General features: G+C 43.2%; 5 protein-coding genes across 6 annotated transcripts; all 5 read left to right on the plus strand.

Annotated features, from left to right (window-relative positions):
* The first annotated feature begins 4015 nt into the window (after positions 1 to 4015).
* Positions 4016 to 7362, plus strand: LOC311110416 (uncharacterized protein). The gene is made up of 3 exons (XM_084188962.1): positions 4016 to 4486; positions 5420 to 5550; positions 5736 to 7362. Exons 1-3 carry the CDS (start codon positions 4234 to 4236, stop codon positions 6918 to 6920), a joined length of 1569 nt encoding a protein of 522 aa, XP_084045088.1. The 5' UTR covers positions 4016 to 4233; the 3' UTR covers positions 6921 to 7362.
* Positions 7363 to 10629: 3267 nt separating this feature from the next.
* Positions 10630 to 11975, plus strand: LOC311110417 (uncharacterized protein). Its single transcript, XM_084188963.1, has 2 exons — positions 10630 to 10784; positions 11007 to 11975. The coding sequence occupies exons 1-2, from the start codon at positions 10682 to 10684 to the stop codon at positions 11207 to 11209; spliced, it is 306 nt and encodes a 101-aa protein (XP_084045089.1). The 5' UTR covers positions 10630 to 10681; the 3' UTR covers positions 11210 to 11975.
* Positions 11976 to 24954: 12979 nt separating this feature from the next.
* Positions 24955 to 33230, plus strand: LOC311110375 (uncharacterized protein). 2 transcript variants are annotated; one of them, XM_084188921.1, is made up of 7 exons: positions 24955 to 25453; positions 25844 to 25974; positions 26158 to 26322; positions 27976 to 28140; positions 28541 to 28652; positions 28867 to 28988; positions 30568 to 33230. In XM_084188921.1, exons 1-7 carry the CDS (start codon positions 25177 to 25179, stop codon positions 31507 to 31509), a joined length of 1914 nt encoding a protein of 637 aa, XP_084045047.1. In that variant the 5' UTR covers positions 24955 to 25176; the 3' UTR covers positions 31510 to 33230. The 2 variants fall into 2 exon arrangements, with proteins under 2 accessions (XP_084045047.1, XP_084045048.1); XM_084188922.1 differs by lacking the exon at positions 30568 to 33230 and having other exon boundaries at positions 24960 to 25453; positions 28867 to 30298.
* Positions 33231 to 38238: 5008 nt separating this feature from the next.
* Positions 38239 to 43660, plus strand: LOC311110377 (uncharacterized protein). The gene is made up of 5 exons (XM_084188924.1): positions 38239 to 38363; positions 38561 to 38734; positions 41264 to 41431; positions 41813 to 41924; positions 42271 to 43660. The coding sequence occupies exons 2-5, from the start codon at positions 38603 to 38605 to the stop codon at positions 43221 to 43223; spliced, it is 1365 nt and encodes a 454-aa protein (XP_084045050.1). The 5' UTR covers positions 38239 to 38363; positions 38561 to 38602; the 3' UTR covers positions 43224 to 43660.
* Positions 43661 to 44807: 1147 nt separating this feature from the next.
* On the plus strand, positions 44808 to 51176 carry LOC311110406 (uncharacterized protein). The gene is made up of 3 exons (XM_084188954.1): positions 44808 to 45254; positions 48946 to 49076; positions 49706 to 51176. Exons 1-3 carry the CDS (start codon positions 45005 to 45007, stop codon positions 50888 to 50890), a joined length of 1566 nt encoding a protein of 521 aa, XP_084045080.1. The 5' UTR covers positions 44808 to 45004; the 3' UTR covers positions 50891 to 51176.
* Positions 51177 to 60698: the final 9522 nt, after the last annotated feature.

The following is a 60698-nucleotide window of genomic DNA, read 5'->3' on the forward strand; positions in this document are numbered from 1 at the left end:
TCAAGAATATGCATGTCCTTGCTTCAGGTCCTGAGTTACAGGCAGTTCGATTTGGGTATGTGATTTTAGGCGAAAATTGAAAAAAGGGGTCCCATCCTTAAGAGGTTAATTACCATTTTTTGGAAGGAAAACTATTTCACTGATATTGTAATTATATGTCATATTTCATAAAAATCTGGAAATACTGGACAGTTAGGGACATATCAAAATGTACTGGGGGGGAGTGGCTGGTCCAACTCAAGGTGTCATTAAAAAAACTATGATCAGCTAGAGGAAAATCTGATTTTCAACATTTTGATGCCATATTTATAATTATATAAAATATATGCAACGCATTTTCCATCAACATGTTTCTGTGCCAATGCACCACACAACCAATAACAAAGCATACCGACTGCAGGCACTAAAATATCATGATTTGTGTTTTCAACACCACAATAAATACACTGTCAATCTCGACAAACAGAAAAGACATCCCTCCCTACCTTGTAGGCTTACCCAGTATTGAAGGCTTGGCTTGACAATCTCTGAATGTCATTCAACTTTTTGGTGTTTTGTAACCGATGTCTCTTTCCATTGATCAATTGGCCACTGCACAGTTTGGATTGATCGATTTTATTTGTCAGTTATAAACAAGGGTGGCTACTTTGAAGAATCTCAAATATAAAATGTATTTTGATTTGTTTAACACTTTTTTGGTTACTACATGATTCCATATGTGTTATTTCATAGTTTATATATTCACTATTATTCTACAATGTAGAAAATATTAAAAATAAAGAAAAACCCTTGAATGAGTAGGTGTGTCCAAACTTTTGACTGGTACTGTATATACACACTGAACAAAAATATAAATGCAACATGCGACAATTTCAACAATTTCCCTGAGTTACAGTTCATATAAGGAAATCAGTCAATTGAAATAAATTCATTAGGCCCTAATCTATGGATTTCACATGACTGGGCAGGAGCGCAGCCATGGGTGGGTCTGGGAGGGCATAGGCCCACCCTCTTGAGAGCCAGGCCCACCCACTGGGGAGCCAGGCCTACAAAAAGGGCTTTATTACAGACAGAAATATTCCTGTTTCATCAGCTGTCCGGGTGGCTGATCTCAGATGATCCCGCAAGGTGAAGAAGCCGGATGTGGAGGTCCTGGGCTGGCGTGGTTACACGTGGTCTGTGGTTGTGAGGCCGTTTGGACCTACTGCCAAATGACTGTGGTAGAGAAATGAACATTCAATTCTCTGGTAACAGCTCTGGTGGACATTCCTGCAGTGAGCATGCCAATTGTATGCTCCCTCAAAACTTGAGACATCTGTGGCATTGTGTTGTGTGACAAAACTGCACATTTTAGAGTGGCCTTTTATTGTCCCCAGCACCATGTGCACCTGTGTAATGATCGTGCTGTTTAATCAGCTTCTTGATATACCACACCTGTCAGGTAGATGGATTACCTTGGCAAAGGAGAAATGCTCAGTAACAGGGATGTAAACAAATTTGTGCACAAAATTTGAGAGAAATACGCTTTTCTGAGATCTTTTATTTCAGCTCATGAAACATGGGACCAACACTTTACATGTTGCGTTTATATATTTGTTCAGTATATATACAGTGGGGAGAACAAGTATTTGATACACTGCCGATTTTGCAGGTTTTCCTACTTACAAAGCATGTAGAGGTCTGTAATTTTTATCATAGGTACACTTCAACTGTGAGAGACGTAATCTAAAACAAAAATCCAGAAAATCACATTGTATGATTTTTAAGTAATTAATTTGCATTTTATTGCATGACATAAGTATTTGATACATCAGAAAAGCAGAACTTAATATTTAGTACAGAAACCTTTGTTTGCAATTACAGAGATCATACGTTTCCTGTAGGTCTTGACCAGGTTTGCACACACTGCAGCAGGGATTTTGGCCCACTCCTCCATACATACCTTCTCCAGATCCTTCAGGTTTCAGGGCTGTCGCTGGGCAATACGGACTTTCAGCTCCCTCCAAAGATTTTCTATTGGGTTCAGGTCTGGAGACTGGCTAGGCCACTCCAGGACCTTGAAATGCTTCTTACGGAGCCACTCCTTAGTTGCCCTGGCTGTGTGTTTCGGGTTGTTGTCATGCTGGAAGACCCAGCCACGACCCATCTTCAATGCTCTTACTGAGGGAAGGAGGTTGTTGGCCAAGATCTCGCAATACATGGCCCCATCCATCCTCCCCTCAATACAGTGCAGTCGTCCTGTCCCCTTTGCATAAAAGCATGCCCAAAGAATGATGTTTCCACCTCCATGCTTCACGGTTGGGATGGTGTTCTTGGGGTTGTACTCATCCTTCTTCTTCCTCCAAACACGGCGAGTGGAGTTTAGACCAAAAAGCTATATTTTTGTCTCATCAGACCACATGACCTTCTCCCATTCCTCCTCTGGATCATCCAGATGGTCATTGGCAAACTTCAGACGGGCCTGGACATGCGCTGGCTTGAGCAGGGTGACCTTGTGTGCGCTGCAGGATTTTAATCCATGACGGCGTAGTGTGTTACTAATGGTTTCCTTTGAGACTGTGGTCCCAGCTCTCTTCAGGTCATTGACCAGGTCCTGCCGTGTAGTTCTGGGCTGATCCCTCACCTTCCTCATGATCATTGATGCCCCACGAGGTGAGATCTTGCATGGAGCCCCAGACCGAGAGTGATTGACCGTCATCTTGAACTTCTTCAATTTTCTAATAATTGCGCCAACAGTTGTTGCCTTCTCACCAAGCTGCTTGCCTATTGTCCTGTAGCCCATCCCAGCCTTGTGCAGGTCTACAATTTTATCCCTGATGTTCTTACACAGCTCTCTGGTCTTGGCCATTGTGGAGAGGTTGGAGTCTGTTTGATTGAGTGTGTTATTAAATTAATTACTTAAAAATCATAATTAAAAAATTATACAATGTGACCTCTACATGCTTTGTAAGTAGGAAAACCTGCAAAATAGGCAGTGTATCAAATACTTGTTCTCCCCACTGTATATATATATATATATATATATATATATATATATATATATATATATATATATATATATATATATATATAAAGGAAGAGAAGCTAATGCCTAACCCAAGAGATATGCCGGTGGCATGCTATGACACCGACATGCATTTCTTTATGTCAGATGGCTACTGCGTCTGCTATACAGATATAGATGTACAGAAGGAGAGTAATTCGTTAATTTTCTATCCAAATATTTTGTATAAAGATAAGCGTAATATTGTTTGATTATAGGAGTAACTCTGGTAGGCCTGAAATAGTTCCTCACCTAAAGTTCAACTGTCTGAGTCAGTTGGAGCGCCGGGGTGCATTGCTTTATTTCATAGGCCTGCAGTAGCTAAAGTTGAATAACCATACCAAACCTTCACAAACATTTATAAAATTATTAGGGTAATATCAAAAGTAAGTCAAGACATTTTTTATAGGGAAAATATGAGCAGAAGAGCGAATGTAAACCAGGGGGGAAAAACACACTACCCTCCCCTGTGCCCAATAAAAAAACATACAACCCTCACCAATTTTGGACCACCCCTCCCCCCAGTAATTTTCGATCTGTCCCTTACTTTAAAAGTAAACTTTGGCCAAAAAACGCTAAAATAACTGCTTTAAACTGTATAACTGATCAATGCACTATCATACCAGGTCATTTAATGCTTAAAAACAAAAACAAAATGGATGAATAAGATATTTGGAAATCGACCGATTCTGAATATTGGGAGGGACATGTCCCCCCCCCCCCATCCCCCTTGGCAATTTCGCCTATGTTTCACAGAGTACTGGCTTGAGCAGTTCTATCGTTTCTAAATGTATTTTCAATGACTTAGGGTTACTTTTTTGTTTTATATTTCGTTTTTTTCTGGGATTTGAGAGGATTACAATTTGTAGTTTTTTCCGTTTTGGATTTCCCTCGGTTTTTCCCCCAATCCAGTAGTAGGCGGCAATACACATTTTCGGTCGGATGTGGTATGCCTTAAGACCCCACCAAAGAAGAAGTAAACGGACGTAAACAATGACCAATAAAAATGTAGACGTTTAGCGTTTTTATTGTTGTTATTTAGACGTTTATTAACACCCTGGAACTCAAAATATGACTAACTGCACGGCATCACATACTTTCCCCAGGTAGTGTTTAATTCGCTTTGGAGACAGGACTTGGTTGATAGATGTTTGTTATCTAGGTAACGCTTTGCCAACTAGCTGCTAAAAATGGCTAATTTTAACGGTATGGTTTTTCACACTCAAATAGCCTCCATCATGGAGGTGCTAGCGAATGCAGCCGTAGCAGAGATCTGTAAACTCGTAGACGACGACTATGCAGTGTTTCGTTTGGAAATTTCTCAAAGCCAGAAAGAAAACAGGGCATTGCGGAGGAAACTACAGCTACTGGAACGGGAGCGCGTCCTCTCTAGTCGTCCCAATAGCGTCAAGATAATCGACGGATACAGAGGAATGGCAAGAGGTACATTTAGCAGAAGGCCGAGGCTGCAGAGTCTGTTACCCCGTTCCCCTCTGTGCATGTGAGACTTTAGATGCATTAACCCAGCCTGGTTTCATAGACTAGACGTAACATAGTAAACGTAAATCCGATACACTCAAATTAGTATGATATGTTACATTTGGTATAGTTACATAAGACAGATGGTTACTGAAGGCAAAAATGAAAGTAGGGTGGATGGTATAAAACAAACCGAAAGGTTGCGAGTTATAATTTCATAATGGACAACTTTAGCATTTTACCTAATTAGTAACTTTTCAACTACTTACTACTTTTTAGAAACTTTCCAACTACTTAGCATGTTAGCTAACCCTAACCTTACCCCATTAACCTAACTCCTAACCTTAACCCCTAGCCTAGTTAACGTTAGGCACCTAGCTAGAATTCAGAACATGTCATACATTTAGGAAATTTGTAACATATAATACGAATTGTAATTCGTAACATGTCATACGAAATGGGTGATGGACAGCCACAAATGAATACATACCATACGAAACGTAACATATCATACTAAATGGAGTGTCTCGGATTTACGGACAGAATATTACAAAATAATCTGATACCAGGTTGGTTAACCAGAATTGGGTCTTTGATCAGTTTTTGGATAGTATGCAGTAATTCCCCTGATTACGTAGCTATCTTGCACAAAGACACAATATCATATTCTAACCAGATTCTTGATTTAGTGCATTTCCTATTATTTACTTAAAAAATTTGATGCATGGAATATAATCAATTGATCTATACATAGTATATCAAGAAGTTATGAGAAGTGTTAACTTACATCCTTGCCAATTCTAGACAGTGTCAAAACTGTAAATAGTGTAAAATGTACCATTTGAGCATTGACAGTACCTAACCTATCCACCACTTTTCCCCCAACCACTCTCTCAGGTGAAGGACATCTCACTGGAGGCTACAGGAGCTTTGTGAAGCCAGCGGGACACAATACATGGAGAGATGACCAACCAATCACTGTTGATGAGGGGAGTGGAACCTCAACCCAGCACGTTATTGTGATAGAGGTTAGTGTAATAGTATTACAACAAAATTACAGTACATCAAATGTGGCCAGTTTATTTCAGAAAGGCTCCCCTCAGCTATTCATGTACATCCTTATTTATCTGCCATAGAGGAGCTTGTGAGACTACGATATTGTTATCCAATTCAACTCATATACCGGTAGTAACCTCCTCTCTTCTTGTGTCAGTCTGCAGACGCAGAGGCTGCAGGTCCTGGGGTCAAGCTGGAGAGGTCTGAAGGAGAGGAGGACCCACGGCACAGCAGAGACACCCAGACTGGAGAGGCAGTAGAGCCCCCTGTAGCCATGAAGGACCCCACCACTACCCCAGCGCCGCCCAGCACCCAACGCACCATCACGGAGGTCAGTGGAACGCTGAACGTCGTCCTCAAGTCGGAGACCGACACAGAGACTTTAACTGTAACACACAGGCTTTTACACACAGGATCCGACCACAGATCAGACTCAGAGAGATTGGGGCTGGAGCAACTGGGCTGTCCTGGTGCTCCTGTCTCAGAGTATTTACCAGGACAGAAGACTGTTCATTCCTGTGGATATGGTGATGGTGACACGTTAGACACTGACGTTAATGTTGCGTCATGTTCTTATGCCACAGAGAAGGACTCTGGCAACATATCCTTGGGTTTAGAGACACAGACTGATCTGTCTAGAGGGGACTGGAACCGGTACAGTAGTAGTGTATACTCTGAAGGGTGCCTAGATAAGAAAGGGGAGGTTATAGTGGTAGATGAGGTGAAAGTGGAGGGCGACGCTCCTCCAACATGGAATGCAGATAGTCACCTAGGAGATGGACTCTCACAGGGCAGAGAATTCTTAGATTACAGGGAAAGTTTAGAGACAAATCTAAATGTCGCAACCCACTCCTCTTTACATGCGTTCAGGGATCGTGACCCAGTGTTCACGTCGATGGCACCTTCCGATTCACACGGCCACGTCCTTTTCGATCAGGTATTGAACTCAAACGACAGGGCTAGAGCCCAGGCTCAGGGAGCGGGAGCCACGTCAGGCACTAGTAAAAGGAAACGGTTCCTGTGCATGTTCTGTAACAAAGGCTTCAGCTGTCCCCATAAGGTGGAGATCCACCAGAGGGTCCACACAGGAGTGAAACCCTTCAGCTGCCCCCAGTGTCACATGCGCTTCACTGAGGCTGGCAACTTGAAGAGGCACCAGAGGGTTCACACAGGGGAAAAACCTTTCAGCTGTACCCAGTGTCACAAGCGCTTCGCCCAGGCTGGTGACCTGAAGAGGCACCAAAGGGTCCACACAGGGGAGAAGCCATACAGCTGCAACCAGTGTGAGAAGAGTTTCTCCCAACAAACGCAGCTGAAGATGCACCTGAAGGTCCACGCGTGAGAGAGGTCGTTTGCCTGTACGCACTACGAGAAGAGGTTCTCAGAGCAGCTACCTCAGGATACACCAGCAGAAAAACCATTCCACTCTATAACATAGAAAGTAACCATTCCACTCAATAGCTTCTGATGTTTAGATCAAACCCTGCATCAGACTCAGTGAGATCATGTAGATGCAAAGTAAACCGCAGGAGTCGGTCAATTTCTAAAACAACTAAGTTCGTTGAAGTGCGGGTTCCAGACATTGTGGAATATATAAGGCATATACTGTATAAGCCTAAAAGGTCTGTTACATATCGTGTTTGTACTGTGTAGGCTATAATGATGTTCACAAATGCCTGTTTCATACTACTTTAATGAGAAAATGAATGCAATTTATCAAGTTCATGCAGATGTGTATGTGTGGTTTTCATATGGGGTATTTAAAACTTGTTTATGTTCAATAGACACAAAATGGAACTTTTCATTCCAAGGCTTTCATTGAGACTCTCTTTAGTATATAGTACCAGTCAAAAGTTTGGACACACCTACTCATTCCAGGGTTTTTCTTTCTTTTTACTATTTTCTACATTGTAGAATAATAGTGAAGACATCAAAACTATGAAATAACACATATGGAATCATGTAGTAACCCAAAAAGTGTTAAACAAATCAAAATATATTTTATATTTGAGATTCTTCAAAGTAGCCACCATTTGCCTTGATGACAGTTTTGCACACTCTTGGTATTAACTCAACCAGCTTCATGAGGTAGTCACCTGGAATGCATTTCAATTAACAGATGTGCCTTGTTAAAAGTTGATTTGTGGAATTTCTTTCATTAATGCATTTGAGCCAATCAGTTGTGTTGTGACAAGGTAGGGCTGGTATACAGAAGATAGCCCTATTTGGTAAAAGACCAAGTCCATATTATGGCAAGAACAGCTCAAATAAGTAAAGAGAAACGACAGTCCGTCATTACTTTAAGACATGAAGGTCAGTCAATATGGAACATTTGTGTAGTTGCAAAAACCATTAAGCGATATGATGAAACTGGCTCTCATGAGGACCGCCACAGGAATGGAAGACCCAGAGTTACCTCTGCTGCAGAGGATAAGTTCATTAGAGTTACAAGCCTCAGAAATTGCAGCCCAAATAAATGCTTCACAGAGTTCAAGTAACAGACACATCTCAACATCAACTGTTCAGAGTAGACTGTGTGAATCAGGCCTTCATGGTCGATTGCTGCAAAGAAACCACTACTAAAGGACACCAATAAGAAGAAGAGACCTGCTTGGGCCAAGAAACACGAGCAATGGACATTAGACCAGTGGAAATGTGTACTTTGGTCTGGAGTCCAAATTGGAGATTTTTGGTTCCAACCGCTGTGTCTTTGTGAGACGCGGTGTGGGTGAACAGATGATCTCCGCATGTGTATTTCCCACCGTAAAGCATGGAGGAGGTGTTATGGTGTGGGGGTGCTTTGCTGGTGACACTGTCTGTGATTTATTTAGAATTCAATGCACACTTAACCAGCACGGTATTCTACAGCGATACAACATCCCATCTGGTTTGGGCTTAGTGGGACTATCATTTGTTTTTCAACAGGACAATGACCCAACACACATCCAGGCTGTGTAAGAGCTATTTTACCAAGAAGGAGAGTGATGGAGGGCTGCATCAGATGACCTGGCCTCCACAATCCCCAGACCTCAACCCAATTGAGATGGTTGGGCATGAGTCGGACCGCAGAGTGAAGGAAAAGCAGCTCAGCATATGTAGGAACTCTTTCAAGACTGTTGGAAAAGCATTCCAGATGTGCAAAGCTGTCATCAAGGCAAAGGGTGTCTATTTGAAGAATCTCAAATATAAAATATATTTTGATTTGTTTACACATTTATGTTTACGACATGATTCCATATGTGTTATTTCATAGTTTTGATGTCTTCACTATTATTCTACAATGTAGAAAATAGTACAAATAAAGAAAAACCCTTGAATGAGTAGGTGCGTCCAAACTTTTGACTAGTAGTGTATATCAGATCTGATCTCACCTTATTCTGCATACACCCGACAGCTCTTTATAACCGATATACACTTACTAAATATACCTACACATACCCACATATTATAGCTGGGCGTTATGGACAAAGATCCATATCGCGATAAATTGCCTGAATTGTTGTGATTCTTATAAATAGAACGATACATTTATAACAATGTGCACCACAGTTTAAAAAAAGTATCCTTTAAACTACTACTACTAGTTTGATGGTTTTAGCCATCAGTTGTCCCATTAACCATCACCCATTAGCAAACTTGTTTCATTTCAAACTTCACATTTCTCTAGTATAGGCTACATATTTTAATGAACGTTAGGCCTATCAGCAAAATGCCTGTGATAAGCGATAGGTGGTGTTGTTGGTGTCTGCATTTTCGGTTTAGCATCCCAGCTCTACCACACACTAACAAAAACCTACTGTATACGTCAAAATAGTTTAGCCAGGTTTGTCTGATGATTTACATTTACATTTTAGTCATTTAGCAGACGCTCTTATCCAGAGCGACTTACAGGAGCAATTAGGGTTAAGTGCCTTGCTCAAGGGCACATCGACAGATTTTTCACCTAGTCGGCTCGGGGATTAGAACCAGCGACCTTTCGGTTACTGGCACTACGCTCTTAACCACTAAGCTACCTGCCGCCCCTATGATGACTTATCATAGCTGACTCATATTTACATTTTAGTCATTTAGCAGACGCTCTTATCCAGAGCGACTTACAGTAGTGAGTGCATACATTTTCGTCAGTTATCAGTTGCAGCCTTCATCCGCCTTTCCAGCTGTTTGGGAGATGGGACGGCTGTATATGCCTGGTCAGCCGTTGAGGACTTGTGGCTTTGAAATTGGAATTATTCATCTCCTAGACTGGCTGCTAGCCAGGGTTTGAGAGCCCAGTCTACCCAACATTTTCCCGTAACCATGATTTACCCACATCATCATATTTATGTCCACCATGATGGGATTAACAATGATGAAATCATTCTGTAACTACAGTATAGGACTCATGTAGTGGGGGTGGGTAAACACTCCATGTTGATAGTGTGTTTATCTGTGTGTGCGTACCTGAGGGAGTGTAAGTCTGTAATCTGTATCACCTCACTCTTCCAGGAAGAGGAGGGTCCAGAGGTTCTGCTGGTGAAGGAGGAGGGTCTGGGGAACACCGAGGGGGCCATGGTCGACAACCAGACTACACCTCCTCCTGAAGGTGTGGGACCATGCCTTTTGAATGATCAAACCATTAAAGAGTGTCAAGTAATCAAATCAACTAACATGTTTGCATAGTACTCATAGCAATTCCTCATTGCACAATCAGAAGATACTCCATAGCTGGGTGCTCATATCAGATTTCTTGATCCAACATCCTCTCACTCTGTACCTCTTACAGTCAGTAGACATTACATTTTTTTTACATTTTAGTCATTTTAGCAGACGCTCTTATCCAGAGCGACTTACAGTTAGTGAGTGCATACATTTTTTTTTTTCATACCCCCGTGGGAATCGAACCCGCAACCCTGGCGTTGCAAACGCCATGCTCTACCAACTGAGCTACATCCATGCCGGCCATTCCCTCCCCTACCCTAGACGACGCTGGGCCAATTGTGCGCCGCCCCATGGGTCTCCCGGTCACGGCCGGCTACGACAGAGCCTGGATTCGAACCAGGATCTCTAGTGGCACAGCTAGCACTGCGATGCAGTGCCTTAGACCACTGCGCCACTCGGGAGGTTATGGAGGATGGGAAGCCTGATCTGCTGCTGGTCAAAGAGGAGACAATAGAAGACGGACCAGAGAGCATTGACCTGCTGAGTGGACTAAAGGTGGGGGAGCAAGGTAAGGGAGAAATAGATATAGCCTACATACAGTAATAGATCTTCAATGGGAATAGTGATGCGCCTGGCTTCATTTTCTTCATTCATAAAATGAAATCAATACAACTTATGTTTACATACAAAAACACAATGTATGAACTTGACCAGGTAATTGACTCAAACTCCATATGTAGAGTTCTCGCTGCCATGTTTGTAAAGTTGATTTTGTAACCTCTTCCTGCAGGTGGTTGGCTGGAAGCTAACGGAGGAGACTGGGCGGCCATCTTGGATTCCCAGAACCTGACTGGTGCAGCCAATGTCCCAGGGGACGACATCACCGAGCAGGCCAGGACCAGAGGTGACATAGTGGAGGTCACTGGATGGGACGGCGTCCTGAACTCTGGGCTGGGGAACAACACTGTTAACCACAACCAGAAACACAGTTGAACACAAAACAACAACTGAACTTACTCTTCATGACAACAGACTGGCTGCGGGGACGGGGAGGTGTCGGTATGCAGCGGGAGAAAACCAACAGACTCGGCTAGCGATGCTCCGTCCTGCTCCTATAGTTGTGATTCAGAGAGACTGATGGCGTCTCAGGTTAACCCCCTAACAGGTGCTGCCTTCAGCCTGCCTTCTATAGGATCTATCAACTGGAACATGGACGCTGCGACAACACAGACACTCCCTGGCCTTCGTCCTCCTCACACTCTCCTTATGTTAAATCAGACCTCAGACAATGCCCACAGCCCATTAATAGTGTATAGTAACATGTAATGTAGTACTAGTTAGTTTGTAGTTAATTCTGTCGGTTTTGGATGTAGTAGGGAACTGGATGAGGTGAACTGAGGAAAGAATGAGTATGATGAGGTAGAGTAGATGATATGGTAATGGTTGGTGTGATGGTGTCTGTAAAAATGCTTCACTGATGAAGTGGCAACTTTGTCCAGTTGTTTGATGCTGGTGTTTTATAATGCGTTAATGATAGTGTCTTAATTCATGTTTACTTGACATTAAGTTGTGAAGCTGTGTGTAATGTAATGTTGAACCTTTTCCAAAGTACCAGATTTACAGGAAATGTAAAGTGTTAACATAGTAAGAGAAGTTATTCTACTTGTCAAATTTATCGTTTTGTGCAATAAAAGTAATGTACTTCACATTACGTGAATGTATGACCATTTTGGGTTAAATTAAATACAAAATTAACTGTGTTGACTGACTTGGCTATTTCCGTATCATTGCAGGGACTGGTTTCCCTGAGCTGAACCGATTTGTTAACAGCATTACGAGTTTTAATCCCTTAAAACCTCAAATGTAACTAAATATAATCGAAAATGTAATCTCCGTAGTCCCCAAAAGTAATTATTTACCATGAGAGGGCCATAAACAATAACTAGTAATGCTGCATACTCCAAGAAATACCTTTCTGATAAAAGTAGTTATAAATTGCTGAAGTGTAGTCACTTTTGAGGACACAAGCTCAAGTACACAGTACAAATGATGAAAATGAAATATTTTATATTATGTATTTTCTATTCAACATAATTGTATGAATAAGGCTTGAAATGACATTTTTTTCTAAATATAGTATCATCAATTTATAAAACGACTAACTATAAGATTTCACCTTCCTTATAACTGTAAAAAAAATCGCTGTGAACGTCTCACAGAGCTCTAGCTTGGCTTCCTGAACTCGTTAGGAACTCGCCTTTCATCTCATATTAATCCGAACAACTTGTTTTTTGATTAAAATCTATGATTTATTTTAGATTACTAGCTATAAATCGATATCTGAATGTGCTACAGCGACGAAACCACTCTCTCCTGCTGCGTTACGATGTTAAGAATTCCAGGAATATGCGTTGTCAGCCAGGAGTTGATGGACAGTCGGAAGAGCGAATGAAATGGTAGGAGGGCCATCCCGGCTTCAAGCGGTATCAGATTTCACATCCTGCTTCACACAGGCAGAAGAGACATACTCTTGTGGCATTTGGATCTATGGTGTTCACATATCGATTTATAAGCAAAAATGTCGGTCGGAACCGGTACCAGAACCACGCAGGTAATAATTAATAAACTGGCTTTTTTCGAAAATGGCGCCAAGTGCAGACGTGATTTTGTCTTGCTCCGAGTAACCTGAACTTGTATCCCTCTCAAACTCACTTAAATGTTACAAAACCCGGTTTATAGTAAACACAACAGAGAACAACGCCCAGTAGACCGCTAATTTGATCTGAAACTTGGCAAATTGGAAGAAAAAAATGTGCGAACGAGCAAAGGGAGGTGAAGGCAGTTGCTAGCTGACCACTCATACACCGGAGAGAAACCGCCACCTGACTCCTCAGGAGAAGAAATTGAGGAATCTGGACATTCGGTTGATTCGGAAACTCCAGCCAATAGTCATGCACCCAAAAAGACACATAAATAATTGTCTTTGCGCGAACTCCAGGTCAACATAATCGATGCTGTCACTGCAAAGATAAACGAAAGCGCCGATGGTCTGGAGAAAATGATACGCGAAAACACATCAAAAATCGTTGACCTCGAGACCTCTCTGAATCATGCATACGAGAGTATAGAAGAGCTTAAACGTCCAACCTCTGATAAATGCACTGCACAGGAGAAGACCATCGCCGACATGCAAGAGCGCTTGTCGGAAGCAGAGCGATACCGGAGAAGGTGGGGGCTACGGCTTTATGGTGTTTACCAGGGTGAGAATGTGAAGCGCATAGTAAGTGACATCTGTAACCGTGTGGCTCCGGACTTCCCCGAAGGATATATGGACATGGCTGTGGTTGTCGCTCATCGTATTGGGAAGAAGCAAGATGCCATCCGCAGTCGCTCGATCATCAACCAGTTCGCTTTCCGCATAGCGAGAGATGCAGTTTGGAAGAAAGCAAAGGAAAGCGCCTTTCTGAAAGAGAGAACATTTAGATTCGGTGAGGACCTGACTGCAGCAGACAAGGCAGCAAAGGCAAAGTTGTGGCCTCTCGTCCAACAGACCCGAAATCAAAGGAAGGGGCATACTACAGGGGAATCGGAGCCTTTTTCGCCAACGGAAAATAAATTCGACCGGGGTGATTTGCTCCCCCGGTAGGCTTACAAGGTAGCCCCTTCCCCACAACAAACTGAGCGTTCTAGTTTTGAATTCTGGTGTTATGGTTTACAAGTTAAGACTTATGTTAATACATATATGAAACACTTTTTATAGAGAGGGTAGAGTTGAGATTGCATAGGATTTTCCTTTCTATTTTGTATATATGGATTTGAAGTTTGTCAATCAATGCCAGAGGGATATGAAACCTGTTGAAGAGGAAAGCTTTTTTTGTTGTTGTAAGGACTACAACGCAGATCTTGTATTCGTTCAAGAAACACATTAATGCAAAGAGGATTATAATTTTTGAAAAAAATCAGTGGGGCATTGACATTTTCTTGGCCCACGGGACTAATCATTCAGCTGAGGTTGCAATTTTAGCACACAATTTCAATGATACATTTTTGTTTACTGAAATGGACACCAATGGACACCAATGGACATTGGCTAGTAGCGGTCATCAACCACCTGGACAGATTATTTGTGTTGTGTAATGTATATGGATACTGTTCTAGTCCTCCAAATAACTTACTTCTAGAGGAAATTGAGGAAATTCTTAAGTCTTCTGAGAAAATATCCATCCAGTCAGATTATAGTTGGTGGGGATTTTAACATGGTGTATTATAATGAGACTGATAGATTGCCCCATAGGCCTAACATTGGTGTGAACAAATTGGTGAATTTCTGCCAAAGCCTGGACTTAATTGACATATGGAGAGTTATAAACCCTGGAGAGAAACAGTACACATGGAGTAATAGAGATCGTTCACTACAATCAAGAATTGACTTGTGGGTGATAACCTCTAGTCTTGAGCCCAACACTGTAGAGGTAAGAATACTGCCTGCAGTCCTGACGGATCATAAAGTCATATGGCTGACTGTGAGTGTGCAGTAATGATGATAAGAAATACTCTAGTGGTTATTGGAAATGGAATAACTCATTGTTATTGCATGATGATTTAAAAAATTTGATTTAAGAATCTAATTTATGTTTACTGGAATGTAGCTACCTCTAATGCAGAATATGGGAAATATTGGGAACTGCTGAAATTTTAAATCCGCTCAGCCTGTATTACTTACGGGAAACGGCTTGCTTTAAGAAGGAGATGTGAGGTAGCTGAGCTCTCTAAGAAAATTACTGATATCACAGAGATTGAGCATCTTGATCTTAATGAAAAAGCTAAATTGAATGATTTATAGAATCAACTAGATACATTTTATGAGGAAAAGGCTAGAGGAGCCTTCATAAGATCCAGAAAACAATGGCTTGAAAAAGGCGAAAAGAACAGTAGATACTTTTTTAATTTGGAAAAGAGGAGAGGGGAACTCAACACACTTCAGAAACTTAAGATTAATGGGGTAACCTCTGAGGATAGAGAGTTGTTATCAGACTTTACCACTAAGTTTTATGAGAATCTTTACTCGTTAGATAACAGTTTGAGTGACTCTAAGGATCTCCTTGATTCTATAGAGAATGTTAACTCGGTTAGTGAAGAATTCAATCGGTTTTGTTGTGAAGATTTATCCATTATGGACATCCAATATGGGGTTGCTTAATATAAAATAACAAGTCTCCAGGTTGTGATGGATTAACCTCTGAATTTTACAAAACCTTCTCTGAAGAAATAGCACAATTCTTACTTAAAACCTTTAAAGAGGCTATAAAGAAGGGAGAACTACCTGCCTATCTGAAACAAGGGGTTATTAGTCTTATACCTAAACCACAAAAGGATATCTTAATTATTGATAATTGGTGTCCAATCACACTCCTAAATAACAACTACAAATTATAGCCTCAATCTTTGCGAAAAAGTTAAAGTTGTGCTTGAATGATCTGATTGATGAATGTCAATCAGGGTTTATGAAAGGGCTCCATATATCTAATAATCTGAGGCTGGTGTTAGATTTGGTTGAGTATTGTGATCTATTGGATGACTCCCCTGTTATCTTATTTTAGGATTTTTAGAAAGCATTTGATACCGTAAGTCACCATTTTATCTTTGATTGTCTTAAGCATTTGAAGTTTGGTAATTTTTTTGTTGACGCTATTAGAACTGTATAATGGTAGCAATATCTGTATCAAACTCTGTCATGGAACATCCTCAAGGTTTAACATTTACAAAGGAATAGGACAAGATTGTCCAATCTCACCTTTTTTAAAATTTTTGTTAGTTTCTCAAACCTTATGCTCATTAGTTTATCAAAGACAATTTCAAGGCATTACAGTCGTGGTCAAAAGTTTTGAGAATGACACAAATATTAATTTTCACAAAGTCTGCTGCCTCAGTTTTTATGATGGCAATTTGCATATACTCCAGAATGTTATGAAGAGTGATCAGATGAATTGCAATTAATTGCAAAGTCCCTCTTTGCCATGAAAATGAACTTAATCCCCCAAAACACATTTCCACTGCATTTCAGCCCTGCCACAAAAGGACCAGCTGACATCATGTCAGTGATTCTCTCGTTAACACAGGTGAGAGTGTTGACGAGGACAAGGCTGGAGATTACTCTGTCATGCTGATTGAGTTAGAATAACAGACTGGACGCTTTAAAAGGAGGGTGGTGGTTGAAATCATTGTTCTTCCTCTGTTAACCATGGTTACCTGCAAGGAAACACGTGCCGTCATCATTGCTTTGCACAAAAAGGGCTTCACAGGCAAGGATATTGCTGCTAGTAAGATTGCACCTAAATCAACCATTTATCGGATCATCAAGAACTTCAAGGAGAGAGGTTCAATTGTTGTGAAGAAGGCTTCAGGGCGCCCAAGAAAGTCCAGCAAGCGCCAGGACCGTCTCCTAAAGTTGATTCAGCTGCGGGATCGGGGCACCACCAGTGCAGAGCTTGTTCAGGAATGGCAGCAGGCAGGTGTGAGTGCATCTGCACGCACAGTGAGGCGAAGACTTTTGGAGGATAGCCTGGTGTCAAGAAGAGCAGCGAGGAAGCCACTTCTCTCCAGGAAAAACATCAGGGACAGACTGATATTCTGCAAACGGTACAGGGATTGGACTGCTGAGGACTGGGGTAAAGTCATTTTCTCTGATGAATCCCCTTTTGGATTGTTTGGGGCATCCGGAAAAAAGTTTGTCCGGAGAAGACAAGGTGAGCTCTACCATCAGTCCTGTGTCATGCCAACAGTAAAGCATCCTGAGACCATTCATGTGTGGGGTTGCTTCTCAGCCAAGGGAGTGGGCTCACTCACAATTTTGCATAAGAACACAGCCATGAATAAAGAATGGTACCAACACATCCTCCGAGAGCAACTTCTCCCAACCATCCAAGAACAGTTTGGTGACGAACAATGCCTTTTTCAGTATGATGGAGCACCTTGCCATAAGGCAAAAGTGATAACTAAGTGGCTTGGGGAACAAAACATCAACATTTTGGGTCCATGGCCAGGAAACTCCCCAGACCTTAATCCCATTGAGGACTTGTGGTCGATCGTCAAGAGGCGGGTGGACAAACAAAAACCCACAAATTCTGACAAACTCCAAGCATTGATTATGCAAGAATGGGCTGCCATCAGTCAGGATGTGGCCCAGAAGTTAATTGACAGCATGCCAGGGCAGATTGCAGAGGTCTTGAAAAAGAAGGGTCAACACTGCAAATATTGACTCTTTGCATAAACTTAATGTAATTGTCAATAAAAGCCTTTGACACTTATGGAATGCTTGTAATTATACTTCAGTATATCATAGCAGCAAACTTTGTGAAGACCAATACTTGTGTCATTCTCAAAACTTTTGACCACGACTGTACATTCCAGGCCAGAGAGTTCAAGATATCCCAACTGGCGTATGACACCTCGTTAAAAAACTAAAAAATGTCACAAGCTAGATTAGCATTGGATATTGTGAAGCAGTCCTCCAAAATCTCAGGTTTGGTATTAAATCTTTCCAAATGTGAGATGTTTGTTCTGAAAGGAGCTGTCAATACAGCAGATTGTAACATCTCTGAAAAAGATACTGTAACCTACATCGGTGTAAAGATCACAAAAAATCTTAAGGCTGTGAATGATCTTTATTTGAATCCTGTAACTGAATCTAGCTAAAATAAATGTTCCTCATGGTTAGGGAGGGATTTAAGTCTTCAAGGGAGGGTGCTTTTATCCAAAGCTGAGGGGCTATCTCATGCATCCTATCTTTTTTCATCTATTGACATTCCCAAATCCACTTGCTGTACCTTAGATAGGCTATTGTACAACTTCATATGGAAAAACAAGCCACAAAAGATAAAGAGATGTTATCACCAACAGGGTTTGTGATGGCGTTCTAAATGTCTTAGACTTCACTCTCTTTAATCACATATCAAAAGTCAACTGGGTCAAAAGGTACTTAAAAAATCCTCAGTTTCTGGAATATTATACCTCATTTTGTTTTTCAGAAGCTCTGAGGGCTTAATTTTGTACTACAATGTCCCTATATTGTGGGTAAACTTCCTGTGAAATTGGCAGCTTTTCACAAGCAGGCTTTAATGTGCTGGGCTATGCTGTATAGACAACTTTTCACCTCATAAATGTTTTATATGGAATAATGGGTCGATATTACATAGAAACAAGATGTTATTTTACTGTAACTGGTTCTCGAAAAACATTGTCCTTGTCAGCCAATTAGTTAGTATTAGTGGGAATCTATTTACACTGAGAGAATTTATGGAAAGATACAACTTTGAGGTTTCAAGCAAGGAATATGACACTGTTATAAAAGCTATACCTAGTGGGATAAAATCTTTACTTCAGAATAATGAATATTTTGGAACATCTCCTATTGTAAGCGATATCCAAGTGGATGGCATACAGTGAGGGAAAAAAGTATTTGATCCCCTGCTGATTTTGTATGTTTGCCCACTGACAAAGAAATGATCAGTCTATAATTTTAATGATAGGTTTATTTGAACAGTGAGAGACAGAATAACAACAAAGAAATCCAGACAAATGCATGTCAAAAATGTTATAAATTGATTTGCATTTTAATTAGGGAAATAAGTATTTGACCCCCTCTCAATCAGAAAGATTTCTGGCTCCCAGGTGTCTTTTATACAGGTAACGAGCTGAGATTAGGAGCACACTCTTAAAGGGAGTGCTCCTAATCTCCGTTTGTTACCTGTATAAAAGACACCTGTCCACCCAATCAATCAATCAGATTCCAAACTCTCCACCATGGCCAAGACCAAAGAGCTCTCCAAGGATGTCAGGGACAAGATTGTAGACCTACACAAGGCTGGAATGGGCTACAAGACCATCGCCAAGCAGCTTGGTGATAAGGTGACAACAGGTGTGATTATTCGCAAATGGAAGAAACACAAAATAACTGTCAATCTCCCTCGGCCTGGGTCTCCATGCAAGATCTCACCTCATGGCGTTGCAATGATCATGAGAACGGTGAGGAATCAGCCCAGAACTACACAGGAGGATCTTGTCAATGATCTCAAGGCAGCTGGGACCATAGTCACCAAGAAAACAATTGGTAACACACTACGCCGTGAAGGACTGAAATCCTGCAGCGCCCGCAAGGTCCCCCTGCTCAAGAAAGCACATATACAGGGCCGTCTGAAGTTTGCCAATGAACATCTGAATGATTTAGAGGAGAACTGGGTGAAAGTGTTGTGGTCAGATGAGACCAAAATCGAGCTCTTTGGCATCAACTCAACTCGCAGTGTTTGGAGGAGGAGGAATGCTGCCTATGACCCCAAGAACACCATCCCCACCATCAAACATGGAGGTGGAAACATTATGCTTTGGGGGTGTTTTTCTGCTAAGGGGACAGGACAAATTCACTGCATCAAAGGGACGATGGACGGGGCCATGTACCGTCAAATATTGGGTGGATGGGTATTCCAGCATGACAATGACCCAAAACACACGGCCAAGGCAACAAAGGAGTGGCTCAAGAAAAAGCACATTAAGGTCCTGGAGTGGCCTAGCCAGTCTGACTAAACAACAGTCTCACTGTTCAAATAAACCTACCATTTAAAATTATAGACTGATCATGTCTTTGTCAGTGGGCAAACGTACAAAATCAGCAGGGCATCAAATACTTTTTTCCCTCACTGTACATGCGAGCAGGGCCGTCTCCAGGCATAAACTAGGGGACCCTTTTTTTGGTGGGGGGGGGGGGCTCAGTCGGGTCTCAACTTACTGTTGAGAGTTAGAATAGTAGAATACACAAGGTGCAAGTTAAACATTTTGTTGTGCATCTGCTGTTTTTCTCTTGTTTAGTCAGTCACTCAATAAGCCATGTCAACTAACAATTTTTAGATTGGTAAATTAGTCTAGCCGGTTATCTAAACTTGTGGTAATCATGGCTGAATACCGACCCGGCACGCAGGGCATGTGCCCAGGGGCCCTGACCTCCAGGGGGCCCCCATTGATTTTGTTATTCACTCTCACTCAGATATCATTATCTGTCAGTCATGGCAAAATGTGTAGAATTGTAGGATATTTGCTTTCAAACTGCAAAAATGTCTCTAACCTATGGCAAAATGAGTAGAATTGGATGAAATGTGTTATATAATTGCTACATTTTCTCTCCGTCCCATAGCAAAATGTGTAGAATAGCAGGAAATGTATTTTAAAACGTACATTTTTCTCTCTGCCGTCAAGAGGGGGGCCACTAAACAATTTAAGTGGCCGGCCCTGCATGCGAGCCAATAAAATGTTTCAAACAAGTACTCTTTTTTTTTGTTACAGTATTTTTTTTTGAAAGTGTCATGTTTTGGCTGATAAATGTACTAAAATGGGAATAAAATGTCAACTTTCAAATGGTACCACAAAGATGGTTGGAGGTCCACACATCAGAAGATGTTGACCTGAATGGGAATATCTATTGTTTTGAATTATACGGTCAATCCTCCATAGGAAAGCTATTGAAATCATATAAATAATAGAATAGACATGACCATTTAAGTTGACATTTAACTGTGGGTTGACCGGTGGCCATCTTTGTGGTAGTAATTAGAAGTTTAAACCAGTTAAATGTCACTAAATGTAATCTCCGTAATCCCCCAAAGTAATAATTTATCATGAGAGGGCCATAAACAATAACTAGTAATGCTGCATACTCCAAGAAAGGTTAAAATCGAACATTTCTGCAAAAAACTGCTGTAAATTGCTGAGGTGTAGTCACTTTTGGAGAACACAAGCTCAAGTACACAGTAAAAATATGACCCAAGTTTCGTTACACGGAGCGCCCGCTCCCTCTGGGCAGAAGAAACACAAACAAATAGCACAAGTCCACTACAGGTTACCTTCACTGATTCAACTGCACCTTACTCCTTTCCCACCCACCCTGAAACCACAAATGGATCCGCCAAAAGGCAAAGATCCACTTTCTCCAAAAATGTCACTCCTACTAGACCAGATTCTTCCTTATGTCCATCGATGCCAGGCTAGGACTCCGAGCTCTTCACCACGCCTTCCACCTCACTTAACTCGCCCTCATTCACTTCTATTTCACCTCCATAACTCGGTCTGTCGGACATCTCACTCTGTTTGTATCGACCCCAGCCTTCTTCGACACCCCATCTCCATCATATTCAACATCTGGTTTCCTCATTCGCTTCAACCTCTTCTTCCTCCTTCATTCCTCCTCTGAAATCCACCTTTCCGTGTCCCAATATTTATATTCTCCCGGCTTTGCTAGCGGCCCGGTGGCATCCCGACGTAACTCCATCTCATAATCGTGCTGCTCACCTCGGAAACGTGTCTTCTCTGGGCCCAGACATTTTGAAAGCATGAGCAATGCACAAACACATTTAGAAATCTTCTTGCGTATTCTCTTGCTACTGCGTTTTATACCTCGAAAAAGCACCAAGACAGACACCTCTGGACACTAGCAAAGGTTAGCTAACTAACACTCACACATTCATGGAGTCAAACAGGCTGAGGACCAAAGATTGGCTTCCTGAACTTGTTAGGAACTCGCCTTACATCTAATATTAATATTGCCCTTTTATGACAAATAGTTTTTTGTTTAAAATCTATGAATTATTTTAGATTACTTTGATAAAGTTGGCTATAAATCTATCTCTGGATGTGCTAGAGCAGTGGTTCCCAACCAGGGGTACTTGAGAAGACTCACAAGACCATAAGCTTACTGGTAAAATGCACATGAGGGGGTACTTCAGGGGTCCTCCGGACAGTAGGTGGAACAGTAACCGGAAAAGGTTGGGAACTACTATGCTAGAGTGACGAAACCACTCTCGCCAGCTGCCAGTGGCTGTGACGTAGGGTTCAGCCAGGAGTTGATGGACAGTCGGAAGAGCAAATGAAATGGTAGGAAGGAGATCCCAGCTTCAAATGGTGTCAGATTTCACATCCTACTTCACACAGGCGGAAGAGATACTGTATACTACTGTGTCAGTGAGAAGTAAGGCTACCGCTTTAAGAGGTTAACATTTCTATTCAATTACATTTTAATTGGTGTACCAACTCAATTGCTGTGGTCTGAAGGAATAGGTCCATTCTACAAATTCTATTTTTATGATTGAAATGACACCCACCCTGTATTCAAGAGCATGTTGTGGCTCAACTGATGGCGGGCACAACACAAAAACCTTAGATGTAAAATAGGGTCTAAGCTACAACATATGTGAATATGATTTTTATTTTTTAAGTTAAAGCGTTTTTAGATAATTTACGTTAAAGGTTAAAAAATAAATATTTTTCTTTAGCTGACATTATAGTTATCGTGTGAAGTGTCTTGGGGTAAGAGAGTAACTAACCATATACCCCTCATTAACCCTTTGCTAACTTTTAATATGAAACATGCTTGTGTAAATACCTGTTTTTAGAGAGACAGTAAACCTAGGAACAAGGAAGGTTGAATTTGTACCTTACTGAGGTGATGTAGATGGAATAAAGTAATTATATTCTACTCTATTGTTGCTACCACACTGTTCTTTCTAAACAAGTCTGCTCTCAGCTTGAAAGAAACTGATCATAGGAGATTTGATGTGTAATGTAATAAGCAGTACCGTATTTCAAAGAACAGAGCGCATACCCTTTTCATTTAACCACATCCTTTGAGCTATGATGACAACCAATAAGATCATTTCTCTTCAGTTTAAACGGAAGTGGGGTGTTTTGATTTATCTAGTTCTCTCTGAGTCATGACGCAGACGTGGAAGAAAGGCGCCAGGCTCAAATTTACGAATATATACCTAGTAATGGTGTTAAAGAATGAGCCTGATCAGGATTAAGTACTTGTGGCGAAAGGTGTGGTAGAGACGTCCAATGTTTGCCCTGAGAATTCTACCAGAGATGATTTTGGACCGGTATGAGTTAATTTTTTTGGAAAAAGGGGATCCCTGCTATTTGGCCGGCCCATATGTTGTTTCAAGCTATGTAAAGGACAAACTGTGATCTATCAAAGTTTCGAGAGGTGGAATTGTTTAGATTTATTTTTATATACTCCGCCCAGAGGCAGCGAGCGACCCGCGTCACGTGCCTCTGGGATCGACCTGTGTCGTGCTTTCCTTTCCAGGGCAGGGCGCCGCTCAAAGGAGCTTTCAATGGAGTAGCGTTAACTATAGAGTAAAGGTGGATCAAATTAAAAATAATATTCCTGGTGTTTGTGACGCCCGCCGTTTGCTGAGACGTACTGTAGACCCGGTGGCAATGGCAAGACTGAGAATACACTCTCTGTCTAGTTATGCTTTGACACAGAGTTTCTACCTGGTAAGGTTAGGTTAATAGTTGCTATTCTGTGAGGGCCTATGTTCCGAAAGCTATGGTGCTTTCGGTGCCAAGGATTCGGACATGTTGCAGCAGTGTGGAGAAAAGGAGATTCCACGATGTGAGAAATGTTAATTAGGGCATAGTCAGAGGGAGTGTAAAGTTGGGATAGAGAAAGCACTTTGTGTCAACTGTGGGGGCAACATGCAGCTGGGGATCAGAAGAGCCCTGTGAGAGAGAGACAGGTTGAGATTGCCAGAGTTCCAGTGGGGCACAAAGTTTTTATGCTGAGGCAGTGAAGATAGTAGAGGATAGCCCAAGGGTGAGGGATTAGACTGGGAGCCCCTCAGTGAGTAAGCCTGAATAGAGAGATCCAGAGTGGATGAGTATTAGTAAGGTAGGGTGCTATGGTTATTAATTGTACTGCACTGATGGAGCATAAATCCCAGAAAATAGATGTGGTAGTGGCAGCAGGTAAGAGATTAACATAATATCTACAGGGGTTTTTAAGAGAAGGCGATTGGGTTTCCATCCTCCCAGGCTGTTGGAGCCAGGACAGCGGAGTCACTCACCACCTTCCGGAGACACTTGAAACCCCACCTCTTTAAGGAATACCTGGGATAGGATAAAAGTAATCCTTCTACCCTCCCCCCCAAAAAATAATGATATAGTAAAGTGGTTGTCCCAATGGCTATCATAAGGTGAATGCACCAATTTGTAAGTCGCTCTGGATAAGAGCGTCTGCTAAATGACGAAAATGAGTAGGATCTGGTAGGGTTAAAGTAGTGGGATAGGGGTGGTGGGTTTTTGGGGTATAGTGGTATATACACTGAGTGTAGAAAACACTAGGACGCTGCCCTTTTCATGACATAGACTGACCTGAAAGCTATTATCCCTTTATGATGTCACCTGTTAAATCCACATAATCAGTGTAGATGAAGGGGAGGAGACAGGTTAAAGAAGGATTTGTAAACCTTTAGACAGTTGTGTGTGCCATTCCGAGGGTGAATGGGCAACACAAAATATGTGTCTTTGAACGGGGTATGGTAGTAGGTGCCATGCACACCGGTTTGAGTGTGTCAATAACTGCAACACTGCTGGGTTTTTCACACTCAACAGTTAACCGTGGGAATCAAGAATGGTCAACCACCCAAAGGACATCCAGCAGCATTGGAATCAACATGGGCCAGCATCCCCGTGGGATGCTTTAGACACCTTGTAGTCCATGCCCGACAAAGGGGGTGCAACTCAATATTAGGAAGGTGTTCCTAATGTTTTGTACACTCAGTATGTGTAGGGTTAGATGGTGCAATTGGTTTGCCTTTCCCCCATTTTCTGTGACATGTGCAATTTACACTCCGACCTGTAATGGCAGCAGCAATAGCCCACGCAACACAGCTTCTAGTCTGCCGGAAACGCATACGAAGAAGAGGTTTAAGGAAGTGAACAGTGCCCAAGAAATAATCTCCACGTTAGCGTTTTTGTTGTTATTTAGACGTTTATTAACACCCTGGAACTCATAATATGACTAATTGAACTGCACAGCATCGAATACTTACCCCATGTAGTGTTTAATTCGCCTTAGAGACAGGACTTGGTTGATATATGTTATTTAGGTAACGCTAGCTAGCTAGCTGCTAACAATGGCTAACTGTATGGTTTTTCACACTCAAATAGCCTCCATCATGGAGGTTCTAGCGAATGCAGCCGTGGCAGAGATCTGTAAACTCGTGGACGACGACTATGCAGTGTTTCGTTTGGAAATAACTCAAAGCCGGAAAGAAAACAGGGCATTGCGGAGGAAACTACTGGAACTGAAGGTGGCACGGGAGCGCGCAGAGAGGACAATGCGGGAGCGCGTCCTCACCAGTCGTCCCAGTAGTGTCAAGATCCTCGACCGATACAGAGGAATAGCAAGAGGTACATTTAGCTGCGTGGCCTGTCCCCGATCATATATAGCGCAGTGCCTGTCGCCCCGTTACCCTCTGTGTTAAGATGTGTTACCCAGAATTGGTTATTGGTCAGTTTTTGGATTATATGCAATAATTCACCTGATTACTTAGCGATCTTGCGCACAGAGACAATATCATTTTCTAAACAAATTATTGGTTTACTGCATTGACTATTTACTCAATTAAAACAATAGTGCATAACACATTGATCAATACAATAAATAGTATATCAATAAGTTATAAGAAGTGTTACCTTACATCCTTGCCAATTGTAGACAGTGTCAGAAGTGTACAATATAACGTTGAGCATTGACAGTAGCTAACCTAACCACCTCTTTTCCCCCAATCACTCTCTCAGGTGAAGGACATCTCACTGGAGGCCACAGGAGCTTTGTAAAGCCAGCGGGACACAATACATGGAGCGATGACCAACCAATCACTGTTGATGAGGGGAGTGGAACCTCAAACCAGCATGTTATTGTGATAGAGGTTAGTGTAATAGTGTTGTATTACAAATTACAGTTACTTTGGAAATCAAATGTGGCCCATTTATTTCAGAAAGGCTCCCCTCAGCTATTCACTTGCTCACATGTACATCCTCATTTATCTGTGATAGTGGAGCTTATGAGACTACCCTACGACATTGATATCCTTGTTATCTTCTTGTGTCAGTCTGCAGATACAGAGGCTGCAAGTCCTGGGGTCAAGCAGGAGCGGTCTGTAGGAGAGGAGGACCCACGGCACAGTAGAGACATCCAGACTGTAGCGCCCCCTGTAGCCACGGAGGACCCCACCACCGCCCCAGCACAGCCCAGGAACCGATGCAGCATCACGGAGGTCAGTGGAACGCAGAACGCCGTCCTCAAGTCAGAGACAGACACCAAGACTTTAACTGTAACACACAGGCTCTTACACACAGGATCTGACCACAGATCAGACCCAGAGAGTCTGGGGCTGGGGAGACTGGGCTGTCCTCCTGCTACCAGCTCAGAGTACTTATCGGTATTTCACCAGAGCCAGAGGATGGTTCATTCCCATGGTGATGGTGACGTGTTAGACACTGGCTGTGATGATCCGTCTTATTCTTACGCTACAGAATTGGACCCTGGCAACATATCCTTGGGTTTAGAGACACAGACTGATCTGTCTAGAGGGGACTGGAACCAGTACAGTAGTAGTGTTTACTCTAAAGGGCGCCTAGATAAGAAAGGGGAGGTTATAGTGGTAGATGAAGTGACTGTGAAAGTGGAGGGCGACACTCCTCCCACATGGAATGTAGATAGTCATCTTGGAGATGGACACTCACAGGGCAGAGATTTCTTAGATTACAGGGAAAGCTTAGAGACCGATCTAAATGTCGCCACCCACTCCCCTTTACACTCATTCAGGGATCTAGACCCAGTGTCCACGTCGATGGGGCCTTCCGATTCACACAGCCGCGTCCTTTTCGATCAGGTATTGAACTCAAACGACAGGGCTAGAGCCCAGGCTCAGGGAGGGGGAGCCACATCAGGCAATAGTAAAGAGAAGCGGTTCCTCTGCATGTTCTGTAACAAAGGCTTCAGCTGCCTCCAGAAGGTGGAGAGGCACCAGAGGGTCCACACAGGGGAGAAACCCTACAGCTGTACCCAGTGTGAGAAGAGGTTCTCCCGCCAGGACCACCTGAAGATGCACCTAAAGGTCCACACGGGAGAGAGGCCGTTCGCCTGTACACACTGCGGGAAGAGGTTCTCAGAGAGGAGATACCTCAGGATACACCAGCAGAAAAACCATTCCACTCTATAACATAGAAAATAACCATTCCACATGATGGCTTCTGACGTTTAGATCAAACCCTGCATTAATGACAATTTTTTATTTTAAATGTCAGCAGAAAAGATCCACAGATTGTGTGATATATATAAGCCTGAAATGTCTGTTTTATATTGTTTGTGCTGTGTAGGCTATACGATATTCACAAATTTTCAAAAGACACTTAATGAGAAAATTAATTCAGTTTATTATGTTCATGCTGATTTTTAGTTGAGACATGTATGTGTGGTTTTCATATGGTGTATTTAACACTTGTTTATGTTTAATAAACACAAAATGGGACTTTTCATTCTTTAATTGAGACTCTCTTTAATATACATCACATCTGATCTCACCCTATTCTGCATACACCTGACAGCGCTTTATAACCATTATACACTTACTAAATATACCTACACATACCCACACACTAACAAACACCTACTGTACACGTCACAATAGTCAGGTTTGTCTGATGATGACTTTTGACTTATCATAGATGACTTGTTTTTACCCACAACGTCATATTTATGTCCACCATGATGGGTTTAACAACAATGAAGTCATTCTGTAGCTACAGTATAGGACTCAAATGTAGTGGGGATGGGTAAACACTCCATGTTGAAACTGTGTTTATTATCTGTGTGTACGTACCTGAGGGAGTATATGTCTGTAATCTGTATAAGCTGTCTCTTCCAGGAGGAGGAGGGTCCAGAGGTGCTGCTGGTGAAGGAGGAGGGGTGTGAGGAGGGTCTGGGGAACCCTGAGGGGACCATGGTTATGGAGGACAACCAGACTACACCTCCTCCTGAACCCACAGAGGAACCAGCTGAGCAGCACAGGACCACACACAGTCTCACTGAGGTGAGCCCACTGTGAACTACTGTCTGAATGGTATTAGGTCAGGGTCCGTATCCACAAAGCATCTCAGAGCAGGAGTGCTGATCTAGGATCAGTTTAGCCTTTTAGATCATAATGGATAAGATTATATAGACAAGTAGGGACCTAAATCTCAATCAGCACTCCCACTCTGAGACGCTTTGTGGATACAGGCCCAGGTCTTGATTAATTTTGTCTTAAGTGTGAGACCATGCCTTTGAATTATCAAACCATTAAAGAGTGTCAAGTAATCAAATCAACTAACATGTTTGCATAGTACTCATAGCAGTCCCTCATTGTCCAATCAGAAGATGCTCCATAGCTGGGTGCTCATATCAGATTTATTGATCTGATCCAACATCCTCTCACTCTGTATCTCTTACAGTCAGTAGACATGGAGGATGGGAAGCCTGATCTGCTGCTGGTCAAAGAGGAGACGATGGAAGACGAACCAGAGAGCATTGATCTGCTGAGTGGAATAAATATGGGGGAGCAAGGTAAGGGAGAAATACATATAGCCTACATACAGTAATAGATCTTCAATGGGAATAGTGATGCACCTGGCTATTATTTTCTCTTCATTCATAAAATGAAATCAATACAACGTATGTTTACATACTAAAACACACATGAACTTGACCAGGTAATTGACAAAAAAACTCCATATGTATAGTTCTCTGCCATGTTTGTAAAGTATTTTGTTACCTTCAGGTGGTTGGCTGGAGGATAACAGAGGAGACTGGGCGGCCATCCTGGATTCCCAGACCAGTGCAGCCAAGGGTCCAGGGGACAACATCACTGGGCAGGCCAGGACCAGAGGCGACATAGTGGAGGTCAGTGGATGGGACAGCGTCCTCCATTCTGGGCAGGGGAACAACACTGTTAACCACAACAAGAAACAGACAGTCGAACACAAAGCAATGACCGAATTTAGTCTCCATGACAACAGATTGTCTGAGACCAGGGTGAGGCGTCAATTTGGTCTGCGGGGACGGGGAGGTGTTGGTATGTGGCTCCAGAGAACAGACACAGACTCGGCTAGCGATGCTCCGTCCTGCTCCTATAGTTGTGATTCAGAGAGACTGATGGCGCCTCAGGTTAACACCCTAACAGGTGCTGCCTTCAGCCTGCCTTCTAAAGGATCTATCAACTGGAACATGGACCCTGCGACAACACAGACACTCCCTGGCCTTCGTCCTCCTCACACTCTCCTAATGTTAAACCAGTCCTCAGACAATGTCAGTGCCTCAACACTAAATAGATACACAAGCCAATGGACAAATGACAGTAGTAGAGATGGAATCTGTAAAGGTGGCAGCGCCACAGACAAGCGCTTCCCGTGTTCGTTCTGTGGGAAAGCCTTCAATTTCCCTCAACAGTTGGAGATTCACCAGAGGATTCACACGGGGGAGAAACCATTCGGTTGCCACCTGTGCCGGGGCAGTTTCTCCCAATCTTCCAGCCTGAAGAGGCACCAGAGGGTCCACACAGGGGAGAAACCCTACAGCTGCCCCCAGTGTGAGAAGAGGTTCTCCCACCAGCACCAGCTGAAGATGCACCTGAAGGTCCACACAGGAGAGAGGCCGTTCGCCTGTATGCACTGCGGGAAGAGGTTCTCAGAGAGGAGCTACCTCAGGATACACCAGCAGAAAATGCACACGGCCCATGTATAGAGTATAGTGACATGTAATATAGTACTAGTTAGTTAGTTTGTAGTTAATTCTGTTGGTTTTGGATGTAGTAGGGAACTGGATGAGATGAACTGAGGAAAGAATGAGTATGATGAGGCAGAGTAGATGATATGGTGATGGTTGGTGTGATGGTATCTGTAAAAATGCTTCACTGATGAAAAGTGACAACCTTGTCCTGTTGTTTAATGCTGGTGTTTCATAATGAGGAAATGATAGTGCCTTAATTCATGTGTACTTGACATGAAGTGGGGAAGCTGTGTGTAATGTAATGTTTAACCTTTTCCAAAGTATTCTAAAATTCATTTTATCAAAGTGAGGGTACCAGATTTACAGAAAAAGTAAAGTGTTACCATAGTGAGAAAAGTTAAACTTGTCACGTATCGTGTTGTGCAATAAAAGTACTGTACTTTAAAGTTATGTGAGTGAAATTAAATACACAACTGTCTCTGTGCTGACTGACTTGGTTATTTATGTATCATTGCAGGGACTGAGTTTCCCTTATCTCAGTCAAACCAAAACATTATACTTAATTCTTGAATCAACACATATGGAAATGTGTTTATAATAAACACCAATGGCTCCATATTGTTAGGTACTTGAATCACAGTGTTAGAGCTGTGCTTGACTGTGGTTACCATTTTATAATGTCATGTTTCTGTGTGTACGGCAAAGAGTTTCTTATATAAACCTTCATGCTTTTCTGTTGAATTTGTGTTTACAGTCTCCAGTCCATGAGGACCAGTTGATATCCGGTGTTGCTGGCGGGAGAGACTGGACCTCTGAGGTGGCGGGTCACAAACCCTGGCCCTGGGTCAGAATCCTGGATCAGGAGCCATCACTCTTCCTTCCCGGGTCGAAACCAGGACCGAACCGCGACAGACAGCGACACCACCACCACACAGAACACAACCAGTGGACAGGTGGACTGAACAGCCTTAGTCCTGGTGGTCATCAGAGAGACAGAGGCTCCAGTCAGGGATCCAGTCTGCAGCCCAGACCCTTCTCTTCACAGTCTCAGTGCAGGGATGAAGCAGAGCCTGGGGCTGATAGAGATAGACCCTCCTGTTCCTATGATACAAACACCACAGTATCCATGATGAACAGAGCAGGTCAGCCTGGGCTTCAGCCTTCACAGAGAGTGGTGGGAGAGCCCCCTGGTGGGAGTCTAACAGGAAGTCTGTCTTCTCCTTCAGGGTCTCATCTAATGGCTGGTGACTGGGTTAATAGAAAGCCTGGACCTGGGTCTAGCCTTCCTCAGTTACCTCATGGTTACCCCACCAATACAGACAGGGTCAGAATGGGTGTTCACCACAAGAGGTACCTAGCCTATAACACAGCACACAATCCCAACAACACCCAAACAATGGCTAGAGGTCAAGGAGGGAGCTCAAAGACTAACCACCTGAGGGTGGTGGCTCCTGCTTCTACCTCCTCTGGTGTCATTGGGTCACAACGTGGGAGGCAGAGCATTAGGACGGATGCTGACAAGCCGTACACCTGCCCCACATGTGGGAAGCGCTTCGCTGATGCAAATTATGTGAAGAGGCACCAGACTGTTCACACCAAGGAGAAGCCCTTCAAGTGCAAACTATGTTACAAGAGCTTCTCCTTCCTGACTAGCCTTATCAGACATAAGAGTGTCCACAAAGGTGAAAAATCGTAGCAGTGTGGCTTGAGATGTACGCATGGGATGTCTGGGAACTATACTTTAGCTGAAATATACAGTGCATTCGGGAAAGTATTCAGACCCCTTCCCTTTTTCCACGTTTTGTTACAGCCTTATTCTAAAATGGATTAAATACAGAATGTTCCTCATAAACTACACACAATACCCCATAATGACAAAGCGAAAACAGGTTTTTAGAAATGTGTGCAAATGTATAAAATTTACCTTATTCAGACCCTTTGCTATGAGACTCGAAATTGAGCTCAGGTTTATCCTGTTTCCATTGATCATCCTTGATGTTTTTACATCTTAATTGGAGTCCACCTGTGGTAAATTACATGAATTGGACATGATTTGGAAAGGCACACACCTGTCTATATAAGGTCCCACAGTTTACACTGCATGTCAGACCAAAAACCAAGCCATGAGGTTGAAGGAATTTTCCGTAGAGCTCCGAGACAGGATTGTGTTGAGGCACAGATCAGGGGAAGGGTTGCAAAACATTTCTGCAGCATTGAAGGTCCCCAAGAACACAGTGGCCTCCATCATTCTTAAATGGAAGAAATTTGGAACCATCAAGACTCTTCCTAGAGCTGGCCGCCCGGCCGAACTGAGCAATCGGGGGAGAAGGGCCTTGGTCAGGGAGGTGACCAAGAACCTGATGGTCACGCTGACAGAGGTCCAGAGTTCCTCTGTGGAGATGGGAGAATCTTCCAGAAGGACAACCATCGCTGCAGCACTCCACCAATCAGGCCTTTATGGTAGAGTGGCCAGACGGAAGCCACTCCTCAGTAATAGGCACATGACAGCCCGCTTGGAGTTTGCCAAAAGGCACCTAAAGGACTCTCAGACCATGAGAAACAAGATTCTCTGGTCTGATGAAACCAAGATTGAACTCTGGCCTGAATGCCAAGCGTCACGTCTGGAGGAAACCTGGCACCATCCCTACGGTGAAGCATGGTGGTGGCAACATCATGCTGTGGGGATGTTTTACAGCGGCAGAGACTGGGAGACTAGTCAGGATCGAGGGAAAGATGAACGGAGCAAAGTACAGAGTGAACCTTGATGAAAACCTCCAGAGTGCTCAGGACATCTGGGGCAAAGGTTCTGAATGTGCTTGAGTGGCCCAGCCAGAGCCTGGACTTGAACCCGATCGAACATCCCTGGAGAGACCTGAAAATAGCTGTGCAGCGACGCTCCCCATCCGACCTGGCAGATCTTGAGCGGATCTGCAGAGAAGAATGGGAGAAGCTCCCCAAATACAGGTGCCAAGCTTGTAGCGTCATACCTAAGAAGACTTTAGGCTGTAATCGCTGCCAAAGGTGCTTCAACAAAGTACTGAGTAAAGGGTCTGAATACTTATGTAAATGCAATATTTCCGTTTTTTATTCGTAATAAATTTGTAACATTTTCTAAAAAACTGTTTTGCTTCGTCATTATGGGGTATTGTGTGTGTAGATTGATGAGGGGGAAAAACAATTTAATCCATTTTAGATTAAGGCTGTAAGGTAACAAAATGTGGAAAAAGTAATGGGGTCTGAATACTTTCAGAATGCACTGTAGTTATCATGTGAAGTGTCTTGGGGTAAGAGGATAATTAACCACATACCCCTCATTAACTAGTCATTTGAAACAGGCTTGTGTAAATACCTGTTTTTAGAGAGACAGTAAACCTAGGCTAGAACAAGGACAGTTGAATATTTACCTTACTGAGGTGATGTAGATGGAATAAAGTAATATTATTTTCAACTCTATTCTTGCTAATGCACTGTTCTTTCTAAACAAGTCTGCTCTGAGCTTGACTCTACTTCTCATAGGAGATTTGATGTGTAACATAATAAGCAATACCATACTTCCAAGAACAGCACGCATACATTTTTCATATAACTACACTTTTGATATATGATGCCAACCAATAACGTCCTTTCTCTTTAGTGTAAACGGAAGTAAACAGTGACCAAGAACAATGTTCACCTTAGCGTTTTTATTGTTGGTATTTAGACTTTGTTAAGACCATGGAACTCAATATGACTCATTTAACTGCACAGCATCACATACTTACCCCAGGTAGTCTTTAATTTGTTGGAATTATGAGCGCTACCCGTGGATGACTGGGTGTAAGCAAACCAATAAGCTGTACTACTGGGATTGTACTCTTCAGCACCAACAATAACCTGGGCCAGTACTGCTTTCAAAGACCTAGACAGTTTTACGAAGTCAGCTCTGCTCCACCAAAACTCAACTTCACACCTGCGAACTACGGTAATATACTGCATGTCTGACTTCGAGGGTAGGATCCCGGCCGATCTTCTCGATGTTCTCCGGCAGCGGAAGCTGAATGAGAGTATGTACTAACTGTATCTGCTTACTTGTCTGGTATTGACCATTCCAGTGTCCACATTCTCGGCCCTGAAATGGATCAAGACTTACTCTAGGAATACCACCGGACCGGCCCGACTGTCAGCCTTGGCTTTGATCTCAATCGAGAAAGTACTTCTCTAAGATCTACAATTAAAGGACAAACTACAGTGCCTTTAGAAAGTATTCACACCCCTTGACTTTTTCCACATTTTGTTGTGTTACAAATTGGGATTAAAACTGATTAAATTGTCTTTTTTTCCAACAATCTACACAAAACAGTCTGTCAAAGTGGAAGAACATTTTTAACATTTTTAAAAAAGATTAATGAAAAGTAAAATACTAATATCTTGATTAGATAAGTATTCAGCCCCCTGAGTTAATACATGTTAGAATTTAAGTCAAAACTGTAACTAGGCCACTCAGGAACATTCAACGTCGTCTTGGTAAGCAATTCCAGTGTATATAGAATCCTGACTAGAACCAAGAAATTTGATCATATTACTCCAGTGCTAGCTTCCCTACACTGGCTTCCTGTTAAGGCAAGGGCTGATTTCAAGGTTTTACTGTTAACCTATAAAGCGTTACATGGGCTTGCTCCTACCTATCTTTCCGAGTTGGTCCTGCCGTACATACCAATACGTACGCTACGGTCACAAGACGCAGGCCTCCTAATTGTCCCTAGAATTTCTAAGCAAACAGCGGGAGGCAGGGCTTTCTCCTATAGATCTCCATTTTTATGGAACAGTCTGCCTACCCATGTGAGAGACGCAGACTCGGTCTCAACCTTTAAGTCTTTACTGAAGACTTATCTCTTCAGTAGGTCATATGATTGAGTGTAGTCTGGCCCAGGAGTGTGAAGGTGAACGGAAAGGCTGGAGCAACGAACAGCCCTTGCTGTCTCTGCCAGGCCGGTTCCCCTCTCCACTGGGGTTCTCTGCCTCTAACCCTGTTGCAGGGGCTGAGTCACTGGCCTGCTGGTGCTCTTTCATGCCGTCCCTGGGAGGGGTGCGTCACTTGAGTGGGTTGAGTTACTGACGTGATCTTCCTGTCTGGGTTGGCGCCCCCCCCCCCCCCTTGGTTTGTGCTGTGGTGGAGACCTCTGTGGGCTATACTCGGCCTTGTCTCAGGATTGTAAGTTGGTGGTTGGGGATATCCCTCTAGTGGTGCGGGGGCTGTGCTTTGGCGGAGTGGGTGGGGTTATATCCTTCCTGTTTGGCCCTGTCCGGGGGTTTCTTCGGATGGGGCCACAGTGTCTCCGGACCGCTCCTGTCTCAGCCTCCAGTATTTATGCTGCAGTAGTTTATGTGTCGGGGGGCTGGGGTTAGTTGGTTATACCTGGAGTACTTCTCCTGTCTTATCCAGTGTCCTGTGTGAATTTAAGTATGCTCTCTCTAATTCTCTCGTTCTCTCTTTCTCTCTGAGAACCTGAGCCCTAGGACCATACGTCAGGACTACCGGGCATGATGACACCCTGCTGCCCCCAGTCCGCCTGGCCTTGCTGCTATTCCAGTTTCAACTGTTCTGCCTGCGGCTACGAAACCCCTACCTGTCCCATACCTGCTGTTTTCAACTCTAAATGATCGGCTATGAAAAGCCAACTGAGAGACCTGAGCCCTAGGACCATACGTCGGGACTACCGGCCGTGGTGACTCCTTGCTATCCCCAGTCCGCCTGGCCTTGCTGCTATTCCAGTTTAAACTGTTCTGCCTGCGGTTATGGAACCCCTACCTGTCCCAGACCTGCTGTTTTAAACTCTAATGATCGGCTATGAAAAGCCAACTGAGATTTATTCCTGATTATTATTTGACCATGCTTGTCACTTATGAACATTTTTGAACATCTTGGCATGGTTCTGTTATAATCTCCACCCGGCACAGCCAGAAGAGGACTGGCCACCCCTCATAGCCTGGTTCCTCTCTAGGTTTCTTCCTAGGTTTTGCCTTTCTAGGGAGTTTTTCCTAGCCACCGTGCTTCTACACCTGCATTACTAGCTGTTTGGGGTTTTAGGCTGGGTTTCTGTACAGCACTTCGAGATATTAGCTGATGTAAGAAGGGCTATATAAAATAAAATTGATTGATTGATTATATGGAATGGTCCTCTGTAGCTCAGCTGGTAGAGCACGGCGCTTGTAACGCCAAGGTAGTGGGGTCGAACCCCGGGACCACCCATATACAAAAAAAAAATGTATGCACGCATGACTGTAAGTCGCTTTGGATAAAAGCGTCTGCTAAATGGCATATTATTATTATTATATTATTATTATATTATTATTATTTATATTATTATTATTATATTATTATTATATTTGGCATTGTGTTTTAGGTTATTGTCCTACTGAAAGGTTAATTTGTCTCCCAGTGTCTATTGGAAAGCAGACAGAACCAGGTTTTCCTCTAGGATTGTCCCTGGAAAAAAGAATGACATTTTAAAATGCATTTCCTGCAATTCTACACAGTTTTACTTATATTGCCTCTCTTGAGGGGTGTTTTGCTGTATGCTGTTTTATAGCTACTCTCATGCTATTCTTCACATTTTGCCATGACTATGAGAGATTCGTTTTTTCAGTTTAAAGCTAATTTCCTACTACCAAGACCAAAGTAGACACATTTGCTATTTAATGCAACAGTTTGTATTCAGGACATGAAAAATTAAGCAAAAAAAGTAATCCATTTGGTGGAAACACACTGCTGGTGGGAAAATGGGCATGTTTTCTTTATGCGGATTTTAGAATATTCGCATGAAAATCTGTCGCCAATTGGATGGAAATCGAGCTACAAAGTTTAATGAATTCACACTCCAGAACAGTAGGCGGACACAGCAGGTGGTGGCATGCGGACCGCCATAATACCATAGAAGAAGTGAACAGAAGCAAACGGTGACCAACCCAACCCATATGGGGGTGGAGGAGAACGAGGCAGTAGATGAACAGTGGGGATGTTGATGTTGAAGTTTCAATGAGCAAGGCAGAGGCAAAAAGACTGATATATACAGTGATGGTGCAGAGATGGCAGGAGCAGTGGAATAGAGATAATAAGGGAAGGCATTTATTTCAAGTACAGAGGAAAGTCAGGGAGGGGAGGACGGCAGGAAGGGACAGAAGAGAGGAGGCTATTTTTACAAGATTAAGGGTGGGACACAGCCAGTTGAATAAGACATTTAATCTGATAGGAAAGCATCCATCAGGAAAGTGTGATTATTGTCAGGAAACAGAGACTGTGGAGCATGTATTGCTACAGTGTAGGCAGTATCAGAGGGAAAGAGAGAGGGTGAGATCTAGTATGAGGGAGAAGGGGATACAGGAAATTAGTTTAAAGAGTATATTGAGTAGAACGTAATAAGATATAGTCTCAAATATTTTATCTTTCTTAAGAGAAACGGGGTTGGCAGGTAGGATTTAGTTTCTCCCCGTCTCTGGCCCACATTCCAGTACGGTAGGTGGCGGTAATGCACCATAACGCACCGCAGATAAACCCCACTGAAGAAGAAGAACGGTGACCAAGAACAATTTCCACGATAGGGTTTTGATATTTATACGTTTTTTAACACCCTTGAACTCAAAATATGACAACTTTCACTACAGAGCATCAAATACTTACCCCATGTAGTGTTTAGTTGCGTTGGAGACAATACTTGGTTGATAGATGTTATCTAGGTAACTCTAGCTAGCTAATTGCTAATAATGGCTAACTGTAACGTTAACGGTATGGTTTTTCACACTCAAATAGCCTCCATCATGGAGGTGCTAGCGAATGCAGCCGTGGCAGAGATCTGTAAACTCGTAGACGACGACTATGCAGTGTTTCGTTTGGAAATAACTCAAAGCCAGAAAGAAAACAGGGCTTTGCGGAGGAAACTACAGCTCCTGGAACTGAAGGTGTCACGGGAGCGCGTCTTCGCCAGTCGTCCCAGTACTTTTAACATCCTCGACCGATACAGAGGAATGGCAAGAGGTACATTTTGCAAAGGGGTGGGTGCGCGGCCTGTCGCTGTTCTATAGCTATAGCGCAGTGCCTGTCACCTAGTTCCCCTCTGCACGTGTGACTTGTGTTAACCAGAATTGGGTCTTGGTCAGTTTTTGGATAGTGTGCAATAATTCCCCTAATTACTTAGCTATCTTGCGCAAAGATACAATATCATATTCAAACCAGATTCTTGATTTACTGTCATTCCTATTATTTACTCATTGAAAACAATATGATGCATGGAACATAATCGATCTATAAATAGCATATCAAGAAGTTGAGAAGTGTTACCTTGCATCCTTGCCAATTGTAGACAGTGTCAATAGTGTACAATATAGCGTTAAGCATTGACAGTAGCTAACCTAACCATGTCTTTTCCCCCAATCACTCTCTCAGGTGAAGGACATCTCACTGGAGGCCACAGGAGCTTTGTGAAGCCAGCGGGACACAATACATGGAGAGAAGACCAACCAATCACTGTTGATGAGGGGAGTGGAACCTCAACCCAGCACATTATCGTGATAGAGGTCAGTGCAATATTGTTACATTAAAATTACAGTACATCAAATGTGGCCAGTTTGTTTCAGAAAGGCTCCCCTCAGCTATTCACTGTCTTACATGTACATCCTCATTTATCTGCCATAGGGGAGCTTGTGAGACTTCCCTACGACATTGTTATCCAATACAACTCATATACCCGTAATAACCTCTCTTCTTGTGTCAGTCTGCAGATGTAGAGGCTGCAGGTTCTGGGCTTAAGCAGGAGATGACTGAAGGAGAGGAGGACCCACGGCACAGCAGAGACATCCAGACTGGAGAGACAGTAGAGCCCCCTGTAGCCATGGAGGACCCCACAACCGCCCCAGTGCAGCCCAGGACCCAACGCAGCATCATGGAGGTCAGTGGAACACCGGACGCCGTCCTCAAGTCAGAGACAGGCAACAAGACTTTAACTGTAACACACAGGCTCTTACACAAAGGATCTGACCACAGATCAGACCCAGAGAGACTGGGGCTGGGGAGACTGGGCTGTCCTCGTGCTCCCGGCTCAGAGTATTTACCTGTATTTCACCAGAGCCAGAGGATGGTTCATTCCCGTGGTGATGGTGACGCGTTAGACACTGGCGGTGATGATCTGTGTTGTTCTGACGCTACAGAGATGGACCCTGGCAACATATCCTTCGGTTTAGAGCAGTTGTGGACTCAAGTCACATGACTTGGACTCGAGTCTGACTAGACACCCCACAAGCATCTTGGGACTCGTCTGAAGTCGGTACAGTCGATCTGCCAACTTCTGTCTGTAGCGGCCAAACATTTTGGGCTACACACTAATATGACCCCTCTGTGTAAAGGTGAGACTCTCACGTGTTTTGCTCTAGGACGCCCACAGGCCTCAGAAGACCCGTCTGAAGGTCCCCCAGTACCAGTTGAAAAGATGAATGGCAGTATGTATGGAGACTGTTTAGGGAAACAATAAGGGGTTAAATACATGTTTTAAAAAATCCTTATCTTTCTTATACCTCTCAGAAATAGGACAGACACTTCAGAATGAACTTCCTTTCGATTTTTTGGGGGGACTATCTGTTGTTCCATGTTTGTTATTCAATGCGTTTGTGTGGGGTAATCGCAGTAAGGCCGAACATTTTTTTCATCAAATAATGACTATTTTTTTTCGGATACTTCAAGGAGTCTTTAAAATTCCAAATCAAATAGTTAAATGATCCTTGGGATGGCCTTCTTTAAACAATTCCATATAGCTTAGTAGAATCCCTCCCTCCCCGGCTTAGACAGGGCTTATACTGTTATGGGTTAAACTGACTGATCGGGAGGCTTTTCTTTAGAAGAATGAGGTGGAAACTATCACTTCTTAGAAGCGTGTTTCAAACTGTGGGCTTCCTGTATAGATCAGAGACGAGTGTGTAATTGTCTTTGGTGATCTGAATGTCAAGGAAGCCGACACTAGAGTAATCAAAGTCCATGGTGAAATGAAGATCATTCGACTTATTAAGAAACTCATGGAACATCTCAAGTTCAGTGGGAGTCCCATCAAATAATACCAATATATCATCTATATAACGTTGATATAGTTTGATCATGGATAGAAAGGGATTTTGCTCAGGTTTGGGAATGTGATCATGCTCTAAGTGTCCCATATAAAGATTGGCATAATTGGGCGCCATCGTACTCCCCATAGTGGTTCCTTTTGTTTGTTGGAAAAAGTCACTTCTAAACATAAAACAGTTATTTGTGAGTAACAGCTCTGCTAGGTCTCTGGTACATGAGGAGCTAGGCCAAGACTCTGTAGGGCATTGTTCCAAAAAGATGCTTGGGGCCCCTAGTCCACTTTGGTGGGTTATTTATGTGTATAGGCTTTCAATGTCAAAACATGCCACCGATATTAGCGTTTCACGCATCATGTCCAAATCATCCAAAAGTATCTCAAATTGATTGTGAAGCTCAACAAAGTCACTTATAAATGATTTGAACATGATGCGTGAAAAATGCTAATATCTGTCCCATGACTTGAATGGGATTTGTACCACAAATGCTAAAACGTTAGCATGTGAGACTCAGACTTTGTGACTCGAATAATAGTGACTTGGTCCCACCTCTGGTTTAGAGACACAGACTGATCTGTTCAGAGGGGACTGGAACCGGTACAGTAATAGTGTATACTCTGAAGGGTGCCTAGATAAGAAAGGGGAGGGTCTGGTCGTAGATTTAGTGACTGTGAAAGTGGAGGGTGACATTCCTCCCACATGGAATGCAGATAGTCACCTAGGAGATGGACACTCACAGGGCAGAGATTTCTTAGATTACAGGGAAAGTTTAGAGACAAATCTAAATGTTGCGACCCACTCCCCGTTACACACGTTCAGGGATCGCGAACCAGTGTCCACATCGATGGGGCCTTCCGATGCACACGGCAGTGTCCTTTTCGATCAGGTATTGAACTCAAACCACAGGGCTAGAGCCCAGGCTCAGGGAGGGGGAGCCACGTCAGGCAATAGTAAAGAGAAATGGTTCCTCTGCATGTTCTGTAACAAAGGCTTCAGCTGCCTCCAGAAGGTGGAGATCCACCAGAGGGTCCACACAGGAGAAACCCTACAACTGCCCCCAATGTGAGACGTTGTCCTCCCGCAAGCACCAGCTGAAGATGCACCTGAAGGTCTTCACAGGAGAAATGCAGTTTGCCTATACACACTGCGAGAAGAGGTTCTAATAGCTGACTCATATTTACCCACATCATATTTATGTCCACCATGATGGATTTAACAACAATTAAGTCATTCTGTAACTACAGTACAGGACTCATACGTAGTGGGGATGGGTAAACACTCCATGTTGAAAGTGTGTTTATTATCTGTGTGTGTACGTACCTGTGGGAGTGTATGTCTGTGTAATCTGTATCACCTGTCTCTTCCAGGAGGAGGAGGAGGATCCAGAGGTGCTGCTGGTGAAGGAGGAGGGGTGTGAGGAGGGTCTGGAGAACCCTGAGGGGACCATGGTCATGGAGGACAACCAGACTACACCTCCTCCTGAACCCACAGAGGAACCAACTGAGCAGCACAGGACCACACACAGTCTCACTGAGGTGATCCCATTGTAAACTACTGTCTGTATGGTATTAGGTCAGGGCCCATATCCACAAAGCCTCTTAGAGCAGGAGTGCTGAACTAGGATCAGTTATGCCTTTTAGATCATAATGAATAAGATGACATGGAAAGATCCTAGATCAGCACTCCTACTCTGAGACTCTTTGTGGATACTGACCCAGGTCTGATTAATTTTGTCTAAAGTGTGGGACCATGCCTTTAAATTATCAAAGCATTAAAGATTGTCAAGTAATCAAATGAACTAACACGTTTGCATAGTACTCAGCAATCCCTCATTCCCCAATCAGAAGATGCTCCATAGCAGGGTGCTCATATCAGATTTCTTGATCCAACATCCTCTCACTCTGTATCTCTTACAGTCAGTAGACATGGAGGATGGGAAGCCTGATCTGCTGCTGGTCAAAGAGGAGACAATAGAAGATGGACCAGAGAGCATTGACCTGCTGAGTGGACTAAAGATGGGGGAGCAAGGTAAGGGAGAAATACATATAGCCCATTGTCTTTCGACAGCTGACGTTACTCCAACACGACGCTCATTCCTCCTCATAGCACCGGTTTCAATCCAAGTGCCAATGCCGTTTATCAAACTCCAGGCGGTGCTATGGTCAGATTACTTGAAAATAGAGCTCTTTGGCCACGTACACCAGTGGTGGGTTTTATCTCGAAAAACTGAAGCATATGCAAAAAAAGTAGCTCATACCTCGTTATGGGGCTATTTTGCTATTCCTGTTTTTGCTTTATCAAAGGTGCCAATAATTTTGGACCTGAGTTCTCTCTGTCATGTTTGTAAAGTCTATTTTGTAACCTCTTCCTTCAGGTGGTTGGCTGGAGGCTAACAGTGGAGACTGGGTGGCCATCTTGGATTCTCAGACCCAGACGGGTACAGCTAAGGGCCCAGGGGATGACATCAACAAGCCGGCCTGGACCAGAGGCGACATAGTGGCGGCCAGTGGATGGGACAGCATCCTTAACTCTGGGCTGGGGAACAACACTGTTAAACACAACCAGAAACCGACAGTTGAAGACAAAACAACATCTGAACTTAGTTTCCATGACAACATACTGGCTGAGACCAGGGCGAGGCGTAGATTTGGTCCGCGGGGACGGGGAGGTGTCCGTATGAGAACAGACACAGACATGGCTAGCGATTCTCCGTCCTGCTCTTATAGTTGTGATTCAGAGAGACTGATGGCGCCTCAGGTTAACCCCCTAACAGGTGCTGCCTTCAGCCTGCCTTCTAAAGGATCTATCAACTGGAACATGGAGCCTGCGACAACACAGACACTCCCTGGCCTTCGTCCTTCTCACACTCTCCTGTTAAACCAGACCTCAGACAATGCCAATGCCTCAACACTTAATGGCTACACAAGCCCATTGACAAATGACAGTAGTAGTAACCCTATCAGCAGATCTGGTTGTAAAGAGAAGCGATTCCCATGTTCGTTCTGTGGGAAAGCCTTCAGTTTCCCCAAACAGATGGAGATCCACCAGAGGATGCACACGGGAGAGAAACCATTTGGCTGCCACCTGTGCCGGGCCAGTTTCTCCCAATCGTCCAATCTGAAGAGGCACCAGAGGGTCCACACAGGGGAGAAACCATACAGCTGCCCCCAGTGTGAGAAGAGGTTCTCCCGCCAGCACCAGCTGAAGATGCACCTGAAGGTCCACACGGGAGAGAGGCCATTTGCCTGTACGCACTGCGGGAAGAGGTTCTCAGAGAGGAGCTACCTCAGGATACACCAGCAGAAAATGCACACGGCCCATGTATAGAGTGTAGTGATATGTAATGTAGTACTAGTTAGTTTGTAGTTCATTCTGTTGGTTTTGGATGTAGTAGGGAACTGGATGAGGTGAACTGAGGAAAGAATGTGTATGATGAAGCAGAGTAGATGATATGGTGATGGTTGGTGTGATGGTGTCTGTCAAAATGCTTCATTGATGAAAAGTGACATACTTTGTCTCTTTAGGTTGATACTGGTGTTTTATAGTGAGATAATGATAGTGCCTTAATTCATGTTTGTAATTCAAAAAGTATTGAAGCTTTGTGTAATGTAATGTTGAACCATTTCCAAAGTATTCTATAATTACTTTTATCATAGCGAGGGTACCAGATTTACCAAAAAGGTGAAGTGTGAGAAAAGTCACGTATCGTTTTGAGCAATAAATGTGATTGTAATGCCATTTGTTTAAATTAAATACTAAATTGACTCTGTGCTGACTGACTTGGTTATTTTTGTATCATTGCAGAGACTGAGTTTGGACTTTATTTTAAATAATAAACTCTAATGGCTCCATATTTTTAGGTACTTGAATCACAGTGTTAGACATGGGCTTGACTGATTAACATTTTATAATGTCATGTCTCTGTGTGTACAGCAAATCATTTCTTATATAAACCTTTATGCTTTTCTGTACAATCTTTGTTTGCAGTCTGCATTCCATGAAGATCTGCTGATATCCGGTGTTACTGATTGGAGAGACTCAACCTCTGAGGTGACCGTGGATCAGGAGCCGTCACTCTTCCTTCCTGAGTCAGAACCAGGACCCAACCACAGGGGACAGAGACTCCACCACAACCACTACATAGAACACAACCAGTGGACTGAACAACCTCAGTCCTGGTGGTCATCAGAGAGACAGAGGCTCCAATCAGAGATCCCGAGTGGCGCAGTGGTCTAAGGCACTGCATCGCTGTGCCACTAGAGATCCTGGTTCGAATCCAGGCTCTGTCGTGACCGTGAGACCCATGGGGCGGTGCACAATTGGCCCAGCATTGTCCAGGGTAGGGGAGGGAATGGCTGGCAGGGATGTAGCTCAGTTGGTAGAGCATGGCGTTTGCAACGCCAGGGTTGTGGGTTCGATTCCCACGGGGGGGCCAGTATGAAATATAAATAAATAAAATTATGCACTCACTAACTGTAAAGTCGCTCTGGATAAGAGCGTCTGCTAAATGACTAAAATGTAATGTAAATGTAGATCCAGTCTGCAGCCCAGACCCTGATAGAGATATACCCTCCTGTTCCTATGATACAAACACCACAGTATCCATGATGAACAGGGCAGGTCACCCTGGGCTTCAGCCTTCACAGCGGGTAATTAACCACATACCCTGCATTAACCTTTTGTTAACTAGTCATTTGAAACAGGCTTGTGTAAATACCTGTTTTTAGAGAGACAGTAAATTTAGGCTAGAACAAGGACAGTTGAAGATTTACCTTACTGAGGTGATGTAGATGGAATAAAGTCATTATTTAGTGAGATAGTGATCATGAATAGATTGTAATAAGCAGTACCAGTTTTCATTTAACCACACCATTTGAGCCATGACGCCAGCCAATAAGATCCTTGCTCTTCAGTGTAGACGGAAGTAAACCGTGACTAAGAACTAGTTCCACGTTAGCATATTTATCGTTATTTAGACGTTTCTTAACACATTGGTACTCAATATGACTCATTTAACTGCACAGCATCATATACTTACCTTATTTAGTGTTTAATTCGCTTTGGAGACAGGACTTAATAGCTGTTCTAGGTAACGCTAGCTGCTAACAATGGCTAACTGTATGGTTTTTCACACTCAAATAGCCTCCATTATGGAGGTGCTAGCGAATGCAGCCGTGGCAGAGATCTGTAAACTCGTAGACGACGACTATGCAGTATTTCGTTTGGAAATTTCTCAAAGCCAGAAAGAAAACAGGGCATTGCGCAGGAAACTACAGCTACTGGAACTAAAGGTGGCACGGGAGCGCGTCTTCGCCAGTAGTGTCAAGATCGTCGACCGATACAGAGGAATGGCAAGAGGTACATTTTGCAGAAGGCGAAGGCTGCGCGGCTTTCATATACACTGAGTGTTGGTGACACCATAGAATTAGAATACTTTTTAATAGGATCTCTATGGTGACACTTTGATATCTTGATAATTTTCAGCTTTTAAGCATGTGTCCATTAGGCCTGTTTTTTTTTTACCAGCACGAATTAGATTGAGCAATTAAAGCCCTACTCGTGGACTTCTTAAATTAAACTAGTTTTTGACAGTATTAGTGGAGCACAATACCACGGAGGAGTTTACAAGGGAAAACTCCCTCAAACTTTTATTCCATAGGCTGGGATCCACATTATGCAGCTGTTGCAAAAGCGCATTTTTCACTGGCTGTCCTAGGGTCGCATAAACAATGATTGTTAGGCAGCTTAGCCTACGCTTCTTCAATTCAACCATTATTGGGGTAAAATACACCTATACATTTGAACAGCCATCCACAACTACCACACTAGCGGTGTGATTCACATAATTGCTGTGTAGATATCAATAAATGGCCTAAGTGATATCAGTATCGCCCGTAGGCTACGCTACACCACTGCTGTCAAATCTAATCAAATCCAATTTTATTCGTCACATGCTTCGTAAACAACAGGTGTGGACTAACAATGAAACGCTTACTTACAGGCCCTTCCCAACAATGCAAAGAAAGAAAATAGATAGATAATACAAAAGTCATAGTAGATACACAATGAGTAACGATAACTTGACTATATACACGGGTACCAGTACCGAGCCGATGTGCAGGGGTAGAGGTAATTGAGGTACATATATATGTACATATAACTAGGAATAACGTGACTAGGCAACAGGATAGATAATAAACGAACGTGATGCCTCTAAAAAGTTAGTGCAATAAAGGTCAATGCAGATGGTTAAATAGTTAACCAAATAGCTATCGGGACCAACTATTTAGCAGTCTTATGGCTTGGGGGTAGAAGCTGTTCAGGGTCCTGTTAGTTCCAGACTAGGTGCATCTGTACCGCTTGCCATGTGATAGCCGAGAGAACAGTCGATGACTTGGGCGGCTGGAGTCTTTGACAATTTTTAGGGCCTTCCTCTCACACCGCCTGGTATAGATGTCCTGGATGGCAGGGAGCTCGGACCGAGTGATGTGCTGGTGTACAAAACCGAAAGTAAAACACGCAAAAACGAAACTTAAGAACGGGAAGCATAGAAATTGCGCACATAGACTTAGACTCGCTTTCAATGAGAATGACAGATCTATAACACATACAGTATGTCTATGTGAATTTGGTTGGGTCGCCCAAAAGGTTACATATTGCAGCTTTAAGATCAGCGCAAAAATAGCTGAATTGGTCGGTGGGGGGTTTGTTTTCAGAAGCTAGTGTAGCTAGATTTGCAGCAGGTAGGCGGGCGAGCCAATAGCAAAAGCCTATGAGGTAAAAGGGTGAGTTTGAGCTCGAGTAAAGGACGCCCAGGTAGCGAAGAAGGACCGAAGTTTATTGCTCATATATTATCGAAAGCGCTATGAATAAGTGTAGAAAGGGAGAGTAGGAAGGTAAATGGAGTCCCTTGAGAAAGCAAGAAACAGATGTATGTAAGGAGAAGTGCAGTATTATCATAAGGAAACGTATAATTGGATGACGGAGGAGGAATGGAGGGAAAAAGAGAGGCAGAGGAGGTCTAAGAGAGAGGGAGGAAGACTGTTAAAAATGGCAGAAAATAAGAATGGTAGGAAATTTAAGCAAAGTGAGCTGAAGACAGGAGGAGAAATTGAAGTGAATGAGGGTGAAGTATCGGAGGTGGAAGGTGTGGTGAAGTACTCGGAGCCCGAGGATTGCACAGAGGGTCAGGATGAAGATAGGTCTGTGACAGTAGGAGTGAAGTTTTTGGAAAAAGTGGACCCTTGCCTTTTGGCTGATCCATTTGTGGTTTCAAGATGGGTGAAAAGAGTGTTGGGTATAGTGGAATCGGTGAGGGTAACCAGAAGTGGTTTAGTGATAATTGTTTGTGTTTCTGTTGGTCAGAGGGAGAAGGCGCTCAGATTTAGACAAATGGGGGAAAGAATGGTGAATTGTTTCAATCTCAAGGAAAGGGCGCCATTGAAAGGAGTGATTACTGGGGTAGCAGTAAATGTAAAAGTTGACCAACTGAAGGGGAAGATTCCCGGTGTGTGTGATGCTCGTCGTTTGGTGCGACAGTGGGGAAACAGAGAAGTCATTGTCTGTTCTTTTGAGTTTTGAAGCTGTGTCTTCAAAATAAAGTGAAATTAGGGTATATAAGTTATCCTGTATGAGCTTATGTGCCGAATACATTACGATGTTACAGGTGTCAAACTTATGGGCATTTGGCAGCAGTGTGTAGGAGGGAGGTTCCAAGGTGTGAGAAGTGTGCAGAAGGGCATGAGACAAAGGAATGTGTAGCATTGGGGAAAGTAGTGGTATGTGCTAATTGTAGGGGTACCCATGGGGCTGGGGATCAGAAATGTCCCGTGCGATAGAGGCAGGTTGAGGTTTCCAGGGTAAGAGTAGTGAAGAAGTTGTCATATGCTGAGGCAGTGAAGAAAGTAGAGGAAGATGGGTCAAGGGGGAGGAGTGGTGAGAGTAGTAGATATGTACCAGTACAGAGGGATAGGACAACAAGTGATATATATGTTTCAATAAGATTGGATTTTTAGCATTTATAGCAATGGTTATTAATTGTACTGCAGGGATGGAACGTAAGTCTATGAAAATTGAGGTTGTGGTGGCAGCTGCAGAGAGGTATTTGGGTGTGCGAGACTTGACATCAGAAGAGTTACAGGGAGTGTTAAGTGGTGGTGTTCCATCATCTCAGGTTGAGGGCATGGGGTAGGAATGAATATATTTAAAGAGTGGGGTGGTGTTAATTATTAATAATAATTTTGAATTTGTGAGTGTAGTGTTAGATGGTAGGGTATTTATTTATTTTATTTTTCAAGCAAAATATAAGGGAGTTGTGCACCAGTCTAGTAGGTGGCAGTAATGCAACAAATTGGATGCCAACCGCCCGTTAAACCTCATCGAAGAAGAAGAAGAAGCTGAATTGGTCATGAGCCCGCAGCTATCCATTGCAGCGCCATTTTCCTTGTCGTCCTTACCTCCAAGCGTTTATCCAAGTTGGTCGTATAATCTTTGATGTTGACGGAAGTTGCACCATTGGAAGACATACAGTAGCTTGCATAAACCTATTCCTGCTCTTTTCCTGCAATCCATCAAACGGATTTGGTGTGCCATCATAGTGGTCTCTGACTTGTGGTCAGACTCGCTCAGTATTTCGTAAATATCCCTTCTGAATTAAAAAGTAATCCTAGAAGTAACCATCTAGTTTTTCAAAAGTATCTGTAATCTGATGACAATAGCTGGTAATGTAACGGATTACAGTTTCTTTTTCTTTTTATCAGTTACATGTAATCTCTTACTCCCCAACCCTGTCCCTGGATTACTTAGCTATCTTGCACAGACACAATATCATATCCTAACCAGATTTTGATTTACTGCATTTGCTATTATTGACTTAATGAAAACAACGTGATGCAAGGAACATAATACATCGATTTAATAAATAGTATATCAAGAAGTTGAGAAGTGTTACCTTACATCTTTGCCAATTCTAGACGGTATCAATAAATATACTGTTGAGCATTGACAGTAGCTAACCTTATCACCTCTTTTCCCCCAATCACTCTCTTAGGTGAAAGACATGTCACTGGAGGCCACAGGAGCTTTGTGAAGCCAGCAGGACACAACGTGCAGAGAGATGATCAACCCATAGCTGTTGATGAGGGGAGTGGAACCTCAACCCAGCACGTTATCGTGATAGAGGTTAGTGTAATAGTGTTGCATAAGAAATGACAGTTACTTTGTAAATCAAATGTGGCCAGTTTATTTCAGAAAGGCTCCCCTCAGCTATTCACTTGCTTACATGAAACCCATCACAAAAAAGTTTTGGGAATTATTCATATTTTTGCATCACATAAGTGTTTAGGGTGAAAAAATGTCACTTATTTTTTTTGAAAAACCATTTGTATAGATTTTTCATTGTATGTGCACTGTAGTGGCCATTATGACTCAGTTGATAGTAAATATGAACAGAGAACATTTATTAACAAGCTCTTATTTAATTTGAAAATATTATTAATTTACCTATTAGAAACAATTTGAATATCAAACTCACAAAAATGATAATTACACACTTACCATAAAATTTTCTAATTGTGATGGTAGCCATTTTGAAGAACCATAAAGAAAATATTATGGTGACACCCCCACGTGATATGAAAAGCCCAGAATGTCCTCTCAAGGGTACAACAGTGGCCTAAGATCAAAAAACGAATTTCCATTAGAAAGTACAAAAATGTATTTCTGGGTCTCGGGATATGGGAGCTTCCCTACGACATTGTTATCCAATTCTACCCATGTACCGGTAATAACCTCCTCGCTTCTTGTGTCAGTCTACAGATGCAGAGGCTGCAGGTCCTGGAGTCAAGCAGGAGAAGACTGAAGGAGAGGCTCCACAACACAGCAGAGACATCCAGACTGGAGCAGCAGCTGGAGCGCCCCCTGTAGCCACGGATGACCCCACCATAGCCCCAGCGCAGCCCTGGAACCGAAGCAGCATCACGGAGATCAGTGGAACGCCGAACGCCATCCTCAAGTCAGAGACAGACATCAAGACTTTAACTGTAACACAAAGGCTCTTACACACAGGATCTGACCACAGATCAGACCCAGAGAGACTGGGGCTGGGGAGACTAGGCTGTCCTCCTGCTCCCAGCTCAGAGTATTTACCGGTATTTCATCATAGCCAGAGGACGGTTCATTCCCGTGAAGATGGTGACACGTTAGCCACTGGTGGTAATGATCTGTCTTGTTCTTACGCTACACAGATGGACCCTGGCAACATGCCCTTGGGTTTAGAGACACAGACTGATCTGTCTCGAGGGGACTGGAACCGGTACAGTAGTAGTGTTTACTCTGAAGGGTGCCTAGATGAGAAAGGGGAGGTTATATTGGTAGATGAAGTGACTGTGAAATTGGAGGGCGACGTTCCTCCCACATGGAATGCAGATAATCACCTAGGAGATGGACACTCACAGGGCAGAGATTTCTTAAATTACAGGGAAAGGTTAGAGACAAATCCAAATGTCTCGACCCACTCCCCTTTACATGCATTCAGGGATCGCGACCCAGTGTCCACGTCAATGGGGCCTTCCGATTCACATGGTCGCGTCCTTTTCGACAGGGCTGGAGCCCAGGCTCGGGGAGGGGGAGAAACATCAGGCGGTAGTAAGGGGAAACGGTTCCTCTGCATGTTCTGTAACAAAGGCTTCAGCTGCCCCCAGAAGGTGGAGATCCACCAGAGGTTCCACACGGGGGAGAAACCCTTCAGCTGTACCCAGTGCCACATGCACTTCGCCCAGGCTGGTGACCTGAAGAGGCACCAGAGGGTCCACACAGGGGAGAAACCCTACAGCTGCCCCCAGTGTGAGAAGAGGTTCTCCCGCCAGGACCACCTGAAGATGCACCTGAAGGTCCACACGGGAGAGAGGCTGTTCGCCTGTACACACTGTGGGAAGAGGTTCTCAGAGAGGAGCAACCTTAGGATACACCAGCAGAAAAACCACTCCTCTCTATAACATAGAAAGCAACCATTCCACTCGATAGCTTCTGACATTTAGATCAAACCCTGCATTAAAGACAAAGATGCATTTTCATTGTTGTCTGCAGAAAAGATCCACAGATGCATTTGGAATAACGAGAGTAATACATTTCAGTGTTGAATATTCCTGGGTAGAATCTTGCATCCAGACATCGTGTGATATATACGGCATATACAGTGGGGAAAAAAGTATTTAGTCAGCCACCAATTGTGCAAGTTCTCCCACTTAAAAAGATGATAGAGGCCTGTAATTTTCATCATAGGTACACGTCAACTATGACAGACAAAATGAGGAAAAAAAATCCAGAAAATCACATTGTAGGATTTTTAATGAATTTATTTGCAAATTATGGTGGAAAATAAGTATTTGGTCAATAACAAAAGTTTCTCAATACTTTGTTATATACCCTTTGTTGGCAATGACACAGGTCAAACGTTTTCTGTAAGTCTTCACAAGGTTTTCACACACTGTTGCTGGTATTTTGGCCCATTCCTCCATGCAGATCTCCTCTAGAGCAGTGATGTTTTGGGGCTGTCGCTGGGCAACACAGACTTTCAACTCCCTCCAAAGATTTTCTATGGGGTTGAGATCTGGAGACAGGCTAGGCCACTCCAGGACCTTGAAATGCTTCTTACGAAGCCACTCCTTCGTTGCCCGGGCGGTGTGTTTGGGATCATTGTCATGCTGAAAGACCCAGCCACGTTTCATCTTCAATGCCCTTGCTGATGGAAGGAGGTTTTCACTCAAAATCTCACGATACATGGCCCCATTCATTCTTTCCTTTACACGGATCAGTCGTCCTGGTCCCTTTGCAGAAAAACAGCCCCAAAACATGATTTTCCACCCCCATGCTTCACAGTAGGTATGGTGTTCTTTGGATGCAACTCAGCATTCTTTGTCCTCCAAACACGACGAGTTGAGTTTTTACCAAAAAGTTATATTTTGGTTTCATCTGACCATATGACATTCTCCCAATCCTCTTCTGGATCATCCAAATGCACTCTAGCAAACTTCAGACGGGCCTGGACATGTACTGGCTTAAGCAAGGGGACACGTCTGGCACTGCAGGATTTAAGTCCCTGGCGGCGTAGTGTGTTACTGATGGTAGGCTTTGTTACTTTGGTCCCAGCTCTCTGCAGGTCATTCACTAGGTTCCCCCGTGTGGTTCTGGGATTTTTGCTCACCGTTCTTGTGATAATTTTGACCCCACGGGGTGAGATCTTGCGTGGAGCCCCAGATCGAGGGAGATTATCAGTGGTCTTGTATGTCTTCCATTTCCTAATAATTGCTCCCACAGTTGATTTCTTCAAACCAAGCTGCTTACCTATTGCAGATTCAGTCTTTCCAGCCTGGTGCAGGTCTACAATTTTGTTTCTGGTGTCCTTTGACAGCTCTTTGGTCTTGGTCATAGTGGAGTTTGGAGTGTGACTGTTTGAGGTTGTGGACAGGTGTCTTTTATACTGATAACAAGTTCAAACAGGTGCCATTAATACAGGTAACGAGTGGAGGACAGAGGAGCCTCTTAAAGAAGAAGTTACAGGTCTGTGAGAGACAGAAATCTTGCTTGTTTGTAGGTGACCAAATACTTATTTTCCACCATAATTTGCAAATAAATTCATAAAAAATCCTACAATGTGATTTTCTGGATTTTTTTCCCTAATTTTGTCTGTCATAGTTGACGTGTACCTATGATGAAAATTACAGGCCTCTCTCATCTTTTTAAGTGGGAGAACTTGCACAATTGGTGGCTGACTAAATACTTTTTTCCCCCACTGTATGTGACTCGTTTCAGGAAACTAGGCTTACATCTTCAAACTAAGGGCAACCATGGCATCCGTGACAGAGAGGGAGAAGCGTCCATCCATGTATATGATAGTCTAGCTAGCTACATTTACAGATATTACACGTTTCTAATTTTGTCAGAAAGTCGTTTTCATTTCAAGTTAATGTGTACTGTACTGGCTGGCTCGCTAGCTAACGTTATGTGTATGATCTGTGTAGTAATATTATTTGTATCTCAGAGCTAGCTAGTTATAGCCTAATGTTAGCTAGCTAACATTGAACCTGGTTGGTTAGCTACTTGGAGGTTGGTTAGCTACTCCCCACTGTATACAGTGTTATGAAAAAGTATTTGCCCCCTTTCTAATTTTCTCTACTTTTGCATATTTGTGATACTGAATGTTATCAGATCTTCAACCAAAACCTAATATTAGATAAAGGGAACATAAGTGGACAAATAATATTTTTACATTTACGTCATTTAGCAGACGCTCTTATCCAGAGCAACTTACAAATTGGTGCATTCACCTTATAGCCAGTGCAACTCTCGCTCTCTTGAAGACGGAAGGGACATAGCCAGCGGTCAAGGATGAGTTGATGAGCGAGGTGAGGTAAGGGAGAAGGTCACCGGAGATGGTCTGGAGAAGAGAGGAGGGGATAGGGTCAAGCGGGCAGGTTGTTGGGCGGCCGGCCGTCACAAGTCGCAAGATTTCATCTGGAGAGAGAGGGGAGAAATTCAGCAGGGAGGAGAAGATGGCAAAGAGCTTCCTAGGGTTAGGGGCAGATGCTTGGAATTTAGAGTGGTAGAAAGTGGCTTTAGCAGCAGAAACAGATGAAGAAAATGTAGAGAGGAGGGAGTGAAAAGATGCCAGGTCCGCAGGGAGTCTAGTTTTCCTCCAATTCCGCTCGGCTGCCCGGAGCCCTGTTCTGTGAGCTCGCAATGAGTCGTCAAGCCACGGAGCAGGAAGGGAGGACCGAGCCGGCCGGGAGAATAGGGGACATAGAGAGTCAAAGGATGCAGAAAGGGAGGAGAGGAGAGGAGAGTTGAGGAGGCAGAATCAGGAGATTGGAGGGAGAAGGAGTGAGCAGAGGGAAGAGATGATAGGTAGCGGAAGAGAGAGAGCGAAGGTTGCGACGGCGCATTACAATCTGTGTAGGGGCAGGGTGAGTAGTGTTGGAGGAGAGCGAGAGAGAAAAGGATACAAAGTAGTGGTCGGAGACAGAGGGGAGTTTAGTAGAAGAACAGCATCTAGTAAAGATGAGGTCAAGCGTATTGCCTGCCTTGTGAGTAGTGGGGGACGGTGAGAGGGTGAGGTCAAAAGAGGAGGAGTGGAAAGAAGGAGGCAGAGAGAAATGAGTCAAAGGTAGACATAGGGAGGTTGAAGTCACCCAGAACTGTGAGGGGTGAGCCATCCTCAGGAAATGAACTTATCAAGGCGTCAAGCTCATTGATGAACTCTCCAAGGGAACCTGGAGGGCGATAAATGACAAGGATGTTAAGCTTGAATGGGCTAGTGACTGTGACAGCATGGAATTCAAATGAGGAGATAGACAGATGGGTCAGGGGAAAAAGAGAGAATGTCCACTTGGGAGAGATGAGGATTCCTGTGCCACCACCCCGCTGACGAGATGCTCTCGGGGTATGCGAGAACACATGGTCAGACGAGGAGAGAGCAGTAGGAGTAGCAGTGTTTTCTGTGATAATCCATGTTTCCGTCAGCGCCAAGAAGTCGAGGGACTGGAGGGTAGCATAGGCTGAGATTAACTCTGCTTTGTTGGCCGCAGAACGGCAGTTCCAGAGGCTGCCGGAGACCTGGAACTCCACGTGGGTCGTGCGTGCAGGGACCACCAGGTTAGAGAGGCAGCAGCCACGCGGTGTGAGGCGTTTGTATAGCCTGTGCGGAGAGGAGAGAACAGGGATAGACAGAGGCATAGTTGACAGGCTACAGAAAATGGCTACAATAATGCAAAGGAGATCGGAATGAAATGAACTAAACATCTGGGAAAGCGAGAGAGCGGGGCCTCCCTCACTTACGTTTCACTGAAACACCCAAATATAACTCTCCCAACTTCCACCTCAGAAACTATAATTGTTGTAAACTACAGCGGTTCAATGTTTTCTAGTAATAGACTAACTTAGTTTATTCAGCTAGCTAACTTGGTACAGTATTCTTCAGTGAAAACCGTCCAGGGCACCTAGTCATATGACGCCACAGCCAACTAGCATGCCGGACTCCAACAACACGGTTAAGCACCAATACATGGCCACAACAAACCACCGTCAACACGCCAAGCAGATCATTCGTGTCCGTGTCTAATGTTGTGGGTTAGTTCCGACAGCTTGAGCGAGTCCGTCGTCAATTTATTCAGCCAGTTAGTTAGCTAGAATAGTTAGCATACTAGCTAGCCATTGCTTTCTGCCTACGAAGAAACCGGTCCTCCCACGGCACGAACACACAGAGAGAGCCAAGCTAACTTTAACTAGTCACCCATGTCCCGAATTCCCTTGAACGACTCTGGTTACCAGTATGTAAAAACAAAACACAAATGTAGGTTATAACTTACCCCTAGCAGCTACTGTTAGCTAGCCAAGTGCAAAGCTAGCCACTGAATTGACTCAGCCAGTTCGCGTCTGTTCGGTAGGTCGTTCCAGCTATTGTTTAGTAGCTATCCAGGTAGCAACAAGCTAGCTACATTTCGAGCACAGTAGCTACTTACTACCTAACGTTAAAGCTTCAGACAATGAGGTTAGAAAAACAGCTGAATGGTAGGCATTATTGTATGTAATTATTGTAGGCAGCTAGCTGGCGTAATTACAGGTACTCTCAGGCGTGAAACAACTATCCACAGTTGCTAATAGTTACCAGTAGCTACCCGCTAGTTACCAGTAGCTACCCGCTAACACAACAATTACATATTTATTTCATAAACAAAGTTATGCAACACCCAATTCCCCTGTGTGAAAAAGTAATTGCCCCCTTACACTCAATAACTGGTTGTACCACCTTTAGCTGCAATGACTCCAACCAAATGCTTCCTGTAGTTGTTGATCAGTCTCTCACGTCGCTGTGGAGGAATTTTGGCCCACTCTTCCAACTGCTTTAACTCAGTGATGTGTGGGTTTTCAAGCATGAACTGCTCGTTTCAAGTCCTGCCACAACATCTCAATTGGGATTAGGTTTGGACTTAGACTAGGCCATTACAAAACTTCCAATTTGTTGCTTTTTAGCAATTTTCATCTAGACTTGATTGTGTGTTTTGGATCATTGTCTTGCTGCATGACCCAGCTGCGCTTCAGCTTCAGCTCACAGACGGATGGTCTGACATTCTCCTGTAGAATTCTCTGATACAGAGCAGAATTCATGGTTCCTTCTATTAAGGCAAGTCGTCCAGGTCCTGAGGCAGCAAAGCATCCCCAAACCATCACACCACCACCACCATGCTTGACCTTTAGTATGATGTTCTTACTGTGGAATGCAGAGTTTGGTTTTCGCCAGGCATTACTGGAACCATGTCGTCCAAAAAGTTATACTTTTGAATCATCTGTCCATAGAACGTTTTTCCAAGAGTCTTGATGATCATCCAGGTGCTTTTTGGCAAACATGAGTCAACTTTTTGGACGAGATGGGTCCCATTATGCCTGGCGAAAACCAAACACTGCATTTAAGTAGGCCCACATTTTTATTGAGTGTACTTTAACAGAGCTGAGATTGACTTCAAAGTGCATTCACCCTATTGCTTACAGCCTTACACCTATCAAGTTGTTTCAGCTCTTCATACTTTACGTACCAGTGATTGTCAGCAAGGTGAGTTTTCCTTCTCCACCTCCTGTTGCAATTCAGAGTTCCAACCATTTTAAACATGTAGCAGCCGCTTTCACGTTTTCTGGTCTGATATGTTAATTCGTAACCCATCCTTTTATACACTCTGCTCGAAAGGGCTGGTTCCGTCAGGCTGACACACTTTCTGACCTCACTTTGGGCGGTGACTACTAACTGTGCCAAGTTATGAAAAACAATGATCTCATATAAGTTCTCAAATCACATCCCTCTATTAACAAAAACACTTTCATCATTTTTCATATGGACACTTCGTACATGTAGTTGGTATACTTTCCAAGTTACGCACAAATATCATAACCCCCCCCCCCCCCCAAAAAAAAAATGCTAACCTCCCGTTATTGTAATGGTGAGAGGTTAGCATGTCTTGGGGGTATGATATTTGTGCGTATATAACTTTCTCACTCATCATTATTCAAGATTCATTCAGGACTCTCCGTAATCATGGTAGCATCCACATTAATGTAGAAGTGTTTAGAAACATTATATTGTTATTTACAATAAAAGTGACTCCAAAATGATGCAATACATTATTTACCATTAATTTCGACTGGGCACAATATAATCTGAAACCCAACCAAAACAAACAGCAAATGCATCCAACAAATTATGTGGTGTAGATTTCAAAAAGACGATAGTTCTCGTTGAGATGCTCAGCTATATAGAAATAATAAAAACTGATATTATGAAGTAGTGAAAATGTGGTCATAATTTGTACTCAAGGGGAAATCCTACAGATTCCCATCTTTCAATTAGAAACTCATTTTAATTAGATTAGATAGGTGTGTTGTAACTGTTGCCAAAAAATGACAATATATTTTGCTAAAAATGTGAGCGTAGGGTGATTCCCCTAGCGAGTCTTGAACCCAGGCCACAAGCACCAATGACAAACGCCCTAATCCCTGTCCCAATAAGGGATTTCTCTAGGACATGTGCGTATTGGACCAGTAGTTAGGCCCTGTCCTGTCCAGAAGAAACCCTACCCCCTCCTCTCTAGGCACTTATGAAGAGCTGAAACAACTTGATAGGTGTAAGGCTGTAAGCAATAGGGAGAATGCACTTTGAAGTAAATCTCAGCTCTGTTAATGTACACTCAATAAAAATGTTAATTGATCATAGTGATACAGGAGTATTTTTACATCAGGTTAACATGCCCCACCAACATTAGACAACTATACTGAAAGCCCTTATATTGCTGAAATAAATAAATCTAATCAATGATGAGAATAGTCTGATTAACCGATATATGACACAGACATTGTGGCGTAGCAGGAAGATCGGCGTACCGTGAACCAAGAGGTTGTGAGTTCAAATTCCAGGTGAGGACTGTTTAATTATTATTCATGTATAAATGAACATGCATAATATAATCATGTCAAATTGTGTCTCAAATATGTACGTTGAAAACACTATGTTAAAAGCACTGTGTGTAAGTATCCCTAACAGACAAAGAGCTATGAATGGATAAAAAGGTTCTCAGAATATTTTTGCTAACATAAGTAGAATGTTCCCCTAATGGAAAACTGGACACTCAAACATTAGGGGAACATTACGGGTAACATTACAAAAATGTTCTCTCCCTAGAATTGTTAGCTGGGTATGTCCTTGTAATCTGTATCACCTCCAGAGGTGCTGCTGGTGAAGGAGGAGGGGTGTGAGGAGGGTCTGGGGAACCCTGAGGGGACCATGGTCATGGAGGACAACCAGACTACACCTCCTCCTGAACCCACAGATGAACCAGCTGAGCAACACAGGACCACACACAGTCTCACTGAGGTGAGCCCACTGTGAACTACTGTCTGAATGGTATTAGGTCAGGGCCCGTATCCACAAAGCCTCTCAGAGTAGGAGTGCTGATCTAGGATCAGTTTTGTATTTTAGATTATAAGACCGATGGGGACCCGATCCTAGATCAGCACTCTTTACTCTGAGACGCTTTGTGGATACAGGCCCAATTAATGTTGCCTTAAAGGGCCCCACCAGAGGGCACTGCCGCCCCTGTTTCGATGTAATTCCTGTCTTAGAGTGGAAATGCGTGTTTAGGTTCCACCTCTGAAGAATGACGTAGTGGTGATTTCCAGGCTGAGTGGAGAAACAACAACAAATAGGGCACTGACAGCTGTCAGTGTAGCTAGCTAACATGCTAACCTTATCATGCTAACCCTATCTAGCTAGCGAATGTTATCTTAACTACACTGTATTCAAAAGGTTAGCCAGCTGGCTAGGCTATGGCTGGTTCTGGAGCTGGATTTGTCATAAGCATTTAGGGAAAACTTAGCCATCGATGGATAGGGGTAACCAGTATATTTGACTTCGCCATCTATAGATATGGCCAAAGTTTCGGCATCTTCCATACATTGGAGAGGTGTTTTTTTACCATGTAATGGACGCAGAGCAACCTTTGGTAGGCTGCGGTATAGCAAAGCCAAGTCCCATGCTCATGGTTTTCACAGGGGAATTGAAATTATAGGCTACAATGACTTTGCTCATGATGCACGCCGCAAATAATATATGGAACAACACCACGCATCGGACACGAAACACCAAATACAAATGAAACAACAGCACAACAAAATAGATAAAGAAGTTCCTTGAATTTTCTTTCTCAGGTGCCTTTTCATTATACGATAGACACTTGTGGCTTCTAGCTGCACCAATCAAAGCAGTGGTGCGTGTAGTGAAGCAAAACTTTAATGGTCAAAACCAGTCATCTTGGGGCGACAGGGGTAGCGGTGTTGCAAAATGCAAATCATATCACGCAATTATACCGTTTTTTTTTTTATATACAGACTAGTTAAAAAATAAGTGGAATTTGACAAATTATGCAATGGATTATGATAATGTTCTGGTTTTAAAAAATGGTTTGTCTCAGCTCAGTCGCAACTGGCGAAGAGGAAGAACTTTGCAGGTGTTTCTGATTAATAAACAATGCCATGCTGGTGGGTGGTAACATTAAAATAAAACCCAGCCCTGAAAAGAAACGAAGCCTGAAAATAATTTGCACTTAATCTCATAGGAAAGACACGGCATTGACACGGATTTCCACGAATGTCCCACTTCAAGGCCAAATATATCATACTTTGACTAAAATGATGACCTATTGATGTAAATCATTGTACAACATCATGGGTAAGCCATGGCCATTGTATTTCAGCTAAAAAAGTGGATTGATGCTGTTGTGGGTCTGTAAGTATGGGCCCATGCCTTTGAATTGTCAAACCATTAAGACAATATAGTATTATAGGTAGGCCGTGACCATCCTCACACCCCAGTACAGTAGGTGGGTGGCGGTGTATGCACCTTTCAGTTGGTTGCGATTAGGAATGGGAAGTTCAGCTCTTTTTACTGACTCAGATCTTTAATTTGTTCGGTGAAAATAACATCTTTCGACTCATTAAGTTAATTTGAGTCTGTAATGCCCAGAGCACACACAAAACCCCACCGGCGAACGATTAACTGAAAATTCATTAGTCATGATTCTATGAGCCTCTCGTTCTTCATAGGGGGCTTATTGGAGCTGTCATTTGTGACAGACTTGTAAACAATGTACATTTTTGATTGCTAGACATACAATTAAGATTATTTATTGATTCATTTTAAACGAGGTCTAGTTGTGACCGCAATTGGACTAGATTTTGAACGACTCTTGGCGGAACGCATTGCTTGACTGCCGTGATAAGCACATTCGTTTGCAAACTGCAGCACCCCAAACGATTCATTCTCAAATTCAAGTTTGTTGCGCAGAGGCTGTGTATGTTTTGGTTCTACAACGCTGTGTCCATCATAACATTCAATAATCAATTAATTGCAGTCATTCTTGCACCATGCGATGAATTATCAGTTCTAAACATGTGTTTTTCTTCATTATGCTCATCATGTATTTTCCTGCGCGCATATGGCATACAGTTGGTGGTCGGAGCACATCTGTTGGGATTTGTTTTCTCATAATTGGATTGAAGTGATGAATAGCTTAGAAGGAATGCATTAATGAGGAGCATAGGTTTGAACTATACTGATATAAATTGTTTCACATAACAGGCTGTGATTCATGTGAGGAACGTTAGGGGCTAGGATGAGATAAAACTTGTATTTCTTATAGATAAGACTTGTATTTCTCACAGATACGAACACTGCCTCTTTGTTGTCTGTGAACCGTCCTTGAACGT

The sequence above is a fragment of the Coregonus lavaretus genome, assembly GCF_964263955.1.
Source record: "Coregonus lavaretus genome assembly, contig: SUPER_35_unloc_5, whole genome shotgun sequence".
In the NCBI taxonomy this organism is placed as follows: domain Eukaryota; kingdom Metazoa; phylum Chordata; class Actinopteri; order Salmoniformes; family Salmonidae; genus Coregonus; species Coregonus lavaretus.

Bases quoted from the DNA above. Each gene is read 5' to 3' on its own strand.
- LOC311110406 (XM_084188954.1), top strand. From the start codon at position 45,005: ATGGCTAACTGTATGGTTTTTCACACTCAAATAGCCTCCATTATGGAG. The intron at 45,255-48,945 runs GTACATTTTGCA...TCACTCTCTTAG, and splicing joins ATACAGAGGAATGGCAAGAG to GTGAAAGACATGTCACTGGA. The intron at 49,077-49,705 runs GTTAGTGTAATA...TTCTTGTGTCAG, and splicing joins AGCACGTTATCGTGATAGAG to TCTACAGATGCAGAGGCTGC.
- LOC311110375 (XM_084188921.1), top strand. From the start codon at position 25,177: ATGGCTAACTGTATGGTTTTTCACACTCAAATAGCCTCCATCATGGAG. The intron at 25,454-25,843 runs GTACATTTAGCT...TCACTCTCTCAG, and splicing joins ATACAGAGGAATAGCAAGAG to GTGAAGGACATCTCACTGGA. The intron at 28,653-28,866 runs GTAAGGGAGAAA...TGTTACCTTCAG, and splicing joins AATAAATATGGGGGAGCAAG to GTGGTTGGCTGGAGGATAAC.
- LOC311110417 (XM_084188963.1), top strand. From the start codon at position 10,682: ATGGAGGATGGGAAGCCTGATCTGCTGCTGGTCAAAGAGGAGACAATA. The intron at 10,785-11,006 runs GTAAGGGAGAAA...CTCTTCCTGCAG, and splicing joins ACTAAAGGTGGGGGAGCAAG to GTGGTTGGCTGGAAGCTAAC.
- LOC311110377 (XM_084188924.1), top strand. From the start codon at position 38,603: ATGACTGAAGGAGAGGAGGACCCACGGCACAGCAGAGACATCCAGACT. The intron at 41,432-41,812 runs GTGATCCCATTG...TATCTCTTACAG, and splicing joins CCACACACAGTCTCACTGAG to TCAGTAGACATGGAGGATGG. The intron at 41,925-42,270 runs GTAAGGGAGAAA...CTCTTCCTTCAG, and splicing joins ACTAAAGATGGGGGAGCAAG to GTGGTTGGCTGGAGGCTAAC.
- LOC311110416 (XM_084188962.1), top strand. From the start codon at position 4,234: ATGGCTAATTTTAACGGTATGGTTTTTCACACTCAAATAGCCTCCATC. The intron at 4,487-5,419 runs GTACATTTAGCA...CCACTCTCTCAG, and splicing joins ATACAGAGGAATGGCAAGAG to GTGAAGGACATCTCACTGGA. The intron at 5,551-5,735 runs GTTAGTGTAATA...TTCTTGTGTCAG, and splicing joins AGCACGTTATTGTGATAGAG to TCTGCAGACGCAGAGGCTGC.